Source organism: Drosophila kikkawai, chromosome 2L (assembly GCF_030179895.1).
Source record: "Drosophila kikkawai strain 14028-0561.14 chromosome 2L, DkikHiC1v2, whole genome shotgun sequence".
Taxonomy (NCBI): domain Eukaryota; kingdom Metazoa; phylum Arthropoda; class Insecta; order Diptera; family Drosophilidae; genus Drosophila; species Drosophila kikkawai.
The window spans coordinates 26,742,547-26,814,635 of NC_091728.1; the positions used below are offsets into that span (position 1 = coordinate 26,742,547).

The 72,089-nt window shown below is 35.4% G+C and overlaps 1 protein-coding gene and 1 long non-coding RNA gene across 4 annotated transcripts; both read left to right on the forward strand.

Moving 5' to 3' along the window:
* Positions 1-18,361: 18,361 nt before the first annotated feature.
* Positions 18,362-51,092, forward strand: scaf (scarface). 3 transcript variants are annotated; one of them, XM_070284229.1, is made up of 7 exons: positions 18,362-18,497; positions 40,154-40,515; positions 43,075-43,248; positions 48,689-49,461; positions 49,523-49,675; positions 49,732-50,000; positions 50,064-51,092. In XM_070284229.1, exons 2-7 carry the CDS (start codon positions 40,195-40,197, stop codon positions 50,354-50,356), a joined length of 1,983 nt encoding a protein of 660 aa, XP_070140330.1. In that variant the 5' UTR covers positions 18,362-18,497; positions 40,154-40,194; the 3' UTR covers positions 50,357-51,092. The 3 variants fall into 3 exon arrangements, with proteins under 3 accessions (XP_070140330.1, XP_070140336.1, XP_017037379.1); XM_070284235.1 differs by lacking the exon at positions 18,362-18,497 and adding an exon at positions 23,716-24,151; XM_017181890.3 differs by lacking the exon at positions 18,362-18,497 and adding an exon at positions 38,724-38,779.
* A 3,452-nt stretch (positions 51,093-54,544) lies between these two features.
* Positions 54,545-55,293, forward strand: LOC108085324 (uncharacterized). Its single transcript, XR_001771091.3, has 3 exons — positions 54,545-54,927; positions 55,051-55,075; positions 55,133-55,293. It is a non-coding gene; the product is annotated as an uncharacterized lncRNA (long non-coding RNA).
* Positions 55,294-72,089: the final 16,796 nt, after the last annotated feature.

Genomic DNA, 72,089 nt, shown 5'->3' on the forward strand with positions numbered 1-72,089 from the left:
GTATGGAATGGTTGTTTTTAAACATATTTGCATCTAGTCTGAAATGTGAGCATTTTTTATAATTTCAGAATTTCGGTTTAAATTTTATGAAAATCTGACGACTATCATATAGCTGTCATAGGAACAAACAGAATTGTGTTTGAAATATACGCATTTTCTATTATTTTGAAATTTCGATTTTAATTTCAACAATATCGGGCGACTATATTATATAGCTGCCATAAGAAGGATCGATTGATGAAGAGAAAAATGTAATGTTGTTTAAAACTGTATGTATATATGTATTGGTAAATGTAACAAAACTTTTTATTTCCATCCTTTGCTTATTACACTAGCATGCAAAATGAACTTTTTAGTAGCTATAAACATAAACAAAACGAAAATTTTCGTCCTTATTTTGAGAAGCTAAAGACACTCAAAAGAAACGTTTTAAGAGATATTTTCAAAAAAATAAGTTTTTTATATTCAGGCCTGCTCCGGTAATCGTAAAATTTCGTTTTTAGCTGTTTCGGTTTTCGATATTATTGGTAAAAATCAAACAACGTGAATAACTGCTCTTTATATTTACAATTGCTAATTTCGAAGCCAGGAAAAGGCAAAAAGATTATGGAGTTAATCAAATCCTAGGCATCTAAGATGCTGCCACATTTTTCACAGTTTTAGTTCCGGAGGTCTCAATTAATTATTTGGTCAGTTTTGACCATTTAAGGAATCAAATTAAATAGTACTATGTATAAATAACATTATTGGCGCTCCTTTAAAGTTATTAATTTATTCTTTAATATTTTGTAAGTATTTTTACCTGTTTCGTTCCACCAACCGTATGGCAGCCTTGGTGATAACTTTTTGCGGTGAACTTATCGACATCGCCAAAAACGAAAAATCAAAAAAAAAAAAAAATCACGGCAAAAATTTGGATGTAAAATCTGAGGTGGGGTCAGAAAAAAAAATTTTATAAAATAACTACGTGCCAGAATAATCTTGTGGTGGTGTGGAATAAACTTCAATAGACCACTGAGTAACCTATTTTTTTCCTTTTGTAAATTGTATCTTGTTTTTATATAAAAACAAGAAAGGAAGCTAACTTCGGCACGCCGAAGTTTGTATACCCTTGCAGATTGGTTTATATTATAGATTTAAATGCTGAAAACACTCACAAAACAGTTTCATTACAGTTTACCTATACTTATTATGTTTACAGTTTGACAGTTACAGTTTTACATTCCCAGCTTTATATATTTTGTACATTTACCGATCGCTTCTATGGCAGCTATAAGATATAGTTGTCCGATTTTTATGAAATTTATACAAAAATTCTAGAATAATAAAAAAAGTTTATATCTCAGAGTAGATAAAAATACGTTGAAAAACAACGAAGTTATAATTTTTTCTATTACTTCTATTACTTTTCCTATTGTTTCTAAGGCAGCTATAAGATATAGTCGTCCGATTTTCATAAAATTTAAACAAAAATTTTGGAATAATACCAAAAGCTCATGTGTCAAAGTAGATTAAAATACGTTGAAAAACAACGAAGTTATAATTTTTTTCGATTAATTTCCCGATCGCTCCTATGGCAGCTATAAGATATAGTGGTCCGATTTTCATAAAATTTTTACCAAAATTCTGGAATAATATAAAATGGCTGTAACTCAAAAATGATGCAATAATATTGAAAAACAGTCAAGTTATAATTTTGTTTCTAAAAATTTATCGAACATTTGTATGGCAGCTATATGATATAGTCGTCCGATCCGGCATATATAGCAGTGAGAGTATATAGAAGACTATATGCAAAGTTTCATTCAGATAGCTTTAAAACTGAGGGACTAGTTTGCGTAGAAACGGACAGACGGACGGACAGACGGACAGACGGACGGACAGACGGACAGACGGACAGACGGACATGGCTAGATCCACTCGGCTGTTGATGCTGATTAAGAATATATATACTTTATAGGGTCGGAAACGTCCCCTTCACTGCGTTGCAAACTTCTGACTGAAATTATAATACCCTGCAAGGGTATAAAAAACCAGACAACGGTGCCCGTTTTTTAAATCGAAAAAATCGTTCGTTTCAGAAAACTGGAGCACCGATTTTTCGTTTTCAAAAACGAAAACGATCACCGGAGCAGGCTTGATGAGTTATGCTACAAATATGTTTTTCAAACGGAAGTAGCCTGATCTCGAAGTTCGGGTTTCTAACTCAAAACTAATCTTTTGTGCTGCTAACTAGTGTTGTTCAAGCAAGATGTCAAGAAAAACCTAAGTGGTTTGCCGGGTTTTTTCTAAAATTATTATTTTATGTGTCGGCAATTTAATTTCGAAAAGTTCAAAAGCTAACGCCAGTAGTAGCTCGATAGGTTGATTGCTAAATTTAAAAATTTTTAAGAACCTCTAATACCTTCACAATGATACATATACATATGTTTGTTCATATGTAACTCAATAAGAAATGTGTTTTGAATTCCCCGCAGAAGTTTTTTGGACATCCGATTTCACGACTTTGACGGCAGGCTACTGGCAGAAACTTGTTATGCTTACTCACACGTTGTGACTAAGATGAAGTCTCTCTGCGAGCATGCCCAAACCAGTTCAATATTCATTAATTGTGATTGATATGAAACTGATCTATTAGTTTAAAGCCGCATCTATGCGAATTAGTTGAGACACGAGAAAACCTTCTACGCTCTGCGTCGAGGTATTTAGCGGAGCGTAGCGGCGCCAAAATTATTTTAAATGCGTCTCTCCTTGACGTGACTTAATTAATTAGTGGTTTCTGTTTGTCTTAGCATTCTTGGGGGTAACGCGCTTTTTTCATTTAGGTAAATGAGTTTTTTATTTAATGACCCCTATGTCTAGGGTTATGATGCTCTGGCAATCTATATTCTTTGTACATATATATGCTCCCCTGAATATGAAAGGTGATTCTTTGAATTTCGCTCATTATTTACGCACAATAAACCGCAGGGGGTCTTTCATATAAAAGCGCAGTATAAAATTAACCTCAGCTTGTGGTAGCGTTCAATCATAGTGATTATTATTGACACGGCTTGCATGATATTTAAATAAAATACGTACATATATATGTGTGATCGTGTACTATTTTGTACACTATTTAGATCAAAATTATTATACATATATACTTACATATATGTATTTTCAAAAATGACTCCTTCACTGTGTTAAAAGCTTGTGGTCAATATATAATACCCTGAAATTGTATACAAATTTATTGATTTAGCGCTTGACATATGTATCTAATAGATTTTAGTGCATGCGATGTAAATATTCTATTAATTTAAGTTAAGTCGTTTTGAGAAATCGTGTTTTCCAGTTGGAAAAACGTGGTTTCGAGAAAAACGCAAAAGAAATCCTTTGCAAGAGTAAGCTGCTCTGAACAGCATTCCGTCTCAGTGATCTAACTTTGTATCGAGTATCGAAAGATCCTTTTAAACACATATAGAACAAAGTATGTACATATATAAAATAGATTTGAGCAACATTTTTTGTTTGATTTTTTAATACCGTCACATGGGTCAACCCCCCTAAAACTACTTGATGTTTTTTAAAAATTGGTAGAAGTGACAGTAAAAAATAAAATTTTCTCAAAAATTTAGGGTCTTGAACCCGATATAGAAAAAGTATAGGATGTTTGTTTGCTTGAGTTTGAATTTGATTTTCTGTCGAAACAATTTTTTGTTTTAATGTTTAATATTTATAAAATATTTATAAAGACAAATAAAAACCCTGGTTTTACAGAAATTTTCTCTACATTTACCGATCCTTCCAATGGCAATAGCCATATAGTATACTATATTATCTTTTTATCCGATTTTTATAAAATTAAAACCAAAATTCTATAATAATCAAAGATCAAGTAATGAAGTTAAAAATAGAGAATTTATATTTTTTCCTAAAATTTTCGCATTGTTCACGTGACAGCTACATATATGATATAGTCGTCCGATCTTGACCGATCCGAATAATAGGAACAGAATTAAGACTATCACAATGTTTCATTCGGAGAAATTAGTTTGCGTAGAAACGGACATGTCGGACATGTCTAGATCGACTCTTCTGTTGATGCTGACCAAGAATATGACCGAACATATTGTACCGCAGAGATTTGACGTGCAACAATCCCAAGGATGGACACATGACTTGTAAAAGTTTTAAATTAGACATTGCCTATGAACTACAGCCATCTAGAGCGAAAACAAAATTTCATCAAGAAAGACAGGTTGGCCATCAGAGCTTTTGTTTAATTCGGACTCGCGTGATTCGACTCCAGCTCCAGCATCCCCTGTTCTATCTGACTTATCATCACCAAAATCTAAAAGAGTTTAATAGATATTCAGGAACCTTCTAAATCATTAACATATGATATAACCTAACATTGGATCCAGTGGGACTTAAAAGGCAGATGCAAATTGGGAAAATCTGGATATCCTCGGTGTTGCGATGCTGGCGAAAGTTGCGCTGCCCAATTCGAAAAGGCGGTATTTTGAATTTGTTAGACATTAATTAAGAGCCAATTTGTACTGACCAACACCGAATTTGTACTGACCAACACCGATATTGTATGGACGAACACTTTTTTGCGAGAATGAGACAGTTTTAGTATGTAATCGTCATTTGTGAATTGAAGAGCGGCAAACCACAAGTGTAAGCGGGGGAATGATGTAAAATATCTTTATTTCTAACAAGTTTAAGTTAAAGATTTCAGCTCTATCTGTATACTGTAACCAGAGGCTTGTTGTACGTGGTAAAACCCGGGACCCGGACTCGGTCCAAATGTTCCAAGTGTCATATCTACCTCTGCTCTAATCCTCAAAAAAATTACTTTGTTTCGTGTTATACATAACCATTGCATCATACATATTAGATCTGAAAAAAATAACAACCCAAACGAATCTCAGTGAAGTTTTAATAATTAATCAAAAAATGAAGATTCAATGAAAATGAAATTAAATTTTTTATTTAACACAGCATAACCGTAATATTGAATAAATATACCGTTCATGCCCAATGTGGCCTATAGGAAAACTGATAAATATAAAAAAAAAATTGAAAAAATATAGTCTTTCTAATAAGACACAGTATCAAAAACAAAATCTAGAATCGTAGAATGTTTTTATAACCTATTTGTCATGCATTTATAGGCAAAAACATCTACATATGTGTTCGTCGTCCGATTTTTATAAAAATTTTAAAATGACATAATCTTGAAGTAACCGATGTAGTTTAATTTGGGTATTGTAAACGAACGATGAACCACCTGAAATATGGTTACTCTTTTGACTGACACTATAGTAATCGAACATGGAGCCACCTACCTCATGAGGTAGGCAATCGGAACAGTTTTATTTTTAAAATACTAAAAATTTTGAGACAGAACGAAATATTTTTTGTGGATCTAATGAAATGAATTTTTATAAAATTAAACCAAATTATTGCAACTAAAATTATAAACTATTAAATAATAACAAATTACAAAATAATTCTAAACATTCTTAATTCAAGCATGAAGATTCATAGAATACCTATCTATTTTTAGCTGAGAGAGAGGCATTAGCTTTTGATTTTTCTGAATGGCCCAGTTGGTAAGCAGATATTTGCTCTGATATATGCACGGTTTTCGTCTCATTAGGCTTTGAAAAGTGGCGAAAAAAGAAGTTTTTGATACTTTGACCGCAATATTCTCAAAATTGGTACGTGATGGAAACTTTTCGTTTCGGAATTAGGAATACACAGATACACTAATGTACACCAATTTATTTCAGAATCAGTGGCGTTTAGTCTCCATTTAATAAGAGTTTGAATTTCAATTTATATAATAAAAATTGAAAATAAAAGTTATTGCGTAATTTTTATATAAAAATTGATATTTAATAATTATTATTATTACTCATTTTTAATTATTATTAAAATTAATTTTAATTATTAAAAATAAATTTTTTTCGTAAAAATTGAAAAATTTTTTTAAAATTTTTTTGGAGACTGTTTTGGGCTTCAATTTTGTTAAACTCATAATAATTATTTGCGGTTCCTGCTACCAAGTTTAAAATAATTTCGTTATATTTCAACAAAAAATAAAACTTTTTTGGGCGAATCGGCCAGATCTGTTATATGGCAGCTATATGAAATAGTGCCCCAAATCATTTGAAACTTGGTAGGTCGTCTTATGAAGCTTAAAAAATTTATTCAAACCAAATTTCACTACAATTGGTTTGGAAATTATGGCAAAAAAGAAGAAAAAACGGAAAAAAACCATAGTAATATGGTACTAGAAAAATTTTATTTTATCGAAAACGTGTGGATTCAGACAAAAAGGATTAGTTTTTCATTAATTTGAACACTTTGGTTAATAGTTTCTCGTTCACAACTTTTTGCAACGCTTTGCCATGCAAAAGTACTAATCCACTACACTTTTTAAAATCGTTCTAGAAATGCACATAAACAAAACACGGTACAATTGGACAAAATTTTCCCCCCAATTCCATACAAAACAGACGGTACATAATCAGCTGATTTTAACAGCGCAAAAGCAGAACATTATTGCACCACATGTTAAAGTTAAATATTTTTTTTATCTGTCTAGGGTGTTTAAAAATTAAAAAAAAAAAAAACCGAAAAAATTGGCTTTATGCTAAAAAAAAAAACGAAAAAATCCATAGTGCAATGGCTGAAAAGAATATTAGAATTGGGCGGCACAATTATTGTGACAAATTAATCTCTGTGTATTTTTTAATACAATTTTTAAATGGTTTCATTTTGAATTCCTATTTATTTTTTTACCTTTTGCACACAACTCATTTATCAGAAACGTACTTAAAAAGCAAACAAGTTGAAGATGAAAAAATGTTATAATGAGGTAATTAGAAAAATTTGTATTCTTCACTCGCTTTGAAAACGTTTTAAAGTCGTCTCGGCCTTAAATTTACCAAATTTAGAAGGATCTTTAAGGATATCTCTTTTCGAAGGGAAATGACCTCATTTTTCTTGGTTCATCAAAACGGTTATGGGAACCAAAAAAGACTTTGTTTTTTGACGAGTTGTATTTGTTCATTAATCTCCTCTCCAGAACTTCTTCTGCTTGTTTAATCTTTTAAGCTTAATTGCCTTTGGAATATGTGGCACATCCTTAGCTCTTAGTGTCTGAAGGTCCTCTATCCTTATGTGTCGACGGACTCTCTCTCCACTTACTGTTCTTAACTCACTTTTAAGATCATATGCGGTGTGATTCCTTTGATTTGCAGCGGAATTAGGCTTCAGAAAAGTATTTTTCTTTAATTCCCGTATAGAAATTCGGTGTTCATTGAGCGTTGTTTTGCGATTAAGACCTGTTTTTTTTTCAAGTTCTTAACGTCATTAAGTTTTTTGAACTTGTTAATTTAATAATGAACAGTTTAACGCGACACATTGATCTCATTTGCAATTTCTTTTACTTTAATTCCTTCGTTGAACTTTACTACATTAAAGACCTAATAACCAAACTAATTTCGCCCTTTCTACACATAATTTAGATCAATTTTAACAAATCTTATTTTTTTTTTATATTAAATATTTAAATTATTAAATTTAAGTGTTCTTTGATTTCAATATACATATGTAGCTACCTTATTTTGGGCATGATTTTATCACCGTTATATGACGACTTTGAGCAGAGCTGTGCTCAATAGTTATACAAACTTTGACTTGCCCCTAATTGATGTTTTATTTAACCCCAGAGTGATAATAAAACGCAGATAATTCAATTTTCCACGTAATTTATTTTAATCTCATCAGTTGAAAGCGGTACGATAATATTTTCTTTATCCCACTGACTTCCAACGATTGGCCTGCGACTTATATCGCCAAATAGGTAGCTTAATCCGCTTCAATTAAAATGGAAGATCATGTGAAAATATTGGAATTCGTGGGACTAGGACTTTAAAAGTTTCGTAACGGACAACCGCGTCCCATTGCACAATTTCGGATGATTCATCTTTGTTGGTCACCCCGTCGACGGATTTGTATGAATGAATATATTTAATGAAACAAAATAGGAGTTATAAATAAAGGAATATGCCCCGCCTATTCCTCTTCACATAAAATAATAACATTAAAAAAGAATAAATAATTAAATAATAATTAAATAATACACGTTATACTGTCTGTATTAAAAAAAAAAAAACAAAACAAGAAAGGAAGCTAACTTCGGCACGCCGAAGTTTGTATACCCTTGCAGATTGGTTTTGATGTTTATATTATAGATTTAAATTAACACAACACTCATAACACAGAGTTTTATTATATTTTACCTATACTTATTATGTTTACAGTTGACAGTTAGAGTTTTACATTCCCAGCTTTACATAGTCTATATATTTACCGATCGCTTCTATGGCAGCTATATGATATAGTTGTCCGATTTTCATAAAATGTATACCAAAATTCTATAATAATAAGTAAAGCTCATATCTCAGAGATGAAAATACGTTGAAAAACAACGAGGTTATAATTTTTTCTATTACTTTCCCGATCGTTCCTATGGCAGCTATATCATATAGTCGTCCGATTTTCATAAAATTTGTATGGAAATTCTGATATAATATAAAATGGCCATATCTATATAAAAGTTACAGTTTTACATTCCCAGCCTTACATTTTCTCTACATCTACGGATCGCTTCTATGGCAGCTATATGATATAGTCGTCCGATTTTCATAAAATTTTTACCAAAACTCTGAAATAATAAAAAAAGCTTATATCTCAGAGTAGATGAAAATACGTTGAAAAACAACGAAGTTATAATTTTTTTCCCATTTCCTGATCGCTCCTATGGCAGCTATAAGATATAGTGGTCCGATTTTCATAAAATTTTTACCAAAATTCTGGAATAATATAAAATGGCTATATCTCAAAAATGATGCAAAAATATTGAAAAACACCCAAGCTATAATTTTTTTTTCTGAAAATTTATCGAACATTTGTATGGCAGCTATATGATATAGTCGTCCGATCCGGCCCGTTCCGACATATATAACAGTGAGAGTATATAGAAGACTATATGCAAAGTTTCATGCAGCTAACTTTAAAACTGAGGGACTAGTTTGCGTAGAAACGGACAGACGGACGGACAGGCGGACAGACGGACAGACGGACATGGCTAGATCGACTCGGCTGTTGATGCTGATCAAGAGTATATATACTTTATGGGGTCGGAAACTCTCCTTCACTGCGTTGCAAACTTCTGACTGAAATTATAATACCCTGCAAGGGTATAAAAACGGTGTGAAAAAAGGAAGAAGAAATTTGTGCCTCGTCGATTTTGCCGGTACTCTGACGACGAAAATGGTGCCTGCGAAAATTGAATGGCGGGGCCAGATCAAGATAGTAAACAGCTGATATCGCGCTGTCTAAATAATTCATTTGATTTATTTAGACACCCCTAATGGAGGGAAGTTGAAGGAAAAAAGTGGCATTGACAGGGGCTGTCAAGGCGAAGCCCATAATATGGAATTTAACCCACAAAGGACATTTTTTTTATTTTTTTTTTTTTTTTTTTTTCGCGCGGGGTCCCGCTTCCACCTCCCGCCCAACCGACCGAGGGGCGCAGCCGTGTGACGTACGGCACGAGTCGCGAACTAGATAGACGCGTTAGAAGGAAAGATGAAAATGAACGAGGAAACATTAGAGAACAAAATATAATATAAAATAAATAAATCTAATATAAATATATTGGTAAATAAAAACGCATGCAAAATTAGGACAATATTCTATAAGTATATAACTATATAAATAAGTAAACAAAAATAAAAATAAAAAAATATTAATAAAGACGCATGCAAAATTATAGCTACACTACGAGATACTACTACCAGTCATGCAAAAATAAATAAATGGGTAAAATAAAATAAAAACGCATGCAAAATTAGACTACGGTGATACACTACGAGCTAACTCTACAAGTATTAAAGTTTTTAGTACAGAAGGGCTATCGCTACGAATTATAATGTCAGAGAAGCGGTTGTAATCCGTACATAAAACCCTAAAGGGTTCATGCACTTCAAACTCCCGCCTACAGTGATTTACAAATAAAGGGATTAGGGTTCTAGATGTTAGTCGGGGAACGTGGAAATTGAGCTGCCCTAAGAGAAAGGGGCTCTCAACATCACCGTTTATTAGGTTAGGAGGAATACGACACCAAGCATCGTTCTACGGTTAGCTAGGGAGGGTAAGTTAATTAATAGGAGTCTACTTGAATACGACGGTAGCCTCTCATCAGCATCCCAAGGTAGGCCCCGGAGGGCGAAAAGTAAAAAGTTCTTTTGTACAGATTCAATACGGTTAATATGGATTCCGAATTGAGGACTCCAGACGCATGAACCATACTCCAATATAGGGCGAACTAACGAAGTAAAAAGGGTCTTCGTTATATAAGGGGAATCGAATTCCTTCGACCACCTCTTAATAAAACCGAGCATGCCTTTGGCTTTATTAACCATGCACGAAATATGTTCAGAGAACGAAAGTTTAGGGTCTAAGCGAACGCCTAAATCATCAACAAGAGATATTCTTTCAAGAGCGCAATCATTTAGCATATAAGTTGCAAACTGGGGAGTGACACGTGAAAATGTCATCAGCTTGCATTTAGAGCTATTGAGATGTAATAAATTAGCACGACAACATGCTTGAAAGTTATTAAGATCCGATTGCAGGTCTGACTGGCAAGAGCTGTCCTTATACTGCAAGCAAAGCTTAACGTCATCAGCGTACATAAGTACTCTAGAATTCGTTAGAACCAGGGGGAGGTCATTGATAAACAATGTAAATACCAGCGGGCCGAGGTGGCTACCCTGTGGGACGCCAGAAGTGACTCTGTGGAATTTGGATAGAGCATTTTTAAACAGAACCTTTTGAGTTCTGTCACTCAAATAACTCAAAATCCATTTCAGAAGATCGACAGGAAACCCGATTAAGTCAAGCTTCTTTACAAGAAGAGAGTGATTAACCGAGTCAATAGCTTTACTGAAGTCTGTGTAAATCACGTCGGTTTGAAAGTTACGTTGGAAACCTCTAATAACGAAAGAGGTGAGTTCCAGGAGATTTGTAGTGGTCGATCTTCGCCTCATAAAACCATGCTGACATGGTGAAATTACGGATCTGCATAAATACTGCAAGTGGGGAGTAATTACATTCTCGAAAAGTTTTGGAATTGCCGACAACTTAGAGATTCCTCTATAGTTGCTGGCGTCCGATTTGCTACCTTTTTTGTGGAGAGGAATGATTGATTCCTTCCAAATAAGGGGAAATTCTGAGGTTTCTAAAGATAAGGTAAACAATTTCAGAAGGGGATTGCACAGAGCTCCGGCACAATACCTGAGCACGCAGCCTGGTATTCCATCCGGACCCGGTGAGTAAACTGGTTTTACACGATGAAGATCCGAACTAAGGGAGCTTTCGGTTAAAATAGGACTGAAAATTAGGTTCGACTTGGGCAAATCAAAAGAGTAAGATCGGCGATGGCCTGATCAGAGTTTGCTGTAGCGTTCTTTAACGAAAGCGATGAAGGAAGTAAATTGGGTTTTCGCTTAGTGTTAACAAAGTTATAAAACTGTTTCGGGTCCTGCGTGAACTGAACCCTACAGCGAGTTAAATAACTTTTATAACATTGCGCGTTAAGCACGGTGAAATTCGACCGAGCACTAAGATACCTTGAATGAACAGTAGGAGATCCGGTGCGTTTATAGCGATTATAAAGCCTAGACTTAACGTTTTTTGGGCGTGTCAGCTCTTTGGTGAACCAAGGTGGTTTACTAGAAACCGACGGATAGGCTAAAGGAACACACAATGCAAAGAACGAATTCATGGCACTGTAAAAAATATCCACGGCGGACGCCATGTCAGTACATCTGTAAAGTTCAGACCAATTAAATTGGGAAATCAAGGTATCTAGCCTTTGAAAATTTGCTTTACGGAAGCAGCGAACTTTAGTTGCTGAGCAACTCAAATCAGGTTTGGTCTTTACGACAGTCCCCAAATCGATGGTCACTTCGAAAGTAGGATGGTAAGGGTCTTCGGGAAGCGTCAATGGATCGACTCTTGTTAAGTTTACACCTACAGGATCAGAGACGAAACACAGATCTAGTAGGCGATTTAAAGAATTTACGACATGGTTAACTTGGGACAACGAAATGTCAAGCAAACCATCTATGAGGTCATGCTGTGCCGCAGTTTGGAGGACATTAGACGTACCATCTGATGACCAACGAGCTCCAGGTATATTGAAGTCTCCTAGAGTTATTAGTTGGTCTCTATCTGTAAGCATGTTGGAAACAGCCTGAATTGCCGAAAGGTGTTTCCAATAAATAGGCTCTTCAGCAGATGGAGGAACGTAAGAACAAGTTATATAGATAAAACTACCTGGAAATGATAGTTTTACACAGATAAATTCAATACCTGTGAGATCGTCAATTTGAACCAGTTCGGAAATAAGGGTGGAGTCAACGGCAATTAAAACTCCACCACCTCACTGGGAAAGACGGTCCAATCTATAAGTTGTGTACTTACCCGGAAAAATTTCGGAGCTGAGAATCTCCGGCTTTAACCAGGTTTCGGTAAACACAATCACCTGGGATGCAAACGAAAAGCTATCAGAATATAATTTAGAGAGCTTGCTGCGTAAGCCTCTAGTATTCTGATAGGAAAGTAGGACGCCCGTGACGCCCGCAGTCACTGTGGTTTGTGCCGGCCGTGAAGGCCGTTTTTTCTTTATCTTTACCTCGTACTCCTTGACTACAGAGTGCTCGGGCCAGAAGTCACCAGAACAAATTGTGTCAAAAAGATCGAGGGAGACACTTATCTTGAAAGATGAGATATCTCTGGGGTATGAGAAATTGAATTTTTCCACTTTCACACTTTTGGCTTGTGTTTTGCTCCGTATAAGAGCTAGTACATCTTCCGATGCGAGATCAGGGGCAAGCCGGGAAACAAATATTGTTTTTAATGGTGGAATAGCGGTGAGGGTTTTTGGTAACGCAGCATTACCGACTTCTGCTAGTGGTTCAGCCCTATTTTTGCCCTTTGGGATAGCTGAGATTTTTTTTGAAGGCTGCGGAGTCAGAGATTGAGACCCCGCAGCACAGTGGTTGGGCTTGTATGGAGACGCGGCCAAAAATAGTTCTAGTTGATGTATCGTTACGAAACTAATACCAAAAATCAAGAAAAATGTTTTAAGTATGTGTTCAAAAAATTGGCCATGTAGCACGTCTATATCATATAGCTGCCATAGGAACAATCTGTTAAAAATCAACATTTAGTATGAAAAACTTTTTTGTTTTTCAAAATATCTTAACCAATTTCACAGATATATTGTTTGAAACAGGTTTATGCATTCTTACTAAATTTGGTTAAAATCGGGTGTCTATATCTTATAGCTCCCATACAACATTTTTATAAAATTATTTTTTTCCAAGAGCTAAAATTAATTTTTTATCTCTTAATGAGAATGTTGGTGAAATATAAGTGTCCAAAAGTAAAAAAAAAATTATTAACTTATATATTGTGTATTTTATTTGTTTAGCAACAAATGCACACAGCTTAAGGGGGGTAAGGCTAATTCGGTGCAAAACTGCCCACTGTTCAAAAAAATGTTTTGGCGAAACGGCTAAAGTTAGCTTAATGATTTAAATACCATAAATTAACAAAACATTTGAGTCATTTTTTTAAATTTGTTTATTAAAAAATATTTACAGGCCTACGCTATATTGCTAATCTCCTGAGTCCCCACAAATAAAAGTTGGTTTTCGGTGTACATCCTAACTATCCACAAAACGTCCGATATCAAAAAAATGTATTGCATTCCTTAAAGAATTAGTGCCCCAAGGTACTTAAGAGACGTTTTTATTTTTAAAAATTTTTCCCGATTTTTTATCAAAATTGGAAGTCAAAACCCCTATTTTCGACTCAAAAATTAAGTTAATTTAAAAAAATATATATATTAACATTAAAAATGTAAAAAAGCTTTACGTGAGTACCTGTGCAATTAAATTTCAAAGTTATGTTCAAAATTTCAAACCGATTGGTTAAGTAGTTTTTGAGTTATAAAGTACACCGATTTTCAAAATGGCATTTTTCAGGAGAACGCTTTAAACTTTGTGATTTTCATACATCGAACACCAAACGACTTCCGTTCAACTATCCATAACTTCGTCAATGTTGTAATAATCGATGCAAAACTTTTACACAATATTTTAAGGATATTAAACCATTATTTAACAAAAAAAAAAAAAAATTACCAAAAAAAAATTTAAAAACCTTACCCTAACCTGTGTTAGTATTTTTAAGATTATAGGCACATAGGCAAATTTCGGCAAAAATTTTTTTACCATTTGTCATCTTAAAAGCGCGACAAACACATTGGCATACATATGAACTGTAGATTATTGTGGGGTCACAACTATAACTTTAGCTAAACATAAAAAATACGTTAAAAATATCGGCCAGAAACATGATTATTTCACATGAATATAATGAAAACAATAATTATTTTTAATATATTAAATTATATCTCATTTTATAGAAAATACCTTGAACTTCAAAATCCATTACAAAAAATATTAATTTGGACACGTAATTAATAATCGGACCACTTCAAAGTTTGGTATGGTTGTGAAATACTCGCGATGCGCGTAGCTACGCTTTGCAAATGAATACATCTTCACATCTTTAATTTAATTTTTAGAAAGTCCTGTTAGATTTAAAAAAAAAATCTGGTATGCCACAAATAAGTTTGGATATTTAAGAGACGATCTGTTTACTTTTCGTACATTTTTGTTGTAATAAATTTTTTTATTTTTGGCCTATGGGCGCAACCACTGCGCGCAGCGGACTCAACTGTTAACACTGGCGGAGCTGCTGCCATTTCTGCCCCGGTACCTTCGAATGCCGAATCTTTAGCCGTTCCCGATCTTAACACCATTGGAGTTGGTGTCGGTGTCGGGGGCTGTGCCGAGGGAGTGTGCCAAATCTTTGGTGACTGGGGTTCGCCCAAATGCAGCCGACTCACTTAACAGCTTCATGCCGCTAAATTGAGCGTCCAGCTCTGTGAACAGGTCGTTTGTTTTACGAAAATTGACCCTAAGTTCACTAAATCCGCGTTTGGTTTGCCGCATGAAGGATAACATATCCTTCTCCACCTCACGACAGGCATGGCAACAATAGCGCAAGCCATTTTTGGCAGAAATTGCGTCAGCGATACGGCCCGTTAAGCTTAGACACTTAGCGTGAACGACCGCATCGCAAAGCCAGCAGTGAAGGCTGGGCTGATCTGCAAACACCTCTTTTTGGCAGCCTTTAATATCGCAAATAAAATTTGAGACCATTTTCACAAACCTTTAACCACTGTGCGCTGATAAGCAGTACCGCACAAAAACAAGAGAGCGGGAGCGTAAGCGTGGGTGAGCAGAGAAAACAAACGAAAGCTTGAGCCGTCTAAGTGCCGCTAGAAGCAAATAAACGGGACAACACAAAGAGGGGATAAGAAAACACAAAAACACAAAAACTAAGGGTGATTAATAATATAAATATTAATTAAACACTGAAAGCCACATGCACATGCACTCGCGTAGCGAAACGGTAAAATTACAAATTGTATTTTAACAATCTAAAATTTGGACCCCGGTGGTTTAAATGCAAAACAACAAAAAGTTCGGAGCGCAAAACAAAAACACGACCGTTCGCTATGAAAGTCAAAAGCTTCTTTTGAATGCCATATGGGCATATCCGCCAAAAGGTAAACCACGGCCGAAAAAAAAATCTTCGTAATCCTGGTTTCTTTCGGTGTATTGTCATAAAGAAATGTTCAAATTTTCATAATACAATGGATCCATATCATATCTCAGTTGTTTTCTGGAAGAAATTAGCCTGAAAAGTGAAAAAATGTTTTTTTTTTTCACTTTTTACTACTTTTAAAGGCATGTTTATTTTAATTTATTTCGCAAGGAAAACGTATGTTATGTTGGAACTTTTTCTACCAAATCTCTTTATTACAATCTAATAAGAATAGAAAAATTCAAAAGAGAGCGAAATATTGTTCAATTAACTGTTAATTTTAAGTTTACTTCTTATCTATGTTTAAATCGTACGTTCGCGACCCAAAACATCATGTTTTTGTCATTGCTTTGCGATAAGTGCAAGCAGGTAGATAAAACCTCTTGTCTAAAGTCATTTCGGTAGTACTATTTGAGATATATAAAAACTTCTTAGTTACTACTAACCATTGATTTTATTTTGATTTTCAAAGTAGCGTACGTTCGCGACCGTGAGTATTTTTTTTTTAACTTTTATATTTTTTTTTGTTTAACAAGCATATAAATATTGTTAGATGGCTAAAATAAAGGACAAAAGTAAAAATGTGTAAATTAAACACAGTTTAGACAGCCCATTATTTATTTAAGGGGGTCTTCTCATTCAAAAGCCGTTTTTTGGACCCTTTTTAAAAAAATTCTTATTTGAAAACGCAAAGAATAATTGAAAACTTTTTTTATTTATTGTATTCAAAAATGTTCAAAGTAACTAAAAAAGTTGTTCTTGCCTCGATACGAGGGTTGTTCAAAGAGTAATGAGACTTCAAACTTGGTGGTCGAAAAAAAGGTGTCGTCCTGGCGGCCACGATTCAGGGTCTCCGGAGCGTCCGAAATGAAAAATAAAAACGGGGTTATAATCAGAATAGATGTCATTTTCGGCTGACGGAACAGATTTTTTTTTTAAATTTTTAAAACAAAATGGCGGCCATTCAAAAAAAAAAATTCGATTTCGGACGTTTTTTTTGTAGTTTAGTGTAAAAAAAAAAATAGAAAAAATTTTTTTTTTTTAAATCTGTTCCGTCAGCCGAAAATGGTGACAATTCTGCGTCGATTTCACTTTGTTTCATGAAAATCGGTTCAGTTGAACTGGAGATATCATGGCCGCCAGTTCGAAAAACGTGGTTTCGAGATAAACGCGTTTGAAGTTTGAAAAAAGCTCATTTTGCGAAGAACTTGCTTCACAAAAAAGAATTTCGAATTTCTAAAAATCCTTTTGGGGACATATACACACCATCCCAAGCTATAAATAAATGCAAAAAAAAAAAATCGAAAAAAAAAAGTTGCCCAATGAGAAGACCCCCTTAAAGAAATATGAAGATATTCATAAAAAGTATTATTTAAAAAAAAATTCAACAAATACAGCATGTTGCTTATTTTTTGTTTAGCACTACATTTTTATGAATAACTTCATATTTCCTTAAATAAAAAAAAGGTTTAACTAAATTTTTTTTTTTTTTTCTATGTTGGAAAAATCGTACGTTCGCGACCCGTACGTTCGCGACCGGTACTTAATTCAATTTAAAAAAAACCAATGGAGATATTTCTTTGGGAAAGGACTCAATAGAAAGCTACATGATTCTATTTTAAAAGTAAAGTTACTGCTTTAGAATATTCCGTCCCAATTCGCAGATTTCTTCATTTTACTAGATTAAGCCAAAGTCGACTTCCATTTTTCGTACGTTCGCGACCGCATGTTTTTTGGCAATATTATGAAAATGAAAACTCAACGAAGCCCATCATTTACACTAAGCAAAGAGCTAACAAAATACTATCGAATGGCAAAAAAAAAGTTTCGGAAAACATTTTTTTTCTATTTTTTTTTGCACTTAAAGCGTACGAACGTACGTTCGCGACCCGTGGACATGCCCATATTTATTAATATTTTAAATATTTTTTTTTTTAATATTTAGGAAAATGTATGTTTTTCGTTTTTCGTGTAGGGAACCCTTAGAATCTACATATTGGTGTTAGCTAAAGACAGGTAACCAAAAATATTGTGCACCGATTAGTACTAAATCAAATTTAAATTAAAAGTATTTATAATTCAAAATAATAAATATTACTTTTAATGATTTAAGACTTCCTTACCTACCTCAATCATAAGTTTAAGTGTCACATGTTATTTACTAAGAACTTTGTAATATACTCATTTGTTAGCCACAGCAAGTGGGGCCGGGTCTTCATAGTAAATAAATAAACCCATTACAAATTATTTATCTCTTTATATAAAATTATAGGTTTATATAAATTATAAATGGCCAAAAGGCGACTTTCGCAACTTTAAACGGTATATATGTTTGTAAATACATCTGATAACTGCTTTGTTATTTAAAAATTTGTTGTCAGTTTTTAGGAACATATAATGCAGTGTCTTCTGGATTACATTCGATTTAATTCGTTACTAATCCCATACATATACATACATATGTACATATATCAACACCAGCAGCGTGACTGACACTATCCAAGCGATACGAAAGTATTAATTTGTACTAACAAATCTGACATATCGGACATAAACCAGATCTCAGAAACACACATCATATTAACATTCGAATCATTAAACATAAACTTTAACTATACTAAAAGCTGTGGATCTTGCATGGATTAAAAATAACATTAATAAGAAAAACAAATAACTATGTATGTATATTTAAAAGCAAAGCTCTTCACTGTCCCTGATTTACCTTCAGTGACGTCTGCAGTGTTATAATCGGTGGTGCGGAACGAAAAAAAAACAAGAAAGGAAGCTTACTTCGGCACGCCGAAGTTTGTATACCCTTGTAGATTGGTATTGATTTTTATAATATAAATTTAAATGCTGAAAACACACACAAAACAGAGTTTCATTACATTTTCCCTATACTTATTATGTTTACAGTTACAGTTTTACACTCGCAGCTTTACATTTTCTCTACATCTACCGATCGCTTCTATGGCAGCCATATGATATAAATGTCAGATTTTTATAAAACTTATACCAAAATTCTAAAATAATAAACAAGAAAGGAAGCTAACTTCGGCACGCCGAAGTTTGTATACCCTTGCAGATATTATTTCATTACATTTTACCTATATTATTATGTTTACAGTTTGACAGTTACAGTTTTGCATTCCCAGCTTTACATTTTCTTTACATCTATATATCGTTTCTATGGCAGCTATATGATATAGTTGTCCGATTTTCATAAAATTTTTACCAAAACTCTGAAATAATAAAAAAAGCATATGTCTCGGAGTAGATGAAAAAACGTTGAAAAACAACGAAGTTATAGTTTTTTTTCTATTAATTTCCCGATCGTTCCTATGGCAGCTATAAGATATAGTCGTCCGATTTTCATAAAATTTTTACCAAAATTCTGGAATAATATAAAATGGCTATATCTCTAAAATGATGCAAAAATATTGAAAAACAGCCAAGTTATAATTTTTTTTCTAAAAATTTATCGAACATTTGTATGGCAGCTATATGATATAGTCGTCCGATCCGGCCCGTTCCAACATATATAGCAGTGAGAGTATATAGAAGACTATATGCAAAGTTTCATTCAGATAGCTTCAAAACTGAGGGACTAGAAATACTCAAAAATATATGTATTTTAAATTTCTAGAGGTAAAAAAAACAACAAAATAAAGTATATAACATACTAGTCTGATGTGACTAAAATTATGGTACCCTGCAAGAGTATAACATAAAGTTGTAGAATTACCAAAACTAAATGTTATAATTATCATATTAGTATATCATATCAATGATGGTTTTCATAAAAAAAATCTGGATGCTGAAAAAGAATTGTTTTGCGACCCTATTTCATTAATTTTGTTATTATCCAAGTGCTACAAGTGATTATATTGCATTGATTGATTGCACTAGTGAAGAATGGTTGTTTGAACTATTATAAAAAATAAAACTTAATGGGATCCATCACTTACACTAACAAGCTAACATAACCCTTTTGAAAAGCATGTAAGAATTTTTTTTTTAATGTTCGTTTCTTAACGTTTCAGTGTAATAAACCCATACGTACGTATGAACGTTCGGGCTCCGTACAAATTTCAGTCATATCCTACTGCAACATACTTCGGATTCCAAAACCTATTTTCAGTTTTTTTGTGCTTGTTTATAATATTATATATATATATATAAATATATTTATTTACATCGTATAAATATTTATTATATAAACTTTACTGTTAACCCCTTACTTGTTTTCTTTTCTCATTCTGTTTTTTTACTGTACCAACTAGTATCTGTTGGAGTTACTAAACCTTTTAATATTAGGCTTCTGTTTATAGTTAAAAAATCGAAATAGTTTGTCTATTTTGTAACAGTTGCCAAACACAATTTTCAATAAAGAAGGCGACCAAAACAAGCAACGTTTCGGAAAGTCTAAAAACGACAAGCAGAAACGGAAAAATTTGCCCGCAAACAATGCGCTTCCGTTCTGCTAAAGCCTTAGCTGGCCTGGCTGTGGAATCTACAATGAAACTGGGCCAGCCTATAAACCATAGACCAACGCCAGAAAACTTTGGTTCAAGTTCACTACAACAACCTAACAGTGTCGCAGGTGCCTAAAATGTTACTTAAAAGAAGAAAAGTCTTATTTATGTAAATAAATTTAAAAAATGTTCTGCCTCGGGTTTACTTTCCACTTAGTAATTACGTATTATGCAAAATATGTTTATATGTTTATAAAACTAAATATGTAAAATATTCTGCTACTTATCCTTTTTAACAAGTTTTGGATGAGTATTACCTTGACCCAAAAATTATAATTTCCCTTGCGCTAAAATTTTCAGTATTTTGTTAATAATACAATCACAAAACGCTTAACAATAAATAAGGAATACGACATTGTTGTAAATGCATCTGTGCTTTCATTCAAAAACAGTGGAATATATTGTCCTATATCCAATACTACAAAAAATTACTTTTCAATACGTTTAAATAAAAAAATCCATACCAAAATAATGACATTATAGATCACTGTAGGCTTGTTAGAGCTGCAAACGCAGTCAGATCTTTTTGAAAAAGAAAAAAACGCAATACAACTGTTTTAAGGTGGAAATAAATAACAGCAGCAAGGTAAGCAGATGCTGATGGGCACGTCGACAAAGCTCGAATATATTTGTTCATCTTGATCTATGAAAGCATAAAGTTTAATGGAGCATTATGAAAGAATTCCCAGAACAAAAAAAGTAACCAACCAAAGATGTTCGTTGATGTGAGGGGCGGGAATCGAAAAGTCGGAGATGTCTGCATACAATTGGACAGGTAAAAACAGTACAGACAGGTCGGACAGGTTGCATAGTTGAACCTCAACAGCGCCTCTTTGAGTTTAGCATCATCAGAAACAACGTACAGTGGGGACTTTTTAATATCTTTTAACCCAAATATTTATTTTGTTTTTTATTTTATTAAATGTTAGAAAAGCTTATAAAACTAAAACTAACATATAAATACATACAATACAATAGTACGATCTGCCAGGGCCATCGACTATATACGGGATTATGGTGTATTATTTACAATATGTACAATTTGCTAGTGTATGTTAAATATTGTGATAGATTGTTGTTTCTTTAAGAAATTTGGTTATTATTTTGATGTTTTCTGTAGAGGGGTTGCTTAAACAGTGTGTTGGATTTATGTTTTTAAAGATATTTTGTTTCATTTGTTTAAAATTGGCTTAATGCAAAAAAAAAAAAACCGGAAAAAATCCATAGTGCAATGGCTGAAAAGAATATTAGAATTAGACGGCACAATTTTTGCGACAAATTTATCTCTGTGTATTTTTCAATACAATTTTTTAAATGGTTTCATTAAGAATTCCTATTTATTTTTTACCTTTTGCACACAACTCATTTATCAAAAAACGTACTTAAAAAGCAAACAAGTTGAAGATGAAACAAGAAAGGAAGCTAACTTCGGCACGCCGAAGTTTGTATACCCTTGCAGATTGGTTTTGATGTTTATATTATAGATTTAAATGATGAAAACATTCACAAAACAGAGTTTCATTACATTTTACCTATACTTATTATGTTTACAGTTACAGTTTTACATTCCCAGCTTTATACATTTACCGATCGGTTTATATGGCAGCTATATGATATAGTTGCCCGATTTTTATGAAATTTATACCAAAATTCTAGAATAATAAAAAAAGCTTATATCTAAGAGTAGATGAAAATACGTTGAAAAACAACGAAGCTATAATTCTTTTCCTATTAATTTCCCGACTGTTCCTATGGCAGCTATATCATATAGTCGTCCGATTTTCACAAAATGAAAATGAAATAATATGAAATGGCCATATCTAAAAAATGGTGCAGAAATGTTGAAAAACAGCAAAGTTATAATTTTTTTTCTAAAAATGTATCGAACATTTGTATGGCAGCTATATGATATAGTCGTCCGATCCGGCCCGTTCCGACATATATAGCAGTGAGAGCATATAGAAGACTATATGCAAAGTTTCATTCAGATAGCTTTAAAACTGAGGGACTAGTTTGCGTAGAAACAGACAGACGGACAGACAGACAGACAGACAGACGGACAGACGGACATGGCTAGATCCACTCGGCTGTTGATGCTGATCAAGAATATATATACTTTATAGGGTCGGAAACGTCTCCTTCACTGCGTTGCAAACTTCTGACTGAAATTATAATAACCTGCAATGATATAAAAATGTTATAATGAGGTAATTAGTAAAATTTGTATTCTTCATTCGCTTCGACAACGTTTTAAAGTCGTCTCGGCCTTAAATTTACCAAATTTAGAAGGATCTTTAAGGATATCTCTTCCCGAAAGGAAATTACCTCAGATGTGGGGTCCCTTTGGGTTTTTTTTTAATGAATTCTTTATTTTAAGTTTGTTCATAAATCACCTCTCCAGAACTTCTTCTGCTTGTTCAATCTTTTAAGCTTATTTGCCTTTGGAATATGTTGCACATCCTTAGCTCTTAGTGTCTGAAGGTCCTGTATCCTTATGTGTCGACGGACTCTCTCTCCACTTACTGTTTTTAACTCACTTTTAAGATCATATGCGGTGTGATTCCACTGATTTGCAGCGGAATTAGGCTTCAGAAAAGTATTTTTCTTTAATTCCCGTAGAGAAATTTGGTTTTCATTGAGCGTTGTTTTGCGATTAGGACCTGTTGTTTTCAAATTCTACATTATGTTTTTTTAACTTGTTAATTTAATAATGAACAGTTTGACGCAACACATTGATCTCATTTGCAATTTCTTTTACTTTAATTCCTTCGTTTAGCTTTACTACATTAAATACCTAATAACCAAACTAATTTCGCTCTTTCTACACATAATTTAGATACATTTTAACAATTCTTAATTTTTTTTTAGTATTAAATATTTAAATTATTAAATTTAAGCGTTCTTTGATTTCACGCGCTCAACTCCCTCGGAACATTTTCTCAATAGGTTTGCCGAAATACTTATGTTAAAATTCTATGTCTGCATGCATTTATATTAGCAGAAAGTGATCGGTAACGGTAAAATGCAAAGAATTTGAAATCTATAGAGCTAAATATAACTTATTTATTTTGGGCATAATTTTATCACCGTTATATGAAGACTTTGAGCAGGGCTATGCTCAATAGTCATACCAAGGTTTTGTCAGAATAATTGTCCCGACTAGTATAAGGTTCTATAACTGAATATTGCATATTGATTTAACTAAATTTTGTTTTGGATCGGCAAAAAATCTGCGGCCAATTTAGAAACAACTTGAAAATGGGTCTATAATAGTTCCCATATGCTCAGACAACCTCCTCTCCTACATATCCATTTAATATACTATTACATTATAATTACGATTTTTATGGACAAATATTAAAATAAAATTGATCTGGCTTCAACAGAAAATGTTGTCACAAAATTTAGAAGCTACTTTAGTTAAAATAATCTAGATTGTTTTACACGGACGTCATGCGCTTTAATAAGCTATTCCCCTGAAGAATCTCAGGTTTAAAATATATTGGGATAAAATATGGCATCGAGCCGTTCAAAACCACAACATATTTTATGGAAATTTTCGCCGTTTGCTCTACAGACCCCACTGTATGTGGGTAGGGACAGCTGTGGCTGTGTCCGCAACTGCAGATGCCTAATGGCAAATGGTCAGAGATAACCTCTCGATGGGGTCAACGTGCAGGAGGCCACAGGCGGCTGAAAGCAGACAATTTAAATGATATTCGGACAGACACTCAAGAGACCTGCGGCTAAAATGGCGCCGCTGCCCGGTGAGGTAGCACATCGGGGTTGTCCACAAGGTAATGACGATTAGTAATTCATTATTATAATGAACTTATAATGAGGATAAACTTTTAAAATCAACAAAAGCCCGAAAGAAAACTATCTTCGGAAAGCCAGCATTAAATATAAATCATTTATACAAAAGTCCTCTTATGTATTTATTTATTAAAAATTATAGTACAGTTTACAAACCCAACAGAATTAAAAATTATAGTGCTGGCTTCAGGGCCAGCTATCCTGATAAGCAAAACAAATACAAAATAAATGAATTAAATTAAGTTTTGAAAAGGCACAGCTATGCTTTAGATAATTTTGACATTGCAATCCTATCAGAAGTCTTCTCACACGACATATGTACGTTTCAAAAAGTTAGAGAATTTTAACCTTTTTGGAAAACATTTGAATGATGGCAAAGCTAATGTGGAGTTGCTATGGCCTGTAGGAAAAAAATCAAACTTTAAAAAATAAATTAATATAATTAACAGTGTTACATTGCCCTAGCAAAATCTATGAATAGACTTGACCTTTGTGTCAATATACTATCTTGAACCTCAAATAACTATTAATGATTTCAAAGGGATAAAGACGCTATAATACAATTTTTTTACTTCTCTGAAAATGTAATTCTGGCCTGTGACTTAAACGCCAAATGAGAGGCTTTTGGCGACGGAACAACCAACAACAAAGGAACCTATTTTAAGGAACAGATGGAGAGATCAGGTTTCAGATTTGCAAATTATGGAAGTGGAAATTTTTTAAAGATTTATAGATTCTGATAGTGGATCTGTTGCAGACCTGACTTTTGCTAAAAGCTGAAAGCTTTTACTAATTCACTTAAGCTCAGAAGAAAGACAACAGGGCACCATATTTTGAGATTTAATGTGCACCAGTAAACCTAAAGATGGCATAGAAAAAGCGGTTAAGGTCAATAAAAGTACCTGTTATGCTAGATGAATAAGTTAAATGCAAATGGATCGTAACATATATAATTTTTATAATACAAATTATAAAATAGGTGTTATTTTCCACTTATATAGAAAAAAAAAGGGAATTTAATTCTTATTATTCAACTCGTATAAAAAAGTTATGGAATAATTATTATTTTTTAAATTTTTATTTAAAAGTTAACTTATAACAGTTATTTTCAATTGTTAAAATAATACTTGAAAATTAAAATTATTCTCCAATTTTTATTTATCCAATTATTATTTTAAAAATTGAAAATCAAAATTGAATCGCAATAACTTTTCAACGGAATTAAAGAATTGTAACAAGATTCATTTGACACCAGACAAGCAAGCATATCTTTATAATATTTTGATGAGAAGATACAGCTGTTACGGAGAGCTGTGGTGCACAAAAGACAACATGAACTCTAATTTAGTCTAAACTATTTGCGATTTGTATGACGACTAATGCTCTAAATCCTGGCGTCTAAGAAGAGCTAGTAAACCTTTATAATGCTAAAATAAAAAAATTGTAATTTTCCCGAGGAATGGCGTGAAATAAAACTGACCAATACGAAAGAAAAATAAAGACTTGACAAATATTAAAAATTCTGGACCAATTTTCTTATATCTTTGGTAGTAAAAACAGCAGACAGTATGATTAAGGTTAGGCTAGAGACACATATATGTAGATGAGAATAAAATACTCCCCTACTAGTCATATGCATAAAAAAAACAAAAAAACGCGCCCATGTGCATAAACGACGCGTCGTTTCAAATATGCCTTCCTGCTGGCGCTGTCACCTTGGAAGAAGTGAAAGTTCTGGTAGCCAAGATGTCTCCCAAAAAACCCCCGGTGAGAATCTTCTTGACAATATAACAATTCGTTTATTACCTGATGAAGCCCTGCAATTCCTTGTGTCTGTTTTCAAAGGCGTTTTAGAAGTTGGATACTTTCCGAAAGTTTCTAAATCGGCCAGCATGGTCCTCAAGCCTGGAAAACCGCCTGTTTCCGCCTGCAGCACGGTACTCCTGAGCAACTGCATAGAGTGGTTAACTTCGCCTTAGAAGCCTTGGAGAAGAAGGAGTATGCTGTAGCTGCCTTCCTGGACATTCAACAGGCATTTAACAGAGTCTGGCCCCCTGGTCTGTTGTACAAAGCGAAGCGACTCTTCCCGCCTTAACTGTACCTATTTGTAAAAAGTTTTCTACATGAACGCACATTCCACGTATCGGGTGATGGATATAAATCAAGTGTCAAGACAATTGAAGCTGGAGTTCCGCAAGGAAGTGTTCTAGGACCTACTCACTATTTGGTCTTTGCTTTGGACTTGCCTAGTCACTCACCAGTCACTGAATTTGCGGAAGAAGATGTACTAACAGCTACATACGCTGACGACACTGACGTGTTTGCGAAAAGTAAAAGTATTTTCGCAGCTTCCTTTGGTTTGCAGGAATATCTGGATGCCTTTCAGGAATGGGTTGTGAATTGAAATATATATATATAATAAATTTAAGAGAAAATTGGTGTGTACTTAAAACAAAACTATCGCTATTAAAACGACAGTTATATAGAAAACAAAATTTGGACATATATATATCCATATATCAATTAAACCTTGAGTACTTTATTTTTATGTTCAAATATTTTAACAAGAATATGCCATGACTACTTTTGCAGACATGGGTATAAGGGAAACTAAGGATATGGACATATCGCAGGCTGCAATATAAAGATGTGTAGGAGTAACTTCGGACACAAGCGGACACATGAAATTTTCGCTTTAGCAGAAGTCATGTCACCGATTTTTAGGACAAAATGGCTTACTATCAAAAAACTTTTTTTACCCTGGCTGGGTATTTTATTTTAGTCAAAAGTTGGCAACGCAGTGAAGGAGACATTTCCGACCCTATAAAGTATATAAATTCTTGATCAACACTACAGTCGAGACGATCGAGCGATGTCCGTCTATCTGTCTGTCCGCGTGTCCGTCCGTCCGTCCACCCATCTGTCCGTTCGTCTGTCTGTCAAGACGTCTGACGACATATAGCTGCCATAGAAACAATCGCTAGATGTAGATAAACATGTGAAGCTGCGAGTTATAATTAATTAATAACGTTAATGTGTGCAGTGACAAGCAATACTGTAACTTTTAGAGAGTTTAGCTATTTTATTAGCAAAACACGAACATATGTATTCTACAATTTTAAGGCTTGTGTAATAATAAATGTAGAGGAGAAACTGTTAAGCAACAACGGTGAATATACACTCATAAAATTTTTTACCCAAAATCGCCCTAAAAAGCCACTTTTAGCTCGTAGATTAAGAAAAGTTGCTGCTGCATTTTTAGCAATATAGTTTTATATTTGTTGTAAAAAATAATTGGTAATAAATAGTAATAATATTATTATTTTTGTCGTTGTCTTTATTAACAAAATGCTAACACTTTTGGTATTGCAAAGAGTCTTGCTCTTACTAAGAGTTGGCCGGCCACCCTCACCTCATACCAGAGATGTTTGAACCAGTTGGGAATTATATGCGCAGTGCGCACCAAAATCTGAGACGAATTTCACGAAAAGTTGACCAGCAAAACAAGGAAAATCGCCCGAAAAGCCTAGTACTTCCTACGAAGTGTTCTTGCGTTGTACCCCTCTTTGTGGAGTACATTTCGTACTGTTTGAGGGTCAACTTTTTTGCCTGAGCTACGGAATAGTTGGGATTGTCTTTAATTGGGATTTGGGGTTCGTCCCTATCCTTCAATATTTTCCAATACGGCTGTAGCTTTAATAGTTTAGTTTATCTGTTGGCGAATAATTTAATAAATAAATATTTTATTTAAAATGGTGTCAAGTCAAGTGTCGAACTTCAAACGAAACAGATCTTATCAGACGTCGCAATCCGACAGTTAAGCTTAACAAATTGCATGAAAAATAACAAAAAAGACGCCGAAGCCGTTATAATTTCTAATGAGGCCATGACTTTAAATTGGAATTTAATAAAGCAGATTTCTGAATTATACTTGTTCTGCATTTAAGTTTCCCCATTATTAGAATACATTTGCTTTTGTCATTAAGTGCCGCCCAAATTCTGATCAAATTTGCATAGAAATCAAAAATTAGTATAATCGATACATATATATATATATATACATATATATTTATTTTTATTATTTTTTTTTGTTTACAGTTGCGGCCAAAATCAAGTCAGAATATATACAAATTTTTTATTAAGATACGTGAAAATATAGATGGTCTATTTTCGGTTATGCATTTAATATTTTAACATTATCAATTTTAAAAATAATATAATTGTGAATTCCTTTATATGAATGTATGTATGTATTTTAATTATGGAAAAGGAGAATATTTTCCTTGTTTCTACTTTTTCAAATTTTTTGGGATTTTAAGCACAAGATCTTTTTTTTTTTACATATGTCTATACTGTTAACCGCGGTTATAAATGCTTTTAATTCATAATGTAAATGAGGGGGGACAACTTGTTTTAAATTTTATGCAAATTCCACTAATTTCGTTTCGGTATTAAACGTTTTCATTAAATTCTTAAGCCAACAGGAAACCGAAGCCTAGTGGTAAAATATTTTTTTGAGCATAGAAAGCCAAGCACATGTAACTTTAAAATTTGTATTTTTACTTCATAAATTTACAGAACGTTTTTTTTCAGACTGAATGACAACTGTTTTAGTAAGTCAATTTTGCATCTCGAAATTTAAAAACAAAAACTGTCGAATAACTATTATTTTAAAAATTGGAAATAAAAGTTAAATTAAATAACTTTTAAACGGATATTTAAAAGATTGGCATATATGTATGTATAATTAATCTACATTTTAATACCTTTCGTTTGATGTATTCTTCTTCTTGGAATAGTTACGAATAGCTTTTATTAAATATTTTGAAATGTTTTTATTTTGCATATTTGTATATATTATGCATATAATAAATATTTTCATATACCTTGTATATTTTATGCATATGCATTCAATGCAAAAATGTTATATTAAAAGTTTGTTTTTTCGCATTATGGTATAGTAGACGGGCGACTAGGACGGTAATGCTTATCAAGAATATATGTACATATAACATATGTATATATGTACGTATGTTTATTTGGTTTATTGGTATATATTAGTACACATGTCTAAATATATATATATAGTATAAGTATTCGCTGTGAATTTTTAGTTCACTATGCCTGAAGCCGGCTTTAGATCCGACTTGCGATTAAGATCAGGCGAGATTAATGATTTCAAGATTTTTGGACAGTTGTGAGTCATTGCCGAGCAGTCCTAATTCTATAATATTATGATACCAGCGAATTAATTAGAGATTCCATTAAAGGTTACACACCGCATTAGCAAAGTGTAAATTTTCCAACAGAATTTTTTAATTCACTAGATATACCTGGAATGCCACCACATTATCTTCGATAATCCATAATGCACCTCAATTATGCAACGGTACGCGTTTGGTCATCAAAAATATCATCGGAAATATACTTGAAGCAATCATTTTAACCTGGGAAGTTTAAAGGAACAGTAGTCCTGTTGCCACGTATTCCAATGATACCGTCAGATTCTACTATACCCTTCAAAAGGATATAGTTTCCAATTCGTTTAGCTTTTGCCGTGTCTATAAATAAGTCTCAAGGTCAAATGTCCATTTGTGGTTTACATTTGGAAAATCTATGTTTTTTCTATGTTGCATTTTCACGTGTAGGGACACCGTAGAATCTAATTGTGTTGGCTAAAGACAGGTTAACCAAAAATTCAATTGAAATTAAAAGTATTTATAATTCAAAATAATAAATATTACTCTTAAAGATTTAAGACTATCTGCCTTACCTACCTCATTCATAGGTTTAAGTGTCACATGTTATTTACTAAGAACTTTTTAATATACTCATTTGTTAGCCACAGCAAGGCGTGGCCGGGTCCTCTAGAATACACAAAAAAAGCTAATTATCTATTATATAAAAATAAGTCGAGTTTTCTGCGGGGATCCTATAACTCCAGAACGCACGAACCGATTTCCACGGGTTTGCATTCGTTGGAAAGGTCTCGGAATTTGTGATTTTTGCAGTAAAGAAAATTCAGGAAAAATTGCAACAGAAAAGCGGGAAAGTCATTTTTCCATAAAGCGCCAACACTGACACATAGCATGCCATAATTCTCTACTCAGTTTATTTTATGAAACAAAACAAAACAAATTTTGTGAAGAATAATTGCAACAGAAAAGGTGGTGAGTTGAACTGTGTAAATTATGCGGATTTGGGGTTAAATTAACCATTCTGCCTATAGACCCAGATCATATACATAACTCCAGAACGCACCAACCGATTTCCATGGTTTTACAAAAAAAAAAGTTATTCGTTTCCTAACATTTCAATTGGAAACCAGCATTTGTCTTTAAGCTGGTAAGTTGAACTGTGAAAATTATAAAATATTTTTTTGAGCATAGAAATCCAAGCACATGTAACTTTAAAATTTGTATTTTTACTTCATAAATTTACAGAACGTTTTTTACTTACTAGTTATTTACTAGTATTTTATATAATTATATTTACAGTGTGACAGTTACAGGTTTCCACTCGCAGCTTTACATTTTTCTGTACATCTACCGATCGTTTTTATGGTACTTATAAGTTATAGTCGTACGGTTTTCATAAAATTAAAACCGAAATTCTAAAATAATAAAAAATGGCCATATCACAAAAATTATGCAAAAATGTTGAAAAAAAGCCAAGTTATAATATTTTTTTTCTTTATTGTGTCGATAATTTTTATGCCAGCTATATGATATAGTCGTCCGATCCGGCCCGTTCCAACATATATAGCAGTGAGAGTATTCAGAAGAATATATATACTTTAAGGGTCGGAAATGTCCCCTTCACTGCGTTGCAAACTTCTGACTGAATTTATTATACCCCGGAAAGGTATACGTTGCGTGTATGTCGCTAGCAACAAAACAAATCGTTTCTAGCAACATTTACCTTCATTTCCATATCCATGTTCTTTTTAATTTCACCCACATTGCTTTTGGTACCGGGTATTTCAAGGTCGGTCAAACTCGACTTTAGCTCTTCTACATTGTATGTAAGTACTTGTTTTATGTGGTGCTTTATTCTCTTTGTATGTACATAGTATGTACATTTATCGTATTTGATTTTTTGGCTTAAAAATAAAAAAACTTTCCAGCCCTGCTTTTAAGTCAATAACAGTTTTTAAAATGTGTATTGTTAATTTCTCAAAATGATCCCCGTGCAGTAGTTTCGTTATGTGTACTGACCTCATGCGCACCGCCTTTTGATACGGTTATCATGCAAGGCCGTGGTATTGAATAGCTACGTATTTGGAGAATGTTGTGCTTTCGTACATACATACCTACATATGTACATATCTACATGCATATATTCATACATCAGTTACCATCCCAAAAGGAGGGCAAGGCAACATTTGGTAACAGCTTATTCCAGACCAAAATCCTCTAATTTTGCAACTCATTTCATTTATTTATATTTCGAGTAATGGAGGAGAAACAGTACAGTGCACAGTGATCATATACAAATGTAAAATTTTATTTACCAAAATTTGGATATACATATATATATTTTGTTGTTGTTGTTGATGAATCATCGATGACAGTCCATACAAATTACTGATGAAATTAACATGGGCAAGTGCTAGGCTGTCATCAGTAAATAGGTCGCAACAAAAATTACTTTTGTTGATTGCTCAGTTTATTTTTTTTTTTTAAATGGAAAAATTTAATAACTTGCTACTAATAATTGAGTACGTACCTTTTTTTTTTTTTGTTTTACTTTCAGATTTTCCTTTACTAATTTAGGTTTAATTTAATTTCATTGTTTTTAAATTTAATTACACTGTTTTTAATATAAGTTCAGAGTTTTTATTACACGTCCAAACGTATTCAATAATTTTTTCTCGTAATTTTTTTTTATTTTTTATTTTAAAGGCTCAATATCTTAAGAATTTGATGTCCATCGAACTTTTGCAGAGTTGAACCAAGTTTAAAGCGCTCTCCTGAAAAATGCCATTTTGAAAATCGGTGTACGTGTACACGATAACTCAAAATTTACTGAACCAATCGGTTTGAAATTTGGAACATTACTTCTTTAGGTAATTCTACAGGTACTCACGTCGAGCCTTTTTTAATTTTATTATAATTTTTATTTAACAAATTAACTTAATTTTTTAGTCGGGGTTTTGGCTTCCAATTTTTATAAAAAATCGGGAAAAAAGTGTAAAAATAATGAATGAGGTATACTATTTTTAGATCGGAAGATTCTGTGGACTGTTAAGATGTACACCGCAAAACAATTTTTTTGGAGGCGACTCGGGAGATACCCTATAAATCCTCTACCTCTAAATAGTTTTCAATACAAAAAATATTAAAAATTGTTTAAATGTGTTATTATATGGTATTTAGTTCATTGAGCTAACTTTAGCCGTTTCGCCACAACATTTTCTTGAAAAGTGGGCATTTTTGCATCGAATGCACCCCCTCTTAACTAATTCTACAAATACTCACGTCAAGCTATTTTAATTTAAAATTTTAATCAATTTTTTAATTAACAAATTAAGTTACTTGTTTATTAAAAAATCGGGATTTAGACTTCCAGTTTTGATCAAATAAAAAAATTGGAAAAATTAAAAAAAATGAAAACACCACTTGAGTACCTCAAGACACTTTCGCCACAACATTTAAGTATTTCTTTGTTTATTATTTTTCAGCTTTATTTATAATATTTTAACTCGTATGGTGCCTTTTTCATAAATCGGAACTTAGGTAATAAGTCCTAGTTGTAACAACGTAAAACAATTATTTTCGCGCTAAAAATTAAATAATTTCAAAAAAATTTTTCTTTACATTTGGCTTCCTGAACCACTGTGCACAGTATGTGTCACAAGTGCTTAGTTGGACTACTTTGTATAAAGGGCTTTGTATGAAAGCTTCAGCAGTTTGATGGCACTTTCTAGCCTTCGCTTTGATTTACATCTATGTTCGGCAAGTCATAGTTTATTGTGAGGTAAGAAAGTCAGTTTGGAAATCTTTTTCAAACTTTATAAAAAATCGTAATTTTATTATTTTTTTAAGACAGAAGTTTTTAACGCATTAAAAGAAGGCACTTCCAACCATATAAAGTTTTCAGTCCTGCTCCGGTTTTCTCTATTCTTTTTCGATTTGGCCAAAATCGTATGTTTTCGTTTTTTGCTTTTTTGTTTACTGTTTTTTAAATTGTTTTGTTACCGGAATGTTTTTATATATGGTCATTTATTTTATGTCAAACTTGGCAATTATACGCATTCAAAGTAAAAAAAAAACCTATAATATATTTTTTATATTTTTTTATAAATGTTAAATAGTTTTCCCTAGGTCTATCATTGGTGCAAGTGTTGATTTTAAACATTTGTTCGAATTCTGGAAATGTAAAGAAATTAAGATATTTGCACGTGACAAATACAGAAGTCACTTTCGCTGCAAGCTGCTGATACACTGATTTCAGCGAAAAGCCATAGATTATTTATGTAAACCAAATTTTAAATTGTCATGCGGTAATGTTCGTTTCTTATACCAAAACTTGTATACCCTTGCAGTTTGCAACTGGATCATTAAGAACCGACCCATTCTGATCAAATAAATAGAAAAAAGGAAATATATAAAAGTTATACATATCACATAATAATTTGGTTTTGATAACATTTCAAAAATAATTCAAAACATCGAAGTAGATGAAAATATGTACCGATTGTTTCTTTAGCACCTATATGATATAGTCTTCCAATATGTTTAAAACCAATATGTTAAAAACTTCGGCACACCGAAGCTTGTATACCCTTGCAGATTGCAATTGGATCATTAAGAATTGAGCCATTCTGTTAAAATGACAAAAAAAAAATAAATAAAAGGAAATATATATACAAGGCATATAATAATTTGGTTTTGATATTTATATTATTAATTTAAATGCTGAATACACAAACAAAACAGGGTTTCATTACATCTTATTTATACGTATGCTTACAGTTTGATAGTTACAGTTTTACATTCCCATCTTTACAGTTTCTCTATATCTACAGATCGTTCCTATGGCAGCTATAAAGTATAGTCGTAATACCCTGCAAGGGTAAAATAAGTTATTAATTTACCTCTTTCAAAGTCACTGAAAATATATTTTTACCCTCTGTCAAGTTCAGAAGACAACGGGTATGTGTCTTAAGTGTATGATGGATTTAATATCTTACTTAATTAATCAAATATAAAGGAAGGAGACCTTTCCGACCCTATAAAGTATATATTCTTGATCAGCATCAACAGCCGAGACGATCTAGCCATGTCCGTTTGTCTGTTTCTATGCAAACTTGTCCCTCAGTTTTAAAGCTATCTGAATAAAACTTAGCATATAGCCTTCTGGATGCTCCCACTGTTATATATGTTAGAACAAAATTATTACTTCGTTATTTTTCCACTTATTTTTATCTACTCTGATATATGCTTTTTTTTTATTATTTTTATTTTGGTATATATTTTATGAAAATCGGACAACTATATCATATAGCTGCCATAGAAACGATATATAGATGTAAAGAAAATGTAAAGCTGGGAATGTAAAACTGTAACTGTCAAACTGTAAACATATTAAGTATATGTAAAATGTAATGAAACTTTGTTATGTGTGTTTTCCATCATTTCAATTTATAATGTTTATTATATTAGATATTTAAATCAAAACTATATATTTTTTTATACGAATAAACTTTTTCTTTAATTTGATCAAAGCCATATTACTATGTGCTATGTATAAATATACAACTTTTATATATTTCCTTTTATACTGTTAATTGATTTGACCAGAATGGCTCGGTTCTTAATGATTCAATTGCAAACTGCAAGGGTATACAAACTTCGGTGTACTTAAGTGAGCTTCCTTTTTTTGTTTTCTTCAAATAAATATCTGATTGGTCTGATTGCATATAAAAAAAGCCATTTTCTTTTCATTCCGGCCAGACAAAGGTGCACGTTTTACAAATCGAAAAAGTCTTACGATTTCGAAAAACCAAGGACCATTTTTCGTTTTCAACGAGTATTGTATAATTATTGTAATTTTAGTCGCCAAAAAATTAACAATGCTAGATGTACATAATATGTACGAGAAATGGAAAAAAAATCGGTTCTCAATGCATTAATTTTTTCGATCTTTTAGAAAATAAAGAATTTCAATAAAAATAAACGAAATAAATGCCTAAGAATAAGATAAAGAAAATTAAGATTCGATAATCTTAATCATATATGGGCATATCCGCCAAAAGGTAAACCACGGCCGAAAAAAAAATCTTCGTAATCCTGGTTTCTTTCGGTGTATTGTCATAAAGAAATGTCCAAATTTTCATAATACAATGGATCCATATCATATCTCAGTTGTTTTCTGGAAGAAATTAGCCTGAAAAGTGAAAAAATGTTTTTTTTTCACTTCTTACTACTTTTAAAGGCATGTTTATTTTAATTTATTTCGCAAGGAAAACGTATGTTATGTTGGAACTTTTTCTACCAAATCTCTTTATTACAATCTAATAAGAATAGAAAAATTCAAAAGAGAGCGAAATATTGTTCAATTAACTGTTAATTTTAAGTTTACTTCTTATCTATGTTTAAATCGTACGTTCGCGACCCAAAACATCATGTTTTTGTCATTGCTTTGCGATAAGTGCAAGCAGGTAGATAAAACCTCTTGTCTAAAGTCATTTCGGTAGTACTATTTGAAATATATAAAAACTTCTTAGTTACTACTAACCATTGATTTTATATTGATTTTCAAAGTAGCGTACGTTCGCGACCGTGAGTATTTTTTTTTTAACTTTTATATTTTTTTTTTGTTTAACAAGCATATAAATATGTTTAGATGGCTAAGATAAAGGACAAAAGTAAAAATGTGTAAATTAAACACAGTTTAGACAGCCCATTATTTATTTAAGGGGGTCTTCTCATTCAAAAGCCGTTTTTTGGACCCTTTTTAAAAAAATTCTTATTTGAAAACGCAAAGAATAATTGAAAACTTTTTTTATTTATTGTATTCAAAAATGTTCAAAGTAACTAAAAAAGTTGTTCTTGCCTCGATACGAGGGTTGTTCTAAGAGTAATGAGACTTCAAACTTGGTGGTCGATAAAAAAGGTGTCGTCCTGGCGGCCACGATTCAGGGTCTCCAGAGCGTCCGAAATGAAAAATAAGAACGGGGTTATAATCAGAATAGATGTCATTTTCGGCTGACGGAACAGATTTTTTTTTTAAATTTTTAAAACAAAATGGCGGCCATTCAAAAAAAAAATCGATTTCGGACGTTTTTTTTGTAGTTTAGTGTAAAAAAAAAATAGAAAAAAATTTAAAAAAAAAAAAAAATAGAAAAAAATTTTTTTTTTTAATCTGTTCCGTCAGCCGAAAATGGTGACAATACTGCGTCGATTTCACTTTGTTTCATGAAAATCGGTTCAGTTGAACTGGAGATATCATGGCCGCCAGTTCGAAAAACGTGGTTTCGAGATAAACGCGTTTGAAGTTTGAAAAAAGCTCATTTTGCGAAGAACTTGCTTCACAAAAAAGAATTTCGAATTTCTAAAAATCCTTTTGGGGACATATACACACCATCCCAAGCTATAAATAAATGCAAAAAAAAAAATCGAAAAAAAAAAGTTGCCCAATGAGAAGACCCCCTTAAAGAAATATGAAGATATTCATAAAAAAGTAGTATTTAAAAAAAAATTAAACAAATACAGCATGTTGCTTATTTTTTGTTTAGCACTAAATTTTTATGAATAACTTCATATTTCCTTAAATAAAAAAAAGGTTTAACTAAATTTTATTTTTTTTTTCTATGTTGGAAAAATCGTACGTTCGCGACCCGTATGTTCGCGACCGGTACTTAATTCAATTTAAAAAAAACCAATGGAGATATTTCTTTGGGAAAGGACTCAATAGAAAGCTACATGATTCTATTTTAAAAGTAAAGTTATTGCTTTAGAATATTCCGTCCCAATTCGCAGATTTCTTCATTTTACTAGATTAAGCCAAAGTCGACTTCCATTTTTCGTACGTTCGCGACCGCATGTTTTTTGGCAATATTATGAAAATGAAAACTCAACGAAGCCCATCATTTACACTAAGCAAAGAGCTAACAAAATACTATCGAATGGCAAAAAAAAAGTTTCGGAAAACATTTTTTTTATATTTTTTTTTGCACTTAAAGCGTACGAACGTACGTTCGTTTTTTTTTTGTTTATGTAAAACGAAAAAATAAATCTAAATTCTATTAACCACGTGTATTGGCTGCCACAAACTAGCTTATTTACAGTTTTAGGTTCATAGATTGTTTTAAAAAACGAATCGATGAATCGACCATAATAGAAAGACTCGATATTGATATCGATTTTGCCTAGCATTAATATGTACACCCAGAATCAGCTTGCGATTGTCCTATGGAATACTTGACCTTCAGAAAAATATTTTTGTTCAGAAAAAGTAAGAATTAGATTTTTTCAAAATTAATATGGCCAGGTTTGCAAAATCCTATGTTTCTGACGCGCGGTTATATTCTGGCTCTGAAATGCTTTTTATAATACATCAATCATCACAATCCGAATTTTAGTTCAAAAGATACTTAAAGAACAAGATTTTGGCGGCCTTTCCCAAATGAAATCTTTTTCTTGTTTGCCAAAATCTGTTTTTTACAGTACATATTATAGATAACTGATTATTACCATCTCTCTGAGTAATACACCCCATATAAAATTGTTTTTAATTTATTCTTTTTCATTAGCAGACTCTTTATATCTGATACTTGTCTGGTATATATGTATATTGGTCATATCAAACACAAACCAGCAAAGTCAAGCAGTAGCTTGTAGAATGTAGCACGGATTACCAATATAAAGTTTCTCACTTAGAGATTTGGCCCTTGAATTAGTTTGTTATACATTTTTCGCAACTGGATCCGGAAATTTCAGCCATTCTTGCTAAATTAAAATCCAATTTCAAAGCTAGCCAACTTCCATCAATCCATTAGGAAGAACGCCCGAAACAGACAAAAATAGCACTAATAAAAATGTAAAACCCCTGAAACGCTTAAGACAAAAAAAATGCGAAATTAAGCCGAAGTTGAGTCAAGAATGCCAAGCGAGAGCCCAAGATTCGTCAGACCAGCCGAGGCAGGTGAACCCGCCCGCGCCAAGATCAAGATCCGCTTCTCACACAGTTCCGAGACCCGAAGCGAAAGTGAGCATGCGAGAGCCACCGCTCGCATCAGCACCAGCACCAGCATCAGCACCAGCATCAGCACCAGCATCGGCGTCCACTTGGCGCCGACTTCGGCGTTGGCGTTGACTCGTCTGCCAGCGTCAACTGAGCTGACTGCGCGGTTGCCAGTCCCACTTATTTTCTCGCTCGCATCTTCGGCGGCCGAGGTTTCTGATGCTGACGTAGCCGCTGCCAACGGATTGTATTGTTGCTGCTCCACCGTTGGCGAATGCGCCGCTGCCGCGGTGACGCCTCGCTAGCCAGCTTTGCTGGGCACATATAAAACAGGCGAACTTCGATAAATATTCACAATCATATTCAAGTTGTTCGTACGTGCGTTAGTTCGGTTCTGAAATATCTCGGATTCTCTTAGTGTAAGACACTTTCCTGGTGGTGGCAGTGTTAGTTATTTTTCGCGGTGTCATATCCCAGATTTCCAAATGGAACTGCTTCGAGCCCGAAGTTCCCCATCGACCAACCGGCCAGTGACCAAGTGCAAAGCCAAAGAACTACAAGGACACGCATGCCACAGGATACGTTGGCAGTGTAGCAACTGGGCAACTGGGCAACAGTCGTGCAGTCACAGTGGCATTGTAGTTGTAAATTGAATTTATTTTCCGCTGATGGATTGATGGATAGTTCCATTGATTCGGTTGCAATTGTCGCCGCTAAATGTATTCCGAGTCCCTGCCTCCATTCGTCTGTCAGCCAGCCCGCCCCATGTCAGTATCCCTAGCTGTTTCGGATCTCACATGGGTCTGGTTGCATTGTGCATTGTATTTAGTATGCTGGATGCCTATTGTAGGAGATGCAATCTGAACTTTGCAGTCTCGGTTTGTTTTCTGTACTGTGTTTCGTTCCAATGCTGCCGATTGCGCAAAGACAAACATTTTAAGTTGAATTTATGTGAAAATCAAAAACAACAGCGGCAACGGCTGCATAGAACAACCAAAGGTTAATAAAACAGTGATACAAACTCTCCTTGCCAAGTCCCACACACCATTGATTTGTGTGTCAATGAATGCTTATGATAGCCGCGGGCCAAATATCATTTGTGATAAAGGTTCATAAATTCTGAGCTCCTGAAATAGAAAGTAGAAATTCGCAGAAATTTCTAAGTCGCAAAACAAAATTAATAGTCACTCAAACGGCTCAAAGAAGTCTAAAATATTTTATGCAAATTTTTTTGGTAAAAACCAGCAATTTAGCCCCATACACCTACATACATACGAACGTACAAATGTATGTATATTTTTAGAAATTAATTTATTTCTTCTATGGATTGGAGCGGATTGCGGCTATTCAACTATTTTTAGCGTTGAGTCACACATTGGAACGCATCCCGTATTTCGGCATGAAGCTGAGACGGCTTACCTCTTAGCTCAGGCTTCGAGAAAGAACACATTCGTTCCAGTTAGGAGTTTGTTTATGGCCACATGCAAATTAGCCCTCACTTGTGGGGCATCCTCTGCAATCAGGTTGACGATTAACGAGCATGGGACTCAGCCCGACTCGAAATAATCCAGCCATTCAGGCACATCCGGATCCGATCGCTTAGATAACTCGCAAAAGAAGTGCCCTGAATATTTTTGTTTAAAAATGCTCATTTGTAAACTTACTCCTCATTTAGTCCAAAATAAGTTACTAATTATAATTTATAATTATAAATGTGGCGGATATAGCTTTTAGGGATAAAAGGATCATTATAATTATTGTAATTATGTCTGGTCATCTGGTGCATTCAACAGGTTCCCAACATTAACTTAAGAGCAATCGCAAAGCAACCACCATGTCGCGGTTTCGGAAGCAACTTGTGCTAGTATTTTCCTTAGCAGTGCTGGAATTGGCCAACGCAGACTACCAGGGCAACATGTTCCTGAACGGTCAGTACCAAAACGGTGTGAAGGAGCACAGGGAGACGCATCACTCCGTCAACCCCACGTCGAATGTCTTCCTTAACCACGCCATTATCAGTCGGCAAGCCTCGCCCTTCCAGGGGCCCACGTACCTGCCGCCCAAGGAATATTTGAAGTGCAGTCCCGGCCAGCAGTGTGTGCGCCAGAGTCAGTGCGTGAAGGGCTTCTTCAGCCAGCAGCTGCCCAGGATCCAGGTAAGGAACTGCCACTCCGGTGGTACATTTAGTTTGGTGAAATTGGTGAAATTATGCAATTGTCTACTGCATAATGGGATATTGGTTTAGGTCTTGCTCGGAACGATAAAAGTTTGGCAGCGGTCTCCAGTCCCCCATTAGCGTCATTGGGTTAGATCCGTTTCGGCCCGTCGACAGAGGTCTAAAATTAAAAAATTAAAAGCCCGTCTGGGGTGATAACGCGAAATATATTGATGTCGGAGTTTCAGTCTGTTGTTGGTTGCTGTCGTTGTTGGGTTTTACCTTTGGAGCGATTGGCACAGTTACCGTTATTTTCCGGTTTGTCATTATCAAAGCGAAGAAATACCAGCCCACACACATGTGTACGTGCTGGCCAGATCATAGCAGTCGGGCATTTCGTAAGTCCACCCAGTCGAATAAAAAACGAAGTTCATGCTTAATTGCCCTCGCATTTGCGTCCGAAAGAAATTAATGTAAAGTAAAAAAAAAGTTGCCGCTGTTTTGCATATTTTTAAAGTGGACCTGCCGAGCTCACACATAATAAAAACCATTTAGATCAACGATCTAGTTTATATTATTACCGTTACACCTATACACACTTTTAGAAACAATGAATTTTTTGTATAGCCTACAGAAGCAAATCATTTAAATTGTGGCTCGAATAGAAATAAATTTGTAATATATAAAAACTTTATATGAATGCCGCTTCTTCAATTTTTATCTTAAAACCATGTCCTTTATCTTCATTTAAATTATGCGTAGTGTTATGGTAATTTTTTTCCTTTTCTTATAAAAACTACAGAAGCTTTGCCCTTAGTCACGAAATTTAAAATCATTAAGAAGCATAGTGAGTACATACTTACATATATGTATAAATATACAACATTTGTTTTGTCTTTTCGTTGCTTCTTTTCTCTCAGTCAAAGACATTAAAGAGTTTTGCTACATAATAAAAATAATAATGGAATAATTTCGCAGAATTTTGTAATAGGCAATTACTTTAATTTTAATTGTAATAACGTAACGTGTATAATGTTGAATTATTTTATTGTGAGTTAATTACATATTAAACTAAATTTATGGACATGGAAGCTCGAACTTGAGACGAAATTTGAGTAAAAGGGATTTTCGTAGTACCCATGTACATATATCTAATATAGGTATTCATTGACTTGTGCGAGTCTGATTAAATACGACAGATACGAAAGATAGAGACAATTTTGGGATACAGATACAGACAAACGAATTTTTGCCTAGCTTGAGTAAATATTCGAAGCTCTCTGAATAATTGTACATGAGAATAATTAGCGAAACGGATGCAAAGTACGATACCAGTACCGCGCGCTTGAACAATTAAAAAACGCAAACAAATCAAAAAACTTAATATTTCCTTTTCCCATTCCGATGATGCTAAAAACCGGTGCTCAATTTGCGTGGCTATTGCTGGGAATTTTTCCGCTTGCTGATAGGTTTATCAACCCGTGAGTCACTTTCAAAATGCCCACAATACATAGCTCCGGCTCTGACGAATGCCGCTGAAATCATTTGATTTAAAGATCCAACCAAACCAATTCTAATACCCAAGACATTAACATAATTGAATGCCACGTATGCGTATATTCACATGTATGTGTTTCAAATTAACCTAGACACCAAAGCAAGATTGAAGCACTTTAGAAGACAGCTGGAGCTTGTATTGCGCTATGCAAAGCCGACATGATTGCTGGATAAATGTATCCGTGATATTTAGTACCCATTTAGCATGCTTGTCTCAGGCCGGGCCGAAGCTCTTCATTAGTCAAGGTCGTGCTTTAGAACAATCTCAAAAACATTCAAATGGGCTTCCGATTTCAGATTTTCTCGTTCTGAGAGACATAAAAGCAGACATAAATAAGAGGAATTGGCCTCTTTAATTTGTAAAACTCAGACGCTGATTGATATATGGAATGCCAGTTTGGGGAACTGGTTAGCCAATCGCTTTTTCCGTAGAGTGATGTCAATTTCGTGGCAACTGTACTTGAAGAAGAACTGCTTATTCGATTATTGAACTGCAAAATCGTCAAGGCGACTCCGCCTCCAGCTACTGTTTCGACTTTTGATCTCTGGCCGCAGACAGACGAAGTTATTAATTTGTAATTGTCCGCATGCTAAATGCCAGGTGATCAACAGATAGTATTTGACAGTGTGAACAAAAAAATTAGCCAGATCTTAGCAAAGGTCCGCCAATTCGACTGCGACAGAGTTCAATGCAAATGCAAAAGCATTGGCAATATAATTGCTAACCACTGCCGCTGGTGGTGGCATCTGGCATCTTGCCGGACACTTTATAGCACATCATTTGTGCAAGTGGCTGACCATTGGTGACCTTTCGGCCAAGACGACAGAAATCACAACCATTGGCGCTGAGGTGCGACTTTGTGGCGACTGCATTTGTTTCCGAATCGGCCAGCTACCACTAACTGGGGGACTAACTATACAATTTTGGGTCGCCTGCTAGGCCTTAAGGCAAACGCTTAAGGTAAAGAAATAACTTTGCCACTCTCTTATCATCATTTGCAGAACTGCGAGCCGGAAACTGACATATGCTGCACCTATCGAGCACAAGAGACCACAACATCAACGACCCCAGCTCCAGTGACGCCTGCGTCCTGTCCACGCGACTCAGATTGTGTGGCCCCTGAGGACTGCCGCCGCGGGGAAATTAGTGCAATCAACTACGTTAAAAAGCAAGGGGTAAGTTCACAGCCAACCAAATGGCATCCAACCACATTGGTTGGGACCCTCAGAGCACAGACTCGGCATCATTAGTACACAGAGTTCGCCCTGTTAATCGTCTTACATACCATAATACCATCAAAATTGTCTGCATAATAACGCTTTGATGTTCCAATTGCGAGAGCAGTGCCGCAAACAAAGCGACCACAGCTAATGCAGCTTGGTTCGCCGGAATCGGAATAAGACCCGACCGCAACATCACAGCGTGTTTCACAAGCGCATGGGGAAACCCCGATTGAATCCAAGACAATCGAAACTCGGACAGCTTATTAGCACACAATTTGTTTTAATCGGTGCTCTAATTTCTAACTTGGGATTCTCCGACAATGCCGAATGGCCGTGCTCTGGGAGTCTCAGACGAACGACGAGTTTTCGGTGCTGTTGGGAATGTTATGATCTCGTTTTGCTTGCGTGGCGACTAGGCTCGGGCCTTGTTTTCCAAGTGGCAAATGAAGCAGAGACCCGTACTGGAATGACATTGCCACAGGGCGAGGTATTAATTCGAAGCAGGCTGGTGGTACCGGCAACGAACTTGACGCCATCAGGCACCAATCAAACTGGAATGCGGTTGAACCTAAAAGTAATGCCTTACTCTCACGCATGCGACCCAGAAAAGTGTGAAATTGGGCCTACCGAAGGAAAAATATGCATGAAAATCTGTACAAGTCTACGTAAGTAGTAGTAAGAGAGAAGCTGAGAGGTAATAAAATGCAGAGAGATCTCAGATTTACAGCGGGCCCGTGTAATTGCATAAGCAGCGGCCGGCAAAACGGGTCGGTTGCGTACACCGCTGATGCATGCAACGCTCGCCTGAAAAAAGCACATCAAGTGAAATATGTAGCCGAACAGGCTGCGGTGAAGCAGATGCCTCTTGTCCTCAAGCGAAGGCACCGTGGCCCCTTGATTGCTTGCTCTTATTGGGCTAGTCAGACAATTGAACTTGAGCAAACCTGAGCTCAGCACACGAACTAGTGGCCAATAAGCCACTCATATGCATCTCACAATTGCCCTCAAAATCCGATCTAGGGTAGCAATCTGTTTACTAATAATCAGTTTTCCAGCTGCAAACATTATTTTGTCTTAAAGAACTTGAAAGTTTTAATTCTTAATTAATTCTGTCTGATGCGTAGCATAAATTTATATATCATATTTTCCGTACTGAATATAATAAATTTAGCCAAATTCAATATAGAATTGATTTTTAACAAAAACTTAATTTCAATAGTAATTTTTATATTTAAAGATGCACAAAAAATTATTTTTCTTAAAAACTTGTCTTCAACTGTAATTGCAAGTAGTATTTGATTGCCATGTGTACACGAAATATAAGAAAAAATAATTTTATTTATACTTTAATTGACTGTAGTAATAATATGACTGCCCGGAATACAAAACATTTTTGTGCTATCTGAATATTAAAAGCATTTCTGGCGCATTTTCTTTCCAAAATTGCTATTTGACCAACCTCCAATATGGTAATCTTTCTTAATATTTTCCCCAAAATAGAACATCTTTCAAGTTTTATATAAATCACAAAATGAAGTTTTAGAGCTTATAACCGACAGAATACATTTGTGGAAAATAAATTCAGTCTTCTTCCCAGAGTTCCGCGAGCATAATGGATTTGGAAGCTCTATGATTATATCCATGTTATAATTATAGTGCAAACATATTTCATTTGAACCAGTCTTTCGTCTTAGCGCCTTGTGGACAGCCAAGAGCTGTAATAACGCACAGCTATAAGGCACGCACGAAAACAAAGCACTCGGAGTAAACAGACCAGCTCGAGCACCTCAACACTCAACGACACTCAAGTCGTGGATTCAAGGTCTAGGTCGAGTCTGAGGCCAGTGTAAGGGGGCGCGAGTCGCTGACGGAAAGTCGTTGACAGCGCTTAACATTTATTCATATAAAGACCCAATGTGCAGATGCGCTTAGTTTGGTTTCCTTTTGCTTAATGCGTATTTTATGATCGTTTTTATTGTTATAGGTTTATTTTCTTCGTCTGTCGTTAATCGACAGCGATTTGTACAATACAATGTCAAAGACCACGGCGCACACTGACAGGAAATGAGAGAAGTTAGATTAGGGAAGCTGCATTTCGTAAACACGTACACAGCAATCATCCTAGGACATATTAAAAAAAATCATAAAGATTGCTTAGTTTTATAAAAACAGATAAACCTATAAAAAAAAAAATCAAAAAAAAAATCATATATTTATAAAAGAAAAGGTGATATAGATTATGATATGAATGTTGTCTCCAAATCCGCCATGATGATTATATATACCATATATATACTATATATAACTTTCATTTTATTTAACATATTTTTATACACGGCGAAAAATATACATTTTTCCTTATTCTGGAATTTCTATGTCAGTTTAATCCGAAGTTTCTTTCTTTCTTGTTAAAATTAATGTCGCCTGTAAAGTTTTTTTTTTGCTTAAGTAACGAATTTCAATTATTTAATGAAAACATAGAGTTCCCTCCTAAGCTTCCATTCTTGCTTATTTTATAATCTATTTTACAAATATGTATAAGTATTAACAGATTTTTAAATTAATTTTGTTTTGCTACTACTAAGCTTTTTTGTTTGTTTGCCCTACTATGCGTAGCTATAAATAAATGCCGTATGGGTCTAGCAAATGATGACACCTAGTCGGCCTGGCTTTAGTAATTATTTATTTGTATTTCGGTTTCTGCATTACCACATACATATCTAGTTTGGTCGTAAATACTTATTCTTAAATTGAAACCCCTGGCCCTAATGATTGTGCATAAATTGAATCGCAATTGACATAAACAAAAGTCTAAGCTCCTGCATGCACTCGCACCTCAGAGACCACATTGGCTCTTAAAAACTTATTCAGTTCCTTGGCGGCTCAACTCGTTTCTACTTGGCCCACACCACTCGCACAACGGCAAAGTCAGAAACTGACCAGTTTATAGGCGTATAAATTGTGGGCAGAAAAAATCGAAGCGAACACTGCTCCGCAACGTAGCGTTGTGTTAGTGGCGCATTAATGCAGTCGTAAAAATAATTTCATGTTTGCTATGAAGCATTTGTGTCGTAAATTCCACCGCCTCAGATAGCGTTGTGGCTTGACCTTTTCCCCAAGCCACAACACAGAGTATACATGAGTATATATGTCATCCGAATGGTAAATTTCTTTACTAGCTGCCACCATCAGGGTCAGACTTGTGAACATATGTAATGTATTAGTTGCAACATATCTTCTTTATAAACACATAGTAGTTTTTTTCCAAAATTTTAGGAGTGGAAATAACCTCTTCCTCCCAGTCCGCCACTGGCTTCCGCTGAACTTGGTAAAGGCTCGAAGTAAACTTTTTATAAATATATACATACTGTGTGCTTTAAGTAATTGCAACATTATTAAAACATTGCGCCAGACTATCTATGAAACATTACAAAAACAAAAATGAACAACTCGTCTTGTATGGCCAACAACAACATTTATTAAAAGCATTTTGGAGTCTCCCCGCTTGGTTGTTTCTGGTGATTACATATTTTAGCTGTCGCTGGTACACAAGTAGCTTGTGATTTTTGTTGTCGATGTTGTTATCTTAGCGTAAGATGATTGATCATAAGGTATGCAATGACCAGCGGCGAGTCCGAGTGACCGCCGTTCGGGCGAAGCCCGGCTGCCAGGGCAGGTGTAAGCGGGATGTTGTGCAGGGACTGGGCCTGCTCCCTCAGCTGGTTGTCATTGATCAAAATTATATGCCGTTCTCCATCCCGCTTTCTCTCTGGGCCAGCTTTATTGATAATATATATTACATAAAGCTTAAGCCGTCCGTTGGCCTCAGCGAGTGATGTCTACATTAAGATAACCTTTGATTAACGTTTAATTGATGAAAATTATACCAGAGGGTCACAAGCTATACCTAATGACAACGTTCAAAAAATAAAATGAACTAGAAGGACAAATACTTTGCAGTTAAGGCCTTATATTAGGCCATGTCAGCTCGTCAATCAGCGCGAGGGTTCGTTCAGAAAGGCGGCACAGCTGAAGAGTATTTATTTAAAATAACTCCATTAACTGATCATTCCGTTCTACGATCATTTTTGCCCAGGGTTGTCTCGCTTAATTTTTAACAAATGAGCACATTAATTTGTCATTAAACACGACGGCAGCTGAGCCCCCGGAATTATGAGATACAAATTGCGAGAAACTATAAGCCCAAGGCCGAGTCCCGTTGACATCTCGACAGGGGACCACTCTGAGCTAGAGACTCAAGTTAAATTGTACAACTGGCGGGAATAAGAGAGTCTAAGCAGTAGCACAGCAACAACTCGGCAACTACAAAAAGTCGGTGAAGTTTTTGGTTAATTTAATTCTTTTGTGGGCGCTGGTACTGATGATTATCGCTGTGATTGCGTAAGCAGGCAGCCACTCAGTTTTGGCAAACGGAACTTGAGTAATACTTGAGCGCTACTGAAAAATATGCAAATGATTCTGAACGTGTAAACCCAGCACAGTCATTATGATTTCATAGCTATCAAGATTACTCTTGCGTATTGTTTTGGGATGTATATATCTAAATATACATATATATATATATATCTATGAACATATATACACTCATATAAAATAATCTGGCCGAAAGTCACAGCCACTATGGCCGATTAAATCCCATAGCTTAAGTTTGCAACTTCTGCGTACAGTGTAGTATAAATAAATAAATAAATATTTATAACTGTTAAATTGCCATTATTTTACCGATTTCCTGTTACAAAGATTCAAACTATTCACAGTTCTAGAGAAATGATTAAACACGTTTTCCAAAAACAGTCGTAGAGCCTTATGACTCAATAGTCAGTCACTTGGTCGACCATGACCGTGGGTGCAGTGCAGCCATGGCCAGAAACCGCAAGAAGCACCCCCACGATTGTTGACTTTTTCAATGAACATTAGACTCGGCTGGTAAACATAAGCCAGCCTCCGCACAGTCACATCTTTTGAAGCGTCTGTGCCAGCACTGGAGGCAGCAAAGCGGCGACGGGGCTAGGACACAGTTCACAGAGTCCGCCTTGTGAGTCGTATTGCACCATGAGACTGCACATTTCTCGGTTGCAATTAATGCCAAGCGCAAAAACCATTGACAGCCACCATTGGCCGTCGTAATGACCAGGTAGCAGCGCATTGCCAGTCAAATGGCCCCGTCCCTCGAAGTAATTTGATGCGCTCGCTCATGGACTCCGAAAAGAGACCACAGCACGATTTCTTGCCAGACAGGTACCTAGGTACATATGTATATGCTGCGAAGTTAGGAGTGTACAATGTCTTAGTATTGATTACATTTTTACGATCCACTGCCTTTGCACTCTCCTCTTATACTCCACCCCTTTCTCTGCTCCTTTCTCTGCAGCCGAACCGCTGTTACGCACCTGAGGTGTGCTGCCGCATGCCCTCTACCACGTTAACCGAAGACGGCTACATCTTTAATCTGCCGGAAAAGAATTTCCCTCTGCCGACGAACCCCACCGTGCCCGCCCTGCGCACCACCCAAGCGTCTTACCGTCCGCAGCCCTCAACTACGGTGCCAACCACTCGACCCACCAACGAGTATCTGCCGCCTCCCCAGACAACACGGCGCCCCATTTACCAGGTCCCCCAAACCACCCGGCGTGCAGTCCCCCAGCCGCCCCCTACGACTCCCCGCGCCTTGTCGCTGCCACCCCAAACCCAGCCCGCCTATCGTCCGCAGCCAACCCAGCCGCAGCAGCGTCCAAGCACTACGCGCCGCCCTACCAACGAATACCTACCTCCAGTGTCAGCCAACGAGATTCCACGCTATGAGCCCGATCGCGTGCCCCAGCCCTCTAATGAGAAGCCCATCTACCGCGGAGAGGACCAGCTATCGCCTCAAATCTTCCCCACCCCCCAGCCAGGCAACGTTCCCAAACACTTTGCTAAATGTGCCTCCGCACTGGTTTGTACTTCTGAAAATTACTGCAACGCCATCGGAGTGCTCTCCGAAACTCCCGTCGAACTGTCTCCCATGGAGGCAGCCTTCCGCGTGCCGCTTACCGACTGCCTTCAGGCTGAGAATGGTTCGCCTGGAAAGTGCTGCCGCGACCCCAACTACGTGGATCCTTGGCCTGTTAACCTAGCAGGAGTGTGCGCCACCAGAAACAAGCGGTAGGAATGTGCAATTCGCTAAACAGAATCATAACCCACCCTGTTTCTTTGCGCTTTGCAGCACAAAGCCAACTGGAGTCAAGGACCTAGACGCCAACTTTGCTGAGATCCCTTGGCAGGCAATGATCCTGCGCGAATCCAGTAAAACGCTTCTCTGCGGCGGCGCCATCATTGGTGATGAGTTTGTTCTAACCTCTGCCAGCTGCGTTAATGGGTGAATATTTATGACGTTATATATAGAAGCAAGAGTGTAACCGAATTACCATAAAGCCTACCAGTTAACGACATCCGCATCAAGGCCGGCGAGTGGGAGCTGGGAAGCACCAACGAGCCCCTGCCCTTCCAGCTGACCGGCGCCAAGACTATCGACGTTCACCCCTCGTATGATCCGACAACCAATGCCAACGACCTGGCCATCATCCGGTTGGAGAAGCGTTTGGAGTTCGCCACTCACATACAACCCATCTGCATCAGTGACGAAGATCCCAAACCATCGGAGCAGTGTGCCACATCCGGCTGGGGCAAGCAGGCGTTGTCAAGTAAGTCAGACCTCCGAATCCGTAACGGACCCAAATTCAGAGTTTACACTTCTCGTTTAATAGTCCATGAAGAAGGCGCCATTATGCACGTAACAGACACGTCGGCTCAGGGCCGCAGCGACTGTAATGCCGATGGCAGCAGCGTGTGCAGCGCCACCAAGTTCGACGCCTGCCAGTTTGACGTGGGCAGTGCACTCGCCTGCGGCAGCGGCTCCAACGTCCGCCTAAAGGGAATTTTCGCCGGCGAAAATTCCTGCGGCGAGGGCCAGACTGTGCGCTTTGCCAAGCCCGATATCAAATGGATAAACACAGCATTTGCTGACAGAAACAAACCTCTGCTGTTGAAGCGTTTTTAAGATAGCCTGAACACCGATGGAGGGAGAGATTCGGATGACAAAGGAGCGCAAATTGTCAATTTTAAGGGAATGGATATTGGTTGAATATTCATTTCCACACCTCAAAATGGGTAGTTGTGGCACAGCTTATATTCGGATGTAAAACATATAGATAGCTCGAATTCGGCATAAAATGTAAAATACTTGATTAGTAAGCTTTAGGGTCTTCAAATTAATTTTTTGGGGCAAACGACGCACCTCATCTACAAGGATATTGAGATTATATGAAAAGCACGGGTCGACAAGACATAACTTTATTTGCATGATGAAAACGTTTCTGATGCGACTTTCCCTACGAACAACATTCATTCAGGATAATGATCGGTTAGTCTGTACCATTTAATCGTTCAAGTACCTGTGTATTTAGTTTAAACACTCTCTACAAAGTAAGCCTTAAAACACAGTGTACACTTTTGAGGCATAATTAAATTGCTAACTCTGCCATCTGCTCTACCACATCTCAGCTGCTACATCCACAAATATTTTAACTTTTATTTAAAAGCCCTTCCTATATCGTATGTCAGATATATATATGTTAATACTCGAAACATGTTGTATAAAGTGTCTACACCTCTAAATTTAGATTGTAATTTAATTAAATAAAAAACAATATTTAGATTTAAAAATATTGGCTTTTTGTACTCGAAGCGTGGTTCTTTTGAAATTGACTTTAATTAAAAATCGAAACGAAAAACGATTGTAAGAACATCTAATGTTTATGGGTCTTTCGAATCAACTGGTATTGGTATTATAACCAAAGTACCAATATTTTAGATTTAAATATCAAATATAAAAAACAGTTAAAATGTTGAAAAACACAAAACAAAGTTTCATTACACATTATATTTACAGTTTGGCAGTTACAGTTATACACTCGCAGCTATACATTTAACTTGTCATCGTCACTATGGTAGCTATATGATATAGTCGTCCGATTTTCATAAAATTAAAATCGAAATTCTGAAATAATAAAAAAGCTCATATCTCAGAGTAGATGAAAATAAGTTAAAAATCAACAAATATTGAAGTTGTTAAAATTAATATTCCGATCGTTCCTATGGCAGCTAAAAGATATAGTCGTCCGATTTTCATAAAATTAAAAATCTGAAATAAAAAATTGCCATGTCTCAATAATGATGAACATATATTGTCAAACAGCTAAGTTATAATTTAATTATTTCTACAATTTTATTGAGCATTTCTATATAGAAACAGACAGACGGACATGGCTAGATCGACTCGGCCTTTGATGCTGATCAAGAATATATATACTTTATAGGGTCGGAAATGTCTCCTTCACTGCGTTGCAAACTTCTAACTGAAATTATAATACCCTGCAAGGGTATAAAAAAAGAAGATTCATTTGAGAAACGAAAAAATCTTTTTAAGACAGCACTTCATTGCAGTATGACAGTGGAGTAACGTCGACTAGTTTGTGGACATATGTAAGTATTTTGACATAAATAAAAATTCGCATTTTGTGTTATAAACTCTAATTTATTTATGCAAAAAATATAAATGAAATTTATTTATAACAATAGTGTAATAAGACAATAAAAAACAACAAAAATATTACATTTAAAATTACATCTTATAATCTAAAAATACAAATTCATTAAAGTGGGATGCCAAATGTATTTTGACATAACCTAATTAGTTAGAAATTTAATCAGAATTGCCAAAAATGTTAATAATGAGTAGAAATTACATCTACTACCTTTTGTAATCGTGCTGGAGCAGATTTTACTAAATTTTTGAAGCGTTTCAAGGGAAATTTCATTCCATAGTCCTTCGACTTCATCAATTGTCTCCTCTCAAGTTCTTGTTAAGTTTGGACTCCCCTAACTTTTTATGTAAGCCCATACATTCTCTATGATGTTAAGATCGGGACTTTTGAGTGGCCAATCTAAAGATTTTACTTCCAAGTCCCTGAAAAACGTTGTTATCATTTTTGCTTTATGGCATAGAGCAATATCCTGCTGCATGATAAAGTCTTCCCTCTTAAGTCTGTCGCCGGTATGCAGTTCGTGGTCAATCAGGATATGCAAATTCATCGTCCCATTGATGGGGACCAAATAACCGATCCCGTTAAAACAGAAACATCCCCAAAACATGACACTGCCGCCACCATGTGGTATACGTTGAATGAGAGGTACCACTTTCTTGCGAATATTTTTGGTAATCTGCAGTACATTTTATTTTTTGAACCATGGTACTCAAAAGAACTCTCATCGGTCCACAAAATTAGTTCCCAAAAGGATTTAGGCATGTTTAACATTATTTGGCAAAGGCTAATCGTTTCAACTCATTTTTAGGTGAAATGACGGGCCACATAAGTATCAAAGTTAGCCTTTTTAAGACTTCTTTCAACTGTTTTTCTACTAATTTAAAAATCATAATCGTTTTGAACTTCCATTGAAGCTGCTTTAGGTATAATAAGGACATTATCTTTAAAATTTGAAAGGATTAGACGATCTTGTCTAGGCGTGGTCTGGCGTGGTCGCTCTTTTCTGACTAAATTATCCGTCGAAATTTCAGTTTATGTTTGTTAATTTGGTAGTAAATAGTTGTCGGGGTACTTAATAAAATATGCTGAGGTTCTGGACCGAAATACCTGCTTGGTACTTAATTACTATTTCGTTTCGCTGGATTTGGCTTAGCTCCCGTGTTTTACCCATATTTTCATTAAATAACGGTACAGAAATTAGGAAAATTGACAAAAAATATACTAAAGCTGCTAACAGATTTATAGGCTGGAGTTCTACATACATACATCATAATAAACTGCCTTTAACGCGCACGAAACAAATGAGAACTAAATGAATGCAATGTCAAAATATTTTTTGGCCACCCAAAAATGCATGATCTCTCACATCACGTGACATAGCAAAGAAGTTAATTTACTTATCACTGTCATATTTTGCTCTCTTAAAGTTTTAAATAGAATCTCTTACTGGAAAGTTAAATGGATCCCGTAACTTTTACGAGTACTAAGATACACGCGCTGGAATATAGCTACAAGCTGTGTCAAAATACTTATGTCCACGATTGTATTTAACTATTTTTATAGCCGGTGCGCACAGGTCAAAAATATGTATGTATATAACCACTAACCATACAACATATACAGGCCTGCTCCGGTAATCGTAAAATTTTTTCGATTTCGTTTTGGGCGAAAACGAACCGTTTTCGTTTTTAGCTGCTCCGGTTTTCGGCAAATTTCTGCTATCGGATGTTTCGTTTTCTCATCGTTTCTCACTGCTCAAGCAGCTAACTTGTATTGTTGGTAATAAGCAAACAACGTAAAGTACTGCCTATTATATTTACAATTGCCCTTTTTCTAAGCCAGAAAAAGGCAAAAAATGGTAGAATTAAGCAAATCCAGGCACCTAAGATGCTGCCACACTTTTCACAGTTTTAATTCCGGTGGTCTCAAATAATTATTTGGTTAATTTGGACCATTTAAGTAATCACATTAAATAGCATTATTTATAAACAACCATTTTGGCGGTCCTTTAAAGTTATTAATGTATTCATTTATATTTTATTACTATTTTTAACTGGATGTTTCGTTCCACCAACAATATGGCAACCTTGGCGATAACTTTCTGCGGTGAACTTATCGACCTATCGCCAAACCGAGAAAACTGGTTGAACACGGCAAAAATTTTGTGGTCAAATCTGAGGAGGGGTCAGAAATAAATTTTTTATAAAATAACTACCTGCCAGAATGATCTTTTGGTGGTGTGGAATAAACATCAATAGACCACTGAGTAAACTATTTTTTTCCTTTTGTAAATAAGATCTGATTTCATTTGAAAAAAGCCATTTACTTTTCATTCCGGCCAGAAAAAGGTGCCCGTTTTTCAAATCGAAAAAATCTTTCGATTTCGATTACCGGAGCACCAATTTCTCGTTTTAAAAAACGAAAACGAAAAAATCTTGCCGTTTTCGATTACCGGAGCAGGCCTGATAGACTGGTCATTTCATACAACGAAAATGGACACAAAAATTTCTTAGCATGCGGTCCCATGTTAACTGTTTGCTGTTAGCGACAGACCGTCTGTTAGATTTTAGCTGTTAGCGACCCGTCCCATGTTAGCTGTCAGCTGTTACCCTGCAGTACCACAATTCATCAATAGGCCTTTTCATCAACAATTCATCAACGCGCCGACTGCGACGTCGACAGAATCGACGCTCTGCCGACTGCTACTTGAACCCGAACTCCCTTCGGAGACCCGAACTCCCTTCGAGTCCGATTTGTCGGTGCATGCAAAAAAAAACAAAAACAATTTGCATGGGCTTCGTTTTTTGAAGTCCGAAACAAAGTAGAAGACGCAATTAAAATAGATTCTCGAAGGTTCGACTCCATATTTTCGGAGCAGCGGTTTTCGGTTTCGTCTTGCTTCTTCTTATTCCCTTTGCATTACAAGTTGAAGTGTTCTCCACTGCAGAAGTGTCGTGTGTTAAAAATGTTAAGAAATCAAAAATTCAATAATTACGTTCCGGGCCATATTGGAATATAAAAAAAGGTGAGTAAAAAGATTGTTCTTAATGAAATAGAAGCCTATAAATGTACATATGTATATTATTTTATTTATTATATGTATATAATATATTATATTTATATATGTATGTATGTATTTTCTTTTCAGACTGCAGTAATGGCCAATATATTGGGTAATTTTATTTAATGAAATTATATTTTCCCTGGATTAATTATAATTTTTTCTGTAGATGCAATTTCCCAAGTGACTAAAACTGAGCCTCCAGAGAAGATACTGCGCAATAAATTTGGTCTTCATGAATAGAAAGCGGAACACCAAGGATCAAAAAGACCTTAAGGCCTTTTAATATATGGATGTTTAATCTTAATTTTTAATATTTGTGTTTTAGTTTTGGTATAGAATTATTAAGAATAAATCATATTAATAAAAATTTAAGAGTTTTATTTTTATATATGAAAAAAAAAAATCATCAACAATTCATCGATGAATTGATGATGAATTGTTGATTAAAGGCTGATGAAATGTTGATGAATTGTTGATGATTCATCAACAATTCATCAACAATTCATCGATGAATCATCAACAATTCATCGACATTTCATCAGTCTTTCATCAGTAATTCATCAACAATTCATCGATGAAATGATGATTAATTGTTGATGAATTGTTGTTGATGAATGCCTATGACATGCCCATGTTAAATTCATCAGTAATTTGCATGGCCATTCATCGATGAATCATCAACAACACCCCTTCGGCTATTGATGAAACGTTGATGAATTGTTGATGAATGGTACTGCAGGGTAGCGTCAGGCCTTTACATGTATGCGTGTTCATGCATTCACGTACACGGGTGCATGTGTGCGATCATTTCATTTTGGGCCAGCAAGAATATTTGGGGTTTTGCTACTTTTCGCGCTAGGTACCCTAACAATATGGGCATATTCGCTATTGGGTTAATGATACAAATAAGAATGTTATATGTTATAATATATTTCTTAATGTTTCAGCATTCATTTCATATTTGTTTACAATTCAATTCAGTGGCAGCAGTGAAATGTGTTGCATATATGTGCATATCTATTCGAAAGAATAAAAATCCATGTACTGAGATAGAAACAGGGCATCCACGCGCCACACAGAATGTGCGAGCAGAGGAAATACACTGACAAAAACTTTTTGAGTAGAATTAATTATATTTGTTTATTAATTGGTCAAAAATTTATATTTGTTTATTAATTCGTCAAAATCGATTGCACTGCATCAGATCCAAATTATTAATTTTTGAAAAGAAATATCTCATTGGAGCTTTCAATAACTTCAGCCATTTTTTCGTGAATTTAAGTCAACCAAAGAAAAACGACTACAAAATAAATCCAAACTTTTTTCTTTGGTGCAGAAGTCAACGCCAGCCTCGCAGTTCCCTTTAAAATTGTTCTTGTTTTTGGTACGATGTGCGAGTTCGGTCGCTTGGGTCGCAAACTCGAGATTGCAGCGATGTGCTTTCTACCTGCGTCGTTGTTTTTGTAAATCTTCACCGTTCCCTGATCGCGAGCACCGACTGCAATATGCCCTGTTTCTATCTCAGTAGATGGGTTTTTATTCTTTCGAATAGATATGCACATATATGCAACACATTTCACTGCTGCCACTGAATTGAATTGTAAACAAATATGAAATGAATGCTGAAACATTAAGAAATATATTATAACATATAACATTCTTATTTGTATCATTAACCCAATAGCGAATATGCCTATATTGTTAGGGTACCTAGCGCGAAAAGTAGCTGTTGGAGGGGGGCGGCTTTAACTCTGAAATGCACTCGGATAAATAATAACACGTAGACTTGTCGGGGTTTTACGCGACGTGCGTCGGGATATTTATTTAGTCGTAGGTAAATTGGTACTGGTCAATACAAAAGAAACTAAAGCTAGGGAGAGCGGATTGGAAGCTCTAGGACTGGAAGTCCGGAGGAAGAGGGAGAGAAAAGGAGAGCGTTCGGGATCACACTGCCTCCCGAAATTAAACGCCTTTCTGGCGTGAACATTCTCCCCCCCCTTGCGAGGATACGCAGCAAAAGTAACAGGAAGGATTAGCTCTGGAAAACGTAGGATAACGCTGAGCACTCGTTGGTATGGAGAAGAGTGTGGTGATCCTGTCCACACGACTGGCATCGGTCGCTACTTCGACAGGATCCTCCGGAATGGTGGTGGGCCAGGCAGTTGACGCAGTACTTCCTGTCGATGACTGTCTGGAGCCGTTTCTTCGCATCAAGCCGGAGAAAACGGTGGCACTTCCGAAGAGGATGGTTCCCTTGGCAGACTCGGCATTGGTAGGATAAAATACCTCGGGAACGTCTGCTCTTGCTATCGTCGTATGGAACCCAGTAATTGGAGGAATCGGCAGAAGTGGTCACTCGTGTGGAGAACGAGGAAATCCTTTGGATGGGTGCAGGAATTTGTGGTGCGTCATCACGAGGATTCGGAACACTGGATGAAGTGTTGCTTGGATGCAACAATGTGTGATGCCGACCGTGACAAGTAAGACAGCTGTGGGCGCTTGTGCAATCACGGAGTGGATGACCGCTTGCAAAGCAATTTAAGCACAACTGCTTTTTCTCAATGTATGAAGTACGATCTTCTATCGTCATTTGGAGGAAGCGTGGACATTTACGCACTGGATATGGTTCTCTGCAGAACACAAATCGCATCTTTTGGATAAGTGAACAATCCGCGTACTAAAGGATTGTAGTACTCGTGGCGACTGGTTGGAGATTGTCGGTTTAGACGAACGGAGGCATATCGTAGGAGGCTGGAGAGAATCGATGGTTTCCAGAGTTCTATGGCGCTCAGTAAGGAAAGAATCGAGTTCTAGCCACGACGGAATATCGGTTTTATTTGTTAAGGATTGCTCCCATAAGGAAAGCGTCAGTTTTGGAAGCTTCGTGGAGCACAAATAAACCAGGAGGCAGTCCCAATTATCCGTAGGAAGGCCGGACAGAGCTAGGGATGTGAGACAATTTTGAATTGTATTCTGCAGCTCCTTCAAGGCTGCCGAGGACTCACGTTCAATGGACTGAATGTTCAACAATTTCTTCAGTTGGCTGTTTACCAACGCGCGTTTATTTTCGAAACGCTCAGATAGGTTTTTCCATGCTGAGCGGAAACCGTCGTTGGTCAGTGGCGAATTTGAAACTATGGAATGAGCTTCACCACTCGTCTTGGCATTTAAATAGAACAACTTTTCTACAGGGGTCAGCGTAGGATTGTCGATATAGACCGCTGTGAAAAGGTCCCGGAAAGTCGGCCAGCGAAGATAATCGCCCGAGAAAACTTCCGTTTCGCACGGAGGAAGCCGACAGCCAGACGGAAAGGAATTTTGGGGCGCAGGAGGTTGGACTGGAGCTGCTTTAGCAGAGATCGTATTGATCTGTTCCATGAACTTAGCGGCACACCGTTCATAAATGGAATAGGTGTCGTCGTATTTTGCCTTAAGGATAGGCAAGGTGTCTGCAGCGCCCTCGAAGCCAACTGAAATTAGCTCTGAACAAGCTTCGTACTCTGTCTCGACCTTGTCCCATAGCGCTCGGACTTGGTCGAGATGGATTTGATAAGAGTACTTGGATGGAGTGGGTGCTGCTGGATTGCAGACTCTGGACTCGAAGTGACTCAAACGGTCACAGATCAAAGTAAATTTGTTTAAAATAGTAGAAGTCATTTTGGATTTTTTTTTTTTTACAAAAAATTTAATATAAATATATGTATGTTACGGATTTATTTATGGGTAGAAGCTGGATTGGGAATTTAGGAACCAATCGGACTCGTAATAATTATATTTGAAAAATTTAATTTTTTCCGTTGGAATTTAAAACGGAAATATGCAAATTAATACAATAATTCCGGTCAGCAGCGAATAATATACGGTCACACAAATGCGGATACGGAAACGCACTTGGATTTCTAACTTAATTCGTTAGTTGGAATTTTAATATAAAATAATTTAAAATTATTTTATTTATCTGGACTTATGTGATTGACCGGTGCTGTATTTCGGAACCAATACGTGTGTGTGTCTATTTGTGCACTTGCCGTATGCAAGTGCAAAATAGCGGAGATAAGGAGAGGCCGAAAAATTGACAAATATCGGAGCGTCGTATGCGGCATAGCGACATAAGTCCGCCGCCATAAGTTCGCCCAGTACATTTGGTCCGCGAAATTATGGCGTTTTTTTCCGGCGATCTTATGTCGCCGAAAAGCGTCATAAGTTCGCGCGAAATTATGGCGTTCAAAAATTACTTGCGGCGGACTTATGACGCTTCAAAGCGCCATAAGTTCGCCAAAGAAAAAACGACATAATTTCGCCAGCCGCGATCTTATGTCGCCAAAAAGCGTCATAAGTTCGCGCGAAATTATGGCGTTCAAAAATTACTTGCGGCGGACTAATGACGCTTCAAAGCGCCATAAGTTCGCCACAGAAAAAACGACATAATTTCGCCAGCCGCGATCTTATGTCGCCGAAAAGCGTCATAAGATCGCGCGAATTTATGTATGTATACATACATATGTTCATACATTTATTTCATTTGTTTGTACATTGTAAATATAATACAAAAAAATACCAAATTTTTGTTTTCTGGCCGATTTTTATATGAAAACACTGCTATGTAAACATTGTATTATGAAAAATTTGTTTTGGACTTAAAGTTTTTTTTGTGTACATATATGTACATATATATAAAACTTTAAATCCAAAAAAAACCTAAATATAAATTTTCATAATACAATGTTTACATAGCAGTATTTTAATATAAAAATCGGCCAGAAAACTAAAATTTTGGTATTTTTTTATATTTTTAAGAGCATTTTTATATTTAATTTTTCGAATGAAAAACAAACGAAATGATTTCCCTTTTTCTAAAAAATCTTCTCTAATAAGTTGCTTTTCAAGAAAATATAAAGTTATTTATACGAAAACGTAAGGTAAAAACATAGAAAATCTTGTACCGTTCGCGATGTAACGTTACAAATCGGTTTATAATATAATATATATCATAATATGTAATATTTTGAATTGAAGTGTACTGAATTTGTATTATAATAAAATAATGGGAAAAAATATGACCATTTTCTTAAATGTTTTTTTGCACGATCGATGCATTTGACCAGTACTAATTGTATTATAAAAGGCAAGCTTTAGGGAATTGTCACATTTAAATTATTTGCAGAAAACAATGCATCGCAAACGGTACAGAAAACATAAGTCTTGTTTGACTTCAGCCTGAAAAACTAAAATCACAATAAAATACTGTTGCTTTCCATTCATGAAAGTTATTTTTATTTTATAGGGTCTTCCCACACATCGTCAAAGCACATTCACCGTCCGTTGAACAAACGGTCCATAAGGTTTAGCAGTTCCGAATTTACCCAAATGGACCGCCGCACAGTAGCGCCTCTCGAAGAATTAGCGTTGCAAAAATCAAAAAAGTCATGTTCGCAAAAACGATTTAACCATACTTATTCGACAGGAAATTTAACAAGGATTCAGAATCTGCAATAAAATCAATTTTAAGATTTTTTTTGTAGAAGTTATGAGCATTTAAAGTTGAACTTAGTTTCGTTTTTTGCATCATACAAAAAAAAATGTGTAAATTGGTCGACTTTCAGGTAATATTACAAAAAAACCATAAAACCAATGGTCATGGCTTTTACTTTAAATGATAGATACATTCATAATCTATTAAAGAACCTAAAAAAACGACACTTTGGTTTGGGCTTCTACAGGTAAATCGCTACCTGCCAGGTGTCCATTTTTTCACCTTTTTCTGCCTAAAGTAGTCTATATCTTCTGACGCCAATGAAAGCCACTGACTACACTATGTCTACAAGTTACGTGGATCTTTCCTGGACCAGAATTAACTTTCATCGGCTGCGTCGCCGTCCGCCGCAAGTAATTTTTAAACGCCATAATTTCGCGCGAACTTATGACGCTTTTCGGCGACATAAGATCGCGGCTGGCGAAATTATGTCGTTTTTTCTGTGGCGAACTTATGGCGCTTTGAAGCGTCATAAGTCCGCCGCAAGTAAATTTTGAACGCCATAATTTCGCGCGAACTTATGACGCTTTTCGGCGACATAAGATCGCGGCTGGCGAAATTATGTCGTTTTTTCTGTGGCGAACTTATGGCGCTTTCAAGCGTCATAAGATCGCGCGAAATTATGTCGTTTTAAAACGGCGAACTTATGGCGGCGGACTTATGTCGTTACCCCGTCGTATGCAGACGATTATGTATGTATGTAAATACTTGGGTGAAGCTAGCTCAGGATAGAGCGAGGGAGTAAATAAATAAATATACAAATGAAGTTGGCGTTGCGGTGAATATATTTATTTATAGGAGCTGTGGACTGCAATTATATATTATCTTTTTTAGATTTATTATACATATACTCAGAAGTAGAAGTCGTTGAAGATCAGTAGTGTGGACTGTATTGCAAAATATATGTACGTACGTATGTACATATATAAATGTAAATAAATGCAAGCGGAACACAGCGAACATAAATGAATTTAGAACAATTCGGAACTGAAAGTTTCACTGTGGCTTAGGCATTTATTGAAACAAACACTTTATGAATTTTGGAACCCGTAGATCTAGTATAGAAATTATTTGGATATAATTTCTCGAATTGGGGAAATGTCAATGTTGACAGCGATTGTAGTCTTGTGGAGTGGACTGTATTGAATATGTATGTAAATGTAAATAAATGCTAGCGGGAACACAGTTAACGAAGAGGAATTGAGAACTATTGGAATTAAATTCTCACTGTGGCTATTGCATTTATTTATTTATTTAAACACATACTTTTGGATTTTGGCACAAATGTAGAAAATGAATGCCGAATTATTTTGGATTTTTGGAAGGTATTATGCTGCCGTAGTGTCGGATTAATCGGACTTGGATTTAGACAATAATCATACAGAGAAGTTAAGACGAATTGAGTTTCGCAAAACCTAACTGTATGACCGGCAGCAATAATGTAATGGACTTATCTGGTGCGGTGTTAAAGCCACCGGAGCTGCTGGTGGATGAAATCCGGCTCGAAGGACCAAATGTTGGAGGGGGGCGGCTTTAACTCTGAAATGCACTCGGATAAATAATAACACGTAGACTTGTCGGGGTTTTACGCGACGTGCGTCGGGATATTTATTTAGTCGTAGGTAAATTGGTACTGGTCAATACAAAAGAAACTAAAGCTAGGGAGAGCGGATTGGAAGCTCTAGGACTGGAAGTCCGGAGGAAGAGGGAGAGAAAAGGAGAGCGTTCGGGATCACACTGCCTCCCGAAATTAAACGCCTTTCTGGCGTGAACAGTAGCAAAACCCCAAATATTCTTGCTGGCCCAAAATGAAATGATCGCACACATGCACCCGTGTACGTGAATGCATGAACACGCATACATGTAAAGGCCTGACGCTAACAGCTGACAGCTAACATGGGACGGGTCGCTAACAGCTAAAATCTAACAGACGGTCTGTCGCTAACAGCAAACAGTTAACATGGGACCGCATGCTAAGAAATTTTTGTGTCCATTTTCGTTGTATGAAATGACCAGTCTATATGTTGTATGGTTATACTGGCATGACACTGCCGCATTAATTAGAGACTTCATTAAAGATTTGACAGCGCTATAGCGTTTTACACAAGTGCGAGCAAGACGACTATATGGCGCTCTAATGCATTAGCTACTTCATTGCCGCGATAATCGATAGATCTACATATTATATACTAGATACTCGATAACAAAATACGGGTTTAATGAAGAAAATTGTAATTGAAAAATGTATTAGCCAGCTCATTGACAGTATGGTCTCACAATGAGAATTTTATTTTTATATCATTTCGCTTGTTTTTTGAACTGAAAATATATTAGAAAATTAGCAAAAATAATATGTTTTGCGGTAGCAAGTTTCTTGCGCAGTAAAATTAATTAAAATTATTTTTTTTGTAATAATTAAAAAAATTTAAGCATTATAGGTTAAAAACATAAATTTAAAGGATTCTGCATTTATTTATGCAATAATACTTCGACGAGGAATTCAGAAATTCATAATAATCGCCGCGAATGGCGGCCGTTTTTTTTGTTTACCTCTTACGGTCGGTGTGACCGTAGTCGTATTACCAAAATAATCCAAGCAAAATCCAAACAAAATTACACATATAGTTGACTCTTTCAAGGTTCTAATGAAGTAGCTAATTAATGAAAACTGCATTACTGTATCATATGGGCATAACTCTAGCATTTGAAGTCTTTAATATCTAATGCTTCACCAGAGTGGGCACAGACGTACAGCCGTACAGATGGGCATTGCTAAATCCAAACAAAATGACAATATAGCTGACTCTTTCAAGGTTCTAATGAAGTAGCTAATTAATGAAAACTGCATTACTGTATCATATGGGCATTAGTGATATAACATACACATACAGTGGTTCACAGCTTAAAGTATGCAGTGCATACTTTTAACTTTAAACGCCCATAGCGGTAAAACTATAAGGAATATTGGAATAAACAAGGTGCCAAATGAAAGATTAACTTATTTAGAATAACGTAACAAAATCATTTATTTTCAAAAACGGCTTAAACACAAAAAAACTTTAAAAATGAAAAATACAGCTTATATTCGCTCACAGCTTATTTTATGCAGTTAGTTTTCTCAGTAACTACGCTGGAAATTCCATGGAATTTTTCCGTTTTTTTGGCGTTGCTAGCTTTGCCATTCTTCTTTATTTTCGTGTGCTTGTCATTTACTCTTATTCTTGATCTCAACGACTCCGGATAGGCGATTTTTAAAATGAGTCCACGCACAACATTAGAACAACGGGAATTGGTTATATACCATTTCAAAAACAATATCTCCCAGCGTAAAATTGCTGAAATAGTGAACATAAAGCCTCCAACAGTGCAAAAAATTATCGAGCGCTTCGTTCACGAGAATCGTTTGGAAAATAAAGGACGCCAAGCACCAAACAAGATTTTCACTGATGCAGATGAGCGGTACATAGTTCGGAAAATCAATGCTAATCCGAGACTATCAGCACCAAAACTTGCATCCGAAGTTAAGGCTGGTCTTGGCAAAAATTGTTGCGATGAAACAATTCGACGAGTCCTACGTAACAATGACTAGAATGGCCGCGTAGCTCGTAAAAAGCCATTCATAAGCCCAAAGAATAGGTTAGCTCGCCTAAAATATGCAAAAGATCACCTTTCCAAGACCCCCGACTTCTGGAAAAGTGTGATATTTGCAGACGAATCCAAATTTAATATATTTGGATCAGACGGTAACGCTTATGTATGGCGGAAGCCCAATACAGAGCTTGAACCAAAGAACCTGAAGGCAACGGTAAAGCACGGCGGTGGCAGCGTGATGGTTTGGGCCTGTATGTCAGCTGCTGGCCCTGGAAAACTGACTTTTATTGAATCGATAATGGATAAAAAAGCATACCTTCAAATATTAAAGGACAATTTGGTCCAAAGTGCCGAGGATCTTGGAATAAAAGACCATTTCCGCTTTTATCAGGATAATGATCCAAAGCACAAGGCACAAGGAATTGTGCGGATGTGGTTGCTGTACAATTGCCCCAACGTTGTGGATACGCCGCACAGTAGCGCCTCTCGAACAAAAGCCGTTGCAAAAATAGAAAAAGTCGTTGTCGCAAAAATGATTTTAACCATACTTATTCGACAGGAAATTTCCCATGGATAGAATCTGCTGTAAAATCAATTTTCGGATTTTTTTTGTAGAAGATATGAGCATTCAAAGTTGAACTTTGTTTCCATTTTTGCATCATAAGAAAAAAAAGGAAAATTTTGTTGACTTTCAGGTAATATTACACAAAAACTATATTACCTATCGCCATGATTTTTGCTTTAAATAATAGATACATTCATAAACTGTAACCCAATCCAAAAAAAAAGGGGATTTGGGTTAGGGCTTGCACAGGTAAATCGCTACCTGCCAGGTGTCCATTTTTTCATTTTTTTCTGGCTAAAGTAGTCTATATCTTTTTTGGATGGGCTGAGCCACTATACACACTATAACTACGACCTTTGTGGATCTATTCTGGACCAAAATCAACTTACATCTGCTGCGTGGAGCTGCGTCCCCGGAAATGCAACAGCATAAACCAAAACTACTCAGGGTTAAATATACCAAAATACCGACTCAGCTTCATACTAACCAAAAAATATACTAACTGTAGCGCGTGGCGGTTACACGTTGAAAAAAAAAAATTTTTTTTTTTCAGTTTTCAAATTATTTTTATCTGAGCAAATACATAAAAATAAAGATAAAAAATTAAATAAAAAATATTTTTCAAAAATTGTCTTCATTGAGAAAAAAATATTTCTTTACTTTGATACCCTTTAAAAAGGCGAATGAGTGTGCGTGGCAGATTTTCCAATACATATGTAAATTTTACAACAATTACCTATCAAATGGCGTTTGAATTATTTAGTTATCTTAATTTGTTCAAAAGTTATGATTTTTGCAACGTTAAATGAGAAAAGGCGCTACTGTGCGCCGGCTCAGTCACCGGACCTCAACGTTATTGAAAATTTATGGGCCATTTTGGATAATAATATTAGAAATTACCATATTGCTAACAAAAATGATTTAAAAGATGCCCTAATGAAGGAGTGGGGAAAGATCTCGTCAGAAGTCACCCAAAAATTGGTTGAATCAATGCCGAAAAGGCTGAAAGATGTCGTTGACAACAATGGTTACCATACCAAATATTAAAAACGTTATATTTTTGAGTTTTTTCCTTATTTTTTGAACATTTTTGAGACTGCATAAAATAAGCTGTGAGCTGAATATAAGCTGTATTTTTCATTTTTAAAGTTTTTTTTATTGTTTAAGCCGTTTTTGAAAATAAATGATTTTGTTTCGTTATTCTAAATAAGTTAATCTTTCATTTGGCACCTTGTTTATTCCAATATTCCTTATAGTTTTACCGCTATGGGCGTTTAAAGTTAAAAGTATGCACTGCATACTTTAAGCTGTGAACCACTGTATGTGTATGTTATATCACTAATGCCCATATGATACAGTAATGCAGTTTTCATTAATTAGCTACTTCATTAGAACCTTGAAAGAGTCAGCTATATTGTCATTTTGTTTGGATTTAGCAATGCCCATCTGTACGGCTGTACGTCTGTGCCCACTCTGGTGAAGCATTAGATATTAAAGACTTCAAATGCTAGAGTTATGCCCATATGATACAGTAATGCAGTTTTCATTAATTAGCTACTTCATTAGAACCTTGAAAGAGTCAACTATATGTGTAATTTTATGTAATTTTGCTTGAATTTTGCTTGGATTATTTTGGTAATACGACTACGGTCACACCGACCGTAAAAGGTAAACAAAAAAAACGGCCGCCATTCGCGGCGTATTATTATGAATTTCTGAATTCCTCGTCGAAGTATTATTGCATAAATAAATGCAGAATCCTTTAAATTTATGTTTTTAACCTATAATGCTTAAATTTTTTTTAATTATTACAAAAAAAATAATTTTAATTAATTTTACGGCGCAAGAACCTTGCTACGGCAAAACATATTATTTTTGCTATTTTTCTAATATATTTTCAGTTCAAAAAACAAGCGAAATGATATAAAAATAAAATTCTCATTGTGAGACCATACTGTCAATGAGCTGGCTAATACATTTTTCAATTACAATTTTCTTCATTAAACCCGTATTTTGTTATCGAGTATCTAGTATATAATATGTAGATCTATCGATTATCGCGGCAATGAAGTAGCTAATGCATTAGAGCGCCATATAGTCGTCTTGCTCGCACTTGTGTAAAACTCTATAGCGCTGTCAAATCTTTAATGAAGTCTCTTATTAATGCGGCAGTGTCATGCCAGTATTACCAATTTTTATCTATGGACTGACGCATCGCCCGATCACAATAATAGTTTAACGAAAAACATTTGATTTAGATGCCATTATATATCTAATAGATAGCTGCATTAAGTATGATCGGTCCGGATCGATCAACAACGCTTAAGCCGATCAAAACTCAACATAGCGTACGCCACAACATGTTCGATCGAAAAACGAGTACGTTCAGTTTTCTGGATTGCCCCGCTTACTGATTCAAACTGATTTGTTGGTACTGGTAAGATGATCGGAACTGATTGTGCAGAAAAAGAACGATCAAGTGCAACGATTAATAAGAGCTAAGGCTATACTCATGTTGCGCTTGATTTGATTGTGAATGAAGCAATCAGATCGAGAATCGCCTTGCGAAATGTGTAAAATTTTTTTTTTTTTTGTTTTAAAACTAGTTGCGATGCAAAAAATTAACTGAAACAGATAACTTCATTTATTTCTTCATTTTTCACCATTAAGCCTAGTACTCTGACGACGAAAATCCGCTGTATAAATTTATACAGGTGAATCGCTGTTTATTTGGCTCGGTAACCAGTGTGACCAAAAAAATTAAGGAAAAGCCATGAAACGCCAAAAAAAATGTACCTTTTATGGCGTTTAAGGATTTTCTTTGGTCACACTGGAGAGCTGTTTGTAAACAAATATTCAAAAAAATATTTAAAATATTAACATTAAAATGTCATTTGTGGGTTAAATTCCATATTATGGGCTTCGCCTTGACAGGCCCTTTCAATGCCACTTTTCTCCTTCAACTTTCCCTCCATTAGGGTTGTCTAAATAAATCAAATGAATTATTTATACAGCGCCGTATCAGCTGTTTACTATCTTGTTCTGGCAACGCCATTCAATTTTCGCAGGTATCATTTTCGTCGTCAGAGTACCGGCAAAATCGACGAGGCCAAAAGTTCTTCTTCTTCCTTTTTCGACACCGTTTTTTATATGAAGTTTAGCCGCTGTCTTAATTTAGACAGCGGATTTTCGTCGTCAGAGTACTAAGCTTTAGGCGACAAATTCGCCCTCAAACGGTACGAAATGTGCTCTTCAAAAACGGGTACAAGGCAAGAACACACTTCGCAGGAAGTCTTTGATTTTTTTTATAAAACGTAAGAAGAGGCTAGATTTTGAAAACAAATATTTAATCGAGCCGGAATTACTTTGGGATAATGTGATCTGGAGTGATGAGTCCAAATGCAACACTTTTGGTTCGGATGGGTCCCAAAAAGTATCGAGATATCCCAATAAAGAAATGGTTTAAAAAATGTAACCCCAACCGTTAAGCATGGAGGCGGTAACATGATGGTTTGGGGCTGCATGGCGACAGCTGGAATTGGAAAACTTGTCTTTATATATACTACAATGGACAAGTATGCATACCTAAACATTTTGAAGGACAATCTTAAGGACAGCGCGACCCCAGCTCCAGTTAAAAGAGACCACATTTCTCTTTCCACAGGACGACAACCCCAAACACACCTCATATTAGGTTAAGGAGTGGCTGCTTTATAACTGCAAGCAATTGCATACACCTCAACAGTCTCCAGACCTCAATCCCATTGAGCACATTTGGAATTTGCAGGATAAAAGGATCAGGATCAAATATCTTCGAAAGAGTATCTTAAGCAAGTTATACAATCTGAGTAGGGGAAAATCACACAAAATGATACCAAAGTATTGGTAAGTAGTATGCAACGACGTCTTCAAGCAGTTATTGCAGCAAAAGGAGGCATATTTAAACTTTTTTGACCTAAACCATGAAGTATTTTTATAATTTTAATTTTTATTATTTAGTTTATATATTAAATAAGCAACTGAAAAGCTTTTTGTGTTATTAAATATACCATAATCTACCCAATGGAAATTTACAAAAATTTGTATCTTGTTTTTTTAGTAGGTTTTTACATGCTAAATGCAGAACTAAAATGTACTTAAACTTTATTTGTGCACTAAACGACTGGTGAAGAGGAGATAGAAATAAACTATCACAAAGTAAAAAGAACTCTCCAACTAAAAAAGCAACCATATCTTCCCAAGTCGCCAAGTACCCCAGAGGATGTCCAAAAAGCTTTTCAGGATGAAAACATCATGCATACTTATGGAATAAACAAGGGAAACAATCGAAAGCTTTTTTCAAAAAATTATATTCGTCAACCTAATTTGCATATTGCATATTCGCATCTGACAAGGTCATCACCTTGATGCAAGCCAATATTGAGGAGCAGAGTCGGCATTTTTTAATTGATGCTACTTTTAAAGTGTGCCCTATCGGAGACTTTAAGCAACTCTTAATAATAAATAATAAAGGTAATTATTTTTATTTATTTTATTTATTATAGTAGTAACCATTTTTTCTACCGGGCGGAAATATGTCATCGGACTTATGTCGCTATTCCGCATCATATATTACCCAAGCATGCAAAAGAAACGCCAAAAAATCAGTTGGTTTTGAGAAAGAGCTAACATTCAATAAGAAAGCTTATACGGTCTTCCCACACAGCGCATCTGTGAAGAACGGTTGGGATTTTTCGCAGATGCGAAACTCGTGTTCCCACAGAGCTGCGTTAAAGCGCATCCGCATCCCAACAGCTGATCGCTCAGCTGTGGCTCATGAAAACAAGGGCTGTCGAATTGGCTGTTGCAAAATTGAAATGGAGCATTTACAAACTATTTTGGCTTTTGTACAACAGCAAAAGCACAGATTGCGTCAGATTTTATCCGCACTAACTTAAAATGAATTAGATGACGAGGAATTTGAGTTTCTCTAATGATTTTTCCCCGATGAGTGTGTATAGGTGGTATAGGCTTCCCAAATCTATAGAAGAAAGATGAGGTAGGCGTTTTATATTAAATAGAAGCGATTGGGACACTTTGGGGCAAGAATATACAAAAAAAAAAAACGCCAACAACTGGTTTGGGCATTATTGTAGCTTTGGCGCCACATTTTAAATTCCATATTTCATTTGATCCTTGCCAAGTTTGTTTACATTTTCGTAGTGTTGGTCAAATTTTCACTGTTAAGAAGAAATCAGAGTTGCAGCGAAAAACTATCGCAAAACAAACGGTCGTTAGATTTAGATGCGCTTTGATGCCGGTCCATTTGAGAAAATTCGGAACGGCAAAACCTTATGGACCGTTTGTTCAACGCTTACACTTTTCAAGAATGAGTTTAATTTTTAATGTTTTTGTCGTTATGTGTGACCGGTGACCTTTTCTAAAGCTCTCCGTTCTTCAAGTACTGTGCGTATTGAGTTTGTATTATTTTCGGAAGAATGGCTCAGTTCGTCGAGGACAGTGCACTATGGTCTAGAATCCGTTTTTTTTTTTTTTGTTCACATGGTCTAAACTTTGCAGGTTTTATTTTTGTGGCATTAACAATTTGAGTATTAAAAATTGGGCCAGTGCGACCACGTCCACGCCTGCCGCCCCTGCAAACTGATTGAGAGTTGATTTAGAATAAATATATATTATTTTCTGTTCTATTTAATTATTATAAGTATCCTGATCGTCATCAGAATCGCACTGCAGATCATTTTCATTATCTGCTGTGAACGGAATGTCGAAAAGACTTAATAACTCTTTTGAGAAGAGCTCTTTTTATTTTTTCTTTCTCTTTCCTTAGAGATACACTCTACAATAATGGATCCGAGGAATCTATATACTTACTTCTTATTCGGCTTTCTCCTACTTATGGGGCTATGACATTGTAATGCAGTTTTCATTAATTAGCTACTTCATTAGAACCTTGAAAGAGACAACTATATGTGTCATTTTGCTTGGATTATTTTGGTAATACGACTACGGTCACACCGACCGTAAAAGGTAAACAAAAAAAAGGCCGCCATTCGCGGCGTTTTACTATGAATTTCTGAATTCCTCGTCGAAGTATTCTTGCATAAATAAATGCAGAATCCTTTAAATTTATGTTTTTAACCTATAATGCTTAAAATATTTTAATTATTACCAAAAAAAAATTTAATTAATTTTACAGTGCAAGAACCTTGCCATCGCAAAACATATTATTATTCCTTATTTTCTAATATTTTTTCAGTTCAAAAACCAGCGAAATGATATAAAAATAAAATTCTCATTGTGAGACCATACTGACAATGAGCTGGCTAATACATTTTTCAATTACAATTTTCTTCATTAAACCCGTATTTTGTTATCGAGTATCTAGTATATAATATGTAGATCTATCGATTATCGCGGCAATGAAGTAGCTAATGCATTATTCTAATGCATTAGAGCGCCATATAGTCGTCTTGCTCGAACTTGTGTAAAACGCTATAGCGCTGTCAATTCTTTAATGAAGTCTCTAATACTGGCATGACACTGCCGCATTAATTATGCCCATATGATACTGTAATGCAGTTTACATTAATTAGCTACTTCATTAGAACCTTGAAAGAGTCAACTATATGTGTAATTTTGCTTGAATTTTGCTTGGATTATTTTGTTAATACGACTACGGTCACACCGACCGTAAAAGGTAAACAAAAAAAAACGACCGCCATTCGCGGCGTATTATTATGAATTTCTGAATTCCTCGTCGAAGTATTCTTGCATAAATAAATGCAGAATTCTTTAAATTTATGTTTTCAACCTATGATGCTTAACATTTTTTTAATTATTACCAAAAAAAAAAAAAATTTAATTAATTTTACAGCGCAAGAACCTTGCCACCGCAAAACATATTATTTTTGCTAATTTTCTAATACATTTTGAGTTCAAAAACCAGCGAAATTATATAAAAATAAACTTCTCATTGTGAGACCATACTGTCAATGAGCTGGCTAATACATTTTTCAATTACAATTTTCTTCATTAAACCCGTATTTTGTTATCGAGTATCTAGTATATAATATGTAGATCTATCGATTATCGCGGCAATGAAGTAGCTAATGCATTATTCTAATGCATTAGAGCGCCATATAGTCGTCTTGCTCGAACTTGTGTAAAACGCTATAGCGCTGTCAAATCTTTAATGAAGTCTCTAATTAATGCGGCAGTGTCATGCCAGTATAATGAAGTAGCTAATTAATGAAAACTGCATTACAGTATCATAAGGGCATAATTAATTCGCGTGTGTCATATGGCTATAATGGTTTGCTTACAATGTCTAATTTTGAAAAAAATATCGTATCGATGATGATTTTTTTTTTTTTTTTTTTATTAACCCTAGACGGTCATGCTTATTTTTCATACGTTAAGGTTATGCTTCGTCGA

Bases quoted from the DNA above. Each gene is read 5' to 3' on its own strand.
- scaf (XM_070284229.1), top strand. From the start codon at position 40,195: ATGTCGCGGTTTCGGAAGCAACTTGTGCTAGTATTTTCCTTAGCAGTG. The intron at 43,249-48,688 runs GTAAGTTCACAG...CTTTCTCTGCAG, and splicing joins ACTACGTTAAAAAGCAAGGG to CCGAACCGCTGTTACGCACC. The intron at 49,676-49,731 runs GTGAATATTTAT...ATTACCATAAAG, and splicing joins TCTGCCAGCTGCGTTAATGG to CCTACCAGTTAACGACATCC.